The sequence below is a fragment of the Lycium barbarum genome, chromosome 6 (genome assembly GCF_019175385.1).
Source record: "Lycium barbarum isolate Lr01 chromosome 6, ASM1917538v2, whole genome shotgun sequence".
In the NCBI taxonomy this organism is placed as follows: domain Eukaryota; kingdom Viridiplantae; phylum Streptophyta; class Magnoliopsida; order Solanales; family Solanaceae; genus Lycium; species Lycium barbarum.
Window position 1 is genome coordinate 109,226,070 of NC_083342.1, and position 72,089 is coordinate 109,298,158.

The window sequence follows — 72,089 nt, forward strand, 5'->3', positions numbered from 1 at the left end:
TAATAGATAAGAAGGAATTCTTCACTCAGCTGGTTATTTATGCATATCAACTTTAGCAGCAGGGTGAAACATGCAAGACAGATTCAACATTTGATATTTGGTCCAGCATTAGATCTACTATATCAATCAATAAATTAACTACCCTCAATCTCAAAATAATTGGGATCAACTATATGAATCCTTTACATTGATTCCACTCTGTTCGGTCCAATTTCACACACAATTGACCTGTTTAGCCATCAGAATTATTCACTTTTTTCCGGAACTTTTTTTTCACTTTATTTGAAAATCAGCGTTTGACCATGAAAATTCCTAATGCAACTTCATATTTGGAAAACACCTAAAACCCTGTTTCCACCTTTTTCACTTTTAGTTGTACACTCAAACAACCAAATATCAGTTGGTTAAAAAAAAAAAAAACTCCAACTTCAAAAATTCCAAATAAAGTGAAAAACATTTGGTTTGTATGACCAAACGCCTACTTAGTTTCTCATGGGCATTAAGCTGGATAAATGAATGAAAATGTAGTCATCCACAGAAGAGATAAAGTCACCCCCGTTGGACATTATGGAATGAGGAATTACCTTGCGCTAGGGACTTTACGGGGAACTTCAGGCTGAAGCTCAATAGGCAAGCCAAGGAATCCATCGAACCGATCAAAAGTAACATGAGAAACGTGGCACACATCAGTGGGCCAGCTAATATCCATGTTCGCCACGTCATCTCTATCCACAGTAGTGCAAGTCACCAGCGATTTCCTTAACGCCGCTACCACAACCGCCAGAATTGGTGACTGATTGTTCTGACCCGAACCCCGTCTCGGGTCCGGACTTAAAAATTCCTCTTCTCCTTCTTCTTCATCGTCGTCGTTATTATTTACTTCTTCGTAATCATAGAGAGAGGAGCAACGAGGAGATAAGTCTAGAACTGAAGAGGAGTTAGAATTAGCAGAGACACGCCCAAATGTATACGACTTGGATCGTAAAAGACGAGTCATAATTCAGAATCTAATTCCTAGCAGAATATTAAAACAATCTTGGAAATGAGTATTGAACTATATAATAAGGAGAAGCTACTTCATGCATTATGTTATGATGAAGAAGAATGATGCAACTGACACAAGGGTAAAGAGGAGAGGTTGCTTGTGAATGAGAAGAAGGTGAGGTTGGGGGGAAATAATGGAGATAGAGAGTGAATAAATTGGACTAGTTGTAATGATAGTGATAGAGGGGTGGTCACTACACATTATTACTATTATTATTAATGCTTATGCTATGTCTTTTTGGATTTTTGTATCATTGGCTCGTGACTTACCTGGAAATGGAAGCTACAATACTACCTACTTTTCTGTTTGACCCGCCGTCTCAAGCTGCCGGAGAAGGCATACACCACCACTGGTGCAGATTTAAAAAAAAAAAAAAAAAAGTACTAAAAGTATTTCTTTGGAACGTAACGGGTAACTAGCGACAGAGCACACCACGGTAGGTTAAACTGTAACATCAAAATTTAAGTTCTAGTATAGCATTCAATATTTTTTTTCGCTTATTTCCTCACTCAGCTTAAAGCAATAATTAATTAATGGAGTACATTTTTCACCAGAAAAGGTGGGGCTTGGGTATCTTGAACATATAGAATGCGTGAACGCCATCAATAAGACGTATTGACCATAGAGTGAGCATTCTCATAAATAACTACGACATCAATAAGGAGTAACTGCGGTTGTAGTAAATGTTTTGCATAAATTAATTAATGAGATAGAGTGCCTAGCTAAAGGAATGAGAATGTATAGGCGGGCTAGAGAGTAATTATGGACAGAATCATAGCAGTAATCTCACCTTCCCACAATTAATATATACCAGGTGCTATAATTTACTGTAGATTTTGATAGTATATAGTTTCATGTACTACTTTGTCTGCTTTTCTATACATATACATTTTATTAATTTGTTGTTTAATTCGCTATTTAATTCTGCCAACCCGATTTCTATGGTTTAAATAGATGGAGCGAAATTGTTTATAGTACTAATATTTATTGTCTCGATTAGTATTTGAATTCTGATTTTCAAAATTACTTATTTCATTGATTACTAGATCAAAACCGGCTCTACCTCTAGACAAGTAAGGCATATGCCATAGGCCCTCAATTCTGGGGCCCTCATTTTACCAAGAATAATTATGTGCTAGTTGTTTTTAAAAGAAAATTGATTATTTGTGATAAAAAGTATAATATTTTTTTATAAATTTATATTATTTTATTTTTTAAACCTTTGTAAATAGATGAAATTAAGAAAACGTTGTTTTGCTTTCTTACATTTTGTCCGCTAATACTCACATTATTTTATTCTCTTTCACTCTTTCTGGATTCTCTTTCTTCAAATTTCTGATAAATTAGAGCAATGCTTTGTCCAAGATAAGAGTCAATATTCGATTTTTTTTTTTTTTTTTTTGCGGTATGATGGCTAGACCTTCCCATATCACCAAAAAAAAAAAGAAAAATTTCCTTGTCATAGCTACCTCTAAAATTTATTTATGAATAATAATTACCTTATTTTTTATTTAATTTTTGTAGCTTTATTTTTCCAAAATTACATTTCATAACTGGTCCAGTAATTTTTGAAATACATGTACCTCTCTATTCTCTCTCACTACACATTTAAGATTTATCATCTTCTCCAAACCCTAAAAAAAATTATCTCTCCTCTCTCCCCTTCCCCTCACTGCCGTCTCTCTCCCTCCCTTTCTCTATCTCCGGCCTCTCTTCTCCTTCAGCCAAACTTCGTGAGGCAACTGAGCATTAAAGCTCATAGAAAAAGAAGGAGCAGTTATCATTCATCATATTTTTATTTTTTTCTTTGTTTGAACAGAGTCCATTAACAAAAAGACCAGCAATGGAGTTATTCCAGCTGAACCACCGGAATGGAAGACGGCGGTTGGTAGAGCCTCCAGCCGCATCATAGCTGATTCCAATCGTTGTATCAACTTTTCTTCCATTGGCACTGCGAAGCTTCTAGAAGTTTCTGGATCTATAATTGAAGTTTAATGCCCACAGATCTGGTGATTGTTTGATATCAAAGAAATGTGTATTTAAATATTTCTTAAAGGTCTTCCTAAAGGTGAAATTCGCTGGAAAAACGAAAACCGATTTCGGCATCAATTTCGATTTAGTTCTAGAGGCAACAACACTTCCTCACTGTTAATGTTGCTTTCAATCCGATTTCAAACTATGTTACAAACGATTTTCTGTGTAGAACTATGTTGACTTTTTCTCAGATCTCGAAAAGCAAGATGGTGGATCGGAAGAAAGGCGGTGGAGGAAGGAGGAGGGTTTTTCCAGTTGTTGTGGTGGTTCTGCAGGTTTGTGGTTGTGGTGTTTCAGTATATTTCTGTATATTTCATTATATTTCAATGTATTGTTTCAGTATATTTCTGTATATTTCAGTGTACTATTTCAGTATATTTCGCCATATTTCAATGTATTTCTAATTTACGAAACAGTTTCTGATACATTTCATTGTATTCCATTGTATATATGCATACTACAATTTTATATTTCTTAAACAATCAACCATATTTCATTGTATTCCAGTGTATATTTTTCTGTATTTGGAGGTATTTCTAAAAGTTTGGAATTGAGTAATTTGGAGAGAGAAACATGGGTTGTTATGGAACTTGAGCCGTTTGCGTGATACATGGTTGATTTAATTTGATTTACCATTTAAAATGAAAGAAGAGAATATGTTCCATAAATACATCCTATTTTTACTCTGCTAAATTTTGTATTTTCATGTATTTCAAAAACGCGAAATACATCTGAATACAACAAAACCAACAAATTTTTTTTGAATGGACTGATTTTGATAGAGAGATGTTAGTTGTAATGGAACCTCATGAGGTTTGCGCGAATCATGGAACCATTAATCCAAATTACCATATAATTTGAAAAAGATTTTTATTGCCATAAATATATCCTTTTTTTAATTCAACAGCCACACTGTATTTCGCTGTATTTCAAAAACGCGAGATACAACTGAAATACAGCCAAAAGCAGCTACGAATTGTAAATCTTCAACTTATAGCTATAACTTGTTAGAAGCTGTTAAAAGGTAGTTAGTTGTGTAAGTTCTAAAAAAAAAAAAAAAAGTGTTACAAAGAGGAAAGGGGACGGTACGTCCTTACCTCAAATAAAAAACAAAGCATGGCTAAACTCCCTGTCTTGAAGCACATCTATACAATTTTAAACACAATCAAAAAGTGTTAGAACAATGTAAATTGCAAGTTCTTTTGGTTTCTTCTTAGGTTTCCAAGCATTACAGCAAGTATATTAAAATAAGATATATCAACTTTTTGAACCTGTCATTGTAAATCTATTATTTTAATCTAAAATTTGTCTAACTTATTATTTATAGAATTATGTTAACCGTTTCTTTAATGATTGCCTCAATTGAAAGATGTTTTTCAAAATTAAAACTGATAGAATCTTACCTAAAATTAACAATTAAAAAATTATTCGAATAAATCGACTATAAAAAATTATTAAGTAATATTTTTGCATCTAAACAAGATAGAAAAATAGATAAATATATGAAATTCGTTTAGATTTTAGGCCTCTAATTAAAATTTCGCTTTAGGCCTCCAATTATGTTGAGTCGCCCCTGCACTAGGCTATAACGCCTTGAATATGATGAATCCGACTTTTTCTTTTATTTATTTTTACTCCCGTACGTGAGAGTGAATTGCAAGGAACTATTATAGAGAGCATTCAGGGGCGGACCGAGGTGGGAGCAAGTGATTTATCCAAACCCTCACTGTACATATAAGGTTAATTATATATATATATATATATATATATATATATATATATATATATATATATATATTGTAAATTTATGACTTCACATGTTGAACCTCCTAGTAAAAAAATTGACTTCGCTACTAGAAGCACCAGTCGTAGAAGACAGTGGGATTAAGCTGCATGCACCAGGATTAATTAATTACGGAGTACTAAACATATTAAACGGTGAGTAATATCAATTCGAGGTACGAAAGGCGATGATTCCTAATCTGCTACTATTTCAGTTGCTGTCTGCTGATTGCAAAAAGGACAAAGGAGCGTTATGCAACAGAGTCCGGAGCCTAAAGGGTATAAAAATACACGGTATTTATCAAAACGGAATGATTAAAAATTTATATACCAAAAGGGGTATATCGTGGGCTGATCCACGATATACCCCAAAAAAAAAAAAATCATCTGACACCAAGTCAATGAAAAACAAAAAAAAAATAAAAAAAATTGTATAACGTGGATCAGTCCACGTTATACAATTATAACTTGTATAACGTGGATCAGTCCACGTTATACAATTAAAAAAAATTTCCAGCGTTTTACAAAATAGGAGTTCGGAACCAAAATGCCCGAAGTGTTTTTTCCATACGTTGACTAACGATTAGTCGTGTGTCAAAACTCCGTAACATTAATATTTTATCTAGAACCTGATATTTTTTTCTGCGTACAATAATGTAGGCCCAATACATCAAGGATACGTAGACGTTCGGATAGTCATTTTAGGGGTTGAAAAGGTGCCCGGAGTAAGTTTTGTTTGAAAAAACTTAGTGATTTTTCCATACTTTGACCAACAATTAGTTGTGTGTCAAGACTCTGAAACGTCAATATTTTATATAGAACCTGATATTTTTTTCTGCGTACAATAATGTAGGCTCAATACATCAAGGATATGTAGACGTTCGGATCGTCATTTTAGGGGTTGAAAAGGTGCCCGAAGTAAGTTTTGTTTGAAAACTAGTTGTAAAGTGGTCAAACTTTAGATGGTCATAACTTTGCGCTCAGACGTCCGTTTTACGCGGTTTTTTTTTTAACCTGCGTATTTTTTCGAGATCTACGCAGACAAACTAGGCAGTTTGGCCGAGCCGATATTTGAAAAAACACCTTTTATCCCATTCAAATTCAATTTTCCCCCAAATTAGCCTGAAATTTTCAGTTTTATGTACTTATAAGATGATGATACACAATAGATTTCAACGTAAAAATCCCGGGGTAATGTAGCTGTGAATGTCAATTTCACTTCTGTGGTTTCAATTTTGAAAATAAAGCTGACTAATTTTCTCGACATATAAAGTTGACTAAAACAACCTTACAGTCAAACACTAAGTTTTTTCAAACAAAACTTACTTCGGGTTCAGGAGCGCGGACTACAACTAGAAGGAGGAATGAAGTGTAGTACGTGCAAGAAAATAGGTCATAAAAAGAATCGCTGCCCCGGCAGAAATCAGTAGTTGTTGTTGCTTATTGGTTTTTATGTTTTTTCTTAAGTTGTACGATCGTTGTTTCCTTATGTAATCTTCCAAGAATATATAACATGTCTTGTACCGTTTAATAGTTAGTATGTAATTTAACATTTACTACTCAGTTAATGTGTGACGTTTATTTAACTTATATTTTATTTTTTTATTTTTGTTCGCATATATAACACATTTAATTATTGCATGTGTTAAAATATTTATTTGAGTTAATCATGCTTTAAAAATTTTAAAAATCAATAAAAAAAATTTATTAAAAACATATGATTTAAATTTAGGCAATGTCTTACCAAGTATTTGTTAAACGCTCAAAAAAAAAATTAATTGTATAACGTGGACTGATCCACGTTATACAAAATAAATTGTATAACGTGGATCAGTCCACGTTATACAATTTTTTTTTTTCGTTGACTTGGTGTCAGATGAAAAAAAAAATTAGGGCCCACGATATACCCCTTTTGGTATATAAATTTTTGGTCATTCCGTTTTGATAAATACCATATATTTTTATACCCTTTAGGCTCCGGACTCTTATGCAACATCTCTTTCTTTTGTAGCATTGGCATTTGGCAGTGACAAGTGTATTTGGACCTTCCTTTTGCCTTTCCTCCACGTTCATTCGCAATTACCCATATTACCACAGATCATATTGTAGTCACTAAAATACACATATTTGTTAATCTCTACTTACAACTAGTATAATAAGTTTCTCTTTTGTCTTTTACAAGCATCGCCCAAAACGTTAAGCACACTGCACACAAAAACCAAAACCCAGACATGCGTGTTTGCGTATAAGTGTATTTTAATATCTATCACTAATTCAATCTCAGAGCCAAACAGAACATGTTGGTATATTCGAAAGAAAAGGCAGAATATATTCATTTTTCAAACAAGCTAAGACTGGGGCTTAATTATGCCAATGAATTAAATGTTAATAATAGTTTTAACCTAATTGGCAGGATGATGTTTGATTTCTCCCAGATACTTCACAAAATAGGGACACATGAGAGCATGTGGGATGTCTCTCTGGGGACCCCTTCCTCTCTATTTTTACTCTCTATTAAGTCACCGTCCTCTTTAATTTGGGACCTCTTCTTGATTTAGGACTATTATTACTCCTATTATCCTCATTAATTGAATGCGTCTCAACTAGTATATCTAGTTGTGTTTAAATGCACATAACATCATTACAATGAGGTTTTTTCATCAATATGACACAACAATAAATCCTTCTGTTCACTAACATTTACTTAAAATCATGTCTATGTTAGACTTGTTTCCCCCTTCAAAGGCTAAACAAAATCTTTGCCCATACGAGCTATCAAGAATGCTCCATGCCCGGGGTGATTTACAGGAATGGTCTTAAGAGGGGTGGTTTTGAAATTTTGACCTCACTTGCCTCGGGGGTAAAACTTCAAGTTTTGACTTTTAACCTTAAAGGTTTGTCAATGAGGCAAGTCAGGGTCAAAAGTTCAAGACCCATTTCTAAGGTCATCGAGTGCAGTTTCCTGCCATGTACCTGGTAACAATGACTTATAGGGGCGGACATACGTTGGATGGAGCGGTATCGCGTGAACTATAAACATTTTCTAGCTTAAGACTCCACAAAACAAATATGCTAGGCCTATTCACTATCTAACGTGATAATTAATACAGTATAATTATTTATTTTCCTCTCTTTTATAAAAATCGATACCGTTTACGAATCTTTTTGCGTACCTCCCTGATGATTTATATAATGGCTTTGGAGGTGGGTAATTTTTCCGATTGATAAAACTTTAAATTTAATAAATTTTGACTTTTGACCTTAAAAGTTTGTTCGTGAAGCAAGGGGGACCAAAAAGTTCAAGATCACTAATTTGCCAGGTAATTATTTTCTGCGTGGTGAGCTCCTTTGAGCCCATTCTTACTACCAAAACTTTAATTATAAGCCCGGTTTCTCTGATATCCAAAAATAAAAGCAAAAGGGAGGTTATTATTACACCCTGAATGTCAAGGTTCAAGGCCTCATCAAAAGTATTTGGAGTGTTAGAAAGTGATGAATATCATCGAAGACCCTGTTCCGGACTTCTTTAACATATACGTGTCTGAACAAGATTCACGACCAATTAATACTAGTAGAGTATGAGATGATTGAGATCGATCCATATTCAATTGACTAACAGTAGATCTTTAAAAAAAAGATTATCGAGTCATTTAAGAACCAACTACTACAGATAAGTTTTTAGGGTAAATGTGAGTTAATTAATAATCCCCAAAAAGATAGTAGAGGGATATTAGGATAAGTAAACTTATTTTATAATCAATTAAACTATTTTAGAAGTGTAAAATATATATACCTGACAATACTGTTCAAATACCAAGATTGACCATTCTGAGTAAAAAACAAATAGTTGTATGTAATCCCTCCCATAATCGTGCATGATGATGTTATAATTAGGGGCAGGTGTCTGTTCTTGGATTTTTAACCCAAAAAATATTAGCCATGAGATCACTTATAATGTTAATTCTTTCATGGAAGTCATGTCGTGCTGGAAGATTAAGGTTGGAATCAAATTCTTTATGGAAGCTACGGGATTTAGATACATATGTGATATGACATTGATCAGCTAGGTTACGAGCATCTTGATCAATCCTTATAATACCAACTACCTGATACAAGTTTATATGTACGTATTTGATAATTCTATCCACAAAAATTTTAATAAATAAGAAAAATAACTTGTTTAGTGTGTGTTAACTTACCGTTGTTGTTGTTTTGCGTGTAATTTGAACACTAGTCTCCAATAATCTGCTCCAACTTTATTTACTGATAAGCCACTAGAGGTGTATCTAAAGCACAACCAACAGACTCACGAGAACAAGAAATTTTACTCAACTCTTGTAATTATAAATTAAGAAATCTACTACTTTTTCGGTCTCAATTTATGTTGCACATTGAAATTTCGAGATTCAAACTTCTAAACTTTGACCATGAATTCGAACATAGAAGCTTAGAGTTTTTCAAAATAAAATTTATATATTTGGAAACTACGTAAAAAATTACTATAAATAACAATAATTAACAACTTAAAATATTTAAAAGACATATAAAAAATTTCCGAGAAAAAATAACTTGATTGACTCTCGAAATACCGTGTCATGTAAATTGGGACAGATGAAGTAACTATTTATAAATTGTAACCCAAAATTTCAAGTTACCGTAGGAACCATAAACCTCAACTTGTGAATTTGCCACTATAAATTACGCCCTTATAGAAATGACATCATCGCATCAATCACTTTCAGCAACACTTTGGCCTTGATGCATGCCTGCTTGACTGTGTCCATAACGTTACAAACAAGTCATGCACTTCTTTTTGAAGGTCTAGAAAAGGAGCAGCTAGAGGACACTTGGAAATTAAGAAGTCCCTTTGAAGCTACTCTAAGCACAAAATATATATGCGTCAAATGAATCTTGAAAATTAAATAATAAAAAAGAACATCAGCATTAGAGGGTCGGGGTAGTAGGTGTGATTATCACGTAATCCCCAACTAAATCACCAACAATAGTCAATAATGGGCTTCTCAACCAAATCCTCAATTAGTTTTAAGAAATAGTAGTATTAATTTTGCGTCAGCTTTATCCAATATATGCTCTTTGTCTTGATTTGGGTTCTTCAGCTTTCGGTGGTAGGGGATTAGAGAGTAAACAATTTTTTATTTTTTTTAATTATAGCTTTGGAACTACGTGAACTTTTTAACCTTTTCCTTTTGGTTCATTGAAGGCTAATGTTGATTATTGCCTTTTGTATAAAGCTCGAACAAGACTTGTTTTACGAGCTAGCTGGATTGATGATGGAGTATGTTTTCCACAAATTAATCCTATGATGATCAAAATAGTACTATGCTTTAATGTACTTATAAGAGCCTCTCTGATTCTGATCCAACAGTTATTGTAACAATTCTTTAGCCAAGCCATGTGAACATGTTTCATAACATTCATTTAAACGTTAAGAATTTAGGCCAATATGCATGCATGTCAGGAATTTGCAAAAAAAAAAAAAAAAAAAAAAATCGGGAATGTTGCATTTTGGGTTGGACAAAATTTTGCCTACTTAGTTTTATAGTTGCATCGCCTGACACTACGTCCTGCGTTAATTTTCTCTTCGATTTATTGCTTATACTAAATTCTCCAAGAGCTATTGACAAATTCTTTATCATGAAGCCATGGAATATGTTTCACAATATTCATTTAACCTAAAAAGTTAATCCAGTATGCAATTAGGAACGTCTATAAAGTGTTTAAGTTCTATACGCGACAATGTAAAAACAATTTATATAATCCTGTCACTTATAAAGTTATTATAAGTAAGTATATACTCTCATTTTGTGAGATATATATCAACTGGTTTTCGGATGAATTGAGAGAATTAAGAGCAAATTATACAAGAGTTATTGCTCAATTTGTCCAATACTATTTATTCGAATCAGTCTAAGTCATAACATAACCCCAATGGATAATACAATTATAAAACTCAACGAAATTATTTCTCTTTTAATGAAGTACCTTACTTTCTAGCTTTGACTTCTTCTTTTAGGAATAAACTATCTAATGGGATATCCATATAAGAAGATAGGAGAAATAAGATGTAAAGTCACAGAAAAGTATCAAGAAAAAAACAGCCAATAACACAAATGGATGATTCATATTGACTGGCCTGTTCACTACACGAGAGAAGCCCATTTTCAAACAAAGCTCGGGGTTGATTCATAATAGACTAACAGTTATGCGTGTATCCTAAACTCGATTTTGTTATTTTTAATTGATCGACTAATTAGTTTGTTGAGCCACTTCATTAAAGAAATATTACTAATCACATTAAATATTTAGAAGGGATATTAGCATTTTTAGTCCCTCAAATATTAAAAAAATCTTATTTTGGTCCTTATGATTTCTAGTAAGCATATTCAACCTTAAATTAATTGATATATGTAGTTTTGACCCAAGCAGTGAAATATTAAGTGTTAAACCATCCAATTATTGACATATTATATTAAATTTATATTGTTACCCCATAGCTAAGGCCTGAGGGTGATATGTAGTTCTAAAAGCGATCTCAATGTCACATATTTAATAGAATAGGATATATATAATGGGACCAAAAACACGTGTTAGTTAAAGAAGCGCCAAAATGTCCTTAAACTATGTGAATAAACAAAAATGCCCTCCGTTAATATTTTGATCAAAAAATGCCCCTGCTATTAATAGTTTGGTCTAAAAATGCCCCTATTGTTACTTTATTGGGTCAAAAATATCATTTTCCTAATAAACATTGCTTCGTTTCTTTTAAAGACATTCTTTTCATAAGAAAAAACTTATTTTTAAAGAGTGATAAATAATTTTTTTTCTTTCTTAATCTCATTTTATCAATTAAAATAGAATAATACCATGTAATTTTTTAATTGATATAATATAGGTCATATATATAAGATTATAGCTAGTAACTCCGTTATTAATTTTCATTGAGATAACGATAAAATTCTTTTCCCTAATAAAATAGGAAATATTATTATTTCTTAATCTTTTTCAAATTGAAGTAGGATAATCATTTGCTAATATGATCCTTAGTTTTAAAGTTAAGATACAATAATCTTAATGCCAAAAAGCACGAAAATTTATTACATTGCTTCAAATCACAAATTATCGTCAATGGAGTTATTGTTAACCCTTTTTCATTTTAACTTTATAACCAAGTGTTATATTAGTAAATGCTTATCCTAATTCAATTCAGAAAAGATTAAGAAATAAAAATATTTTCTATTTTATTAGGAAAAGAATTTTACCGTTATCTAAATGAAAATTAATTATGGGATTACTATGATCTTCTATATATTGCTTATATTGTTAGTTAAAAATGTACATAGTATTATTCTATTTTAATTCATAAAACAATGTTAAGAAGGAAAAAGATTACTTCCCACTTTTTGTTAGTTAAATGAATTTTAAAAGAAAAGAAACAAGAAAATGGTTCCTTAAAAATAATAATTATTATTAGGAAAAGAATGTGTTTAAAGAAAAAGAAATAAAATGTTTAGCAGGAAAAACACATTTTTGACCCAGTTAAGTAACAATAGGGCATTTTTGGACGAAACTATTAACAATAAGGGCATTTTTAGACCAAACTATTAACGGTATGAGCTTTTTTTTATCAATAATTTGGTGGGGGGGGGGGGGGGGGGCCTTTTTTGTTCAATTTCACATAGTTTAAGGTCATTTTTGACCATTTTCCGTTAAATATTAATAGCATGTTTGGCTAAGCTTATGGAAAGCCAACAATTAATGGTCTTTCCCTTTTCAAAAAGTGTTTATTTAGAAAACTGAGGTGTTTGACCAAGTTTTTACGGAAAAAAAAAAAAAAAAAGTGCTTTTTAGTAGTAACATAAACTTTTTTTTTCTTTCCAAAAATTAAAAAATAGCTTTTCTCCATAAGCACCTTTGGGACATTGACCAAACACAAATTACTACTCTAATATTGAAAAAAGTGTTTTTGAAATTGATTAAACACAAACTGCTACTTTCCAAAAGTATTTTTTCGAAAAACACTTCTAGCACAAAAACCCTTTTAAAAATAACCAAATTTTTGAATCTTGGCCACACAAGAAATTAATGTACTTAGTCAAATTTCACAAGAACTAAAATCATAATATATCAATAATCGAGGGACCAAAAGTATAATTATCTTCATTTTGAATGCATCACAAGATTATTTCGTAATTCTTGTAATTGGCCTTATTATATGTTTAATCCTTATATTGATCCCTCCCTCGTGGTATAGAAATATTCCACATCTGATGTTAACCCGTGATAACTCAAATTATGCTAACAATGCAGGATTAATCAAAAACAGGTTTTCAATTTCTAAAGGATCGAATTAAATTTCCATATAATCTAAACTCGATTGTGTTATATCAATTGATACATTATCTACTTTAATTTGTTGAACCACTTTACTAAAAAAACATACTAATAGCATATTTCTTTCTGAATGCAACACAAAATTTGCAAATTGGGCCTCAATATTTCGTTATTCTCTAACTGGCCATATTATATGTTTTTATAAACTCATCAATTTTGTCCGATTATCTACAAGTCCAAAAACTTGAGTGAAAACAGGCATATGTGTTGCACATGAAAACCCTCTTAGTATGCGTTTGGACATGTGATTTCATGTCATGATTTCAAGTCATGAGATGAATCAACGTTTGGACATGCGATTTTATCTCATGAGATGAAATCCCAAATTATTCAAAAAGGCATGATTTGAGATTTCAAATCATGATTTCAAAATTTTTAAATGTAATACTTGACCCATAAGTTGGTAGATATTTTTAACAATTACTCCCACCAACCATTTACCAACCTCATTAACTTCTACCAACCTTTATTATGTAGGAGGATTATATTAAAGAGTAGTTACATTACTATTCATGTTAAATTTTCCTTTTTATTGAACTAAAGTTTGACCAATTGATGTTATATTTTTTAGAAAGGCCTTCTAGTAGCATATTAATTTTGTTATGAACTATGACTTGCTCATTTGGTAAGATTGTATAAGAATTGAGAAAATTTTGATATTTTTCACAACTTATGGGGTTTTTATATCTATAAAAAAAAATACAACTTAAGAAATTCAAATTGCATGTCCAAACATGATTTTATCTCATGATTTTAAATCATGTCCAAACGGCTCCTTAGGTTAGAGTTGGAAATTAGTTTGTGAAAAGAGAAGCAAAATGCAGTAGTCATCCTTAATGAGTTCCACTGATCAAATCCAAGGCTAATATAATAGTTGCATCCTCTTACACTACGTACGTCCTGCGTTAATTCTCTTCAATTTATTGATTATACAAAATTCTCCAAGAATAATTCACAAATTCTTTACCGCGCCGTGGGTATATGTTTCACATTTCACAATATCCATTAAACCTAAAATGTAAATCCAGTATGCAAATTAGGAACGCCTATAAAGTGTTTGAGTTCTATACACGACAATGTAAAAATAATTTATACAATCCGGCCACTTATAGAGTAATTATAAGTTACATATCTCATTTTGTGAGATATCAACTGAGTGTCGGGTGAATTAAGAGAGTTAAGACTTAAGAGGAAATTATACAAGAGTTATTGCTCAACTTGTCCAATAGTACTATATTCAAATCAGTCTAACTAGTCATAACTTAACCCCAATTGATAATACAATTTATAAAACTCAATCTAATTATTTCTCTTTTAGTGAGATTCCTTACTTTCTAGCTTTGACTTCTTGTTTTAGAAATAAAATATTTAATGGGATATCCATATAGTTATAATATTATATATTTATTTTCTATTATATATAAGTGTCAAAAGAGGACCAACATAGCATTAACAAATTGTACATAGAGCATTTCATGTTGTACCCATCTATTTCTATTATATTCTATTAGATATATTCATAGTTTTCTTTTCTTTTCTATTTATTATATATAAGTGCCAACACAGCATTAACAAATTGTATATAGAGTATTCCATGCTGTACCCATCTATATCTATTATATTCTATTCTATATTATATTTATATTATATATATATTTTTTCTAATATATATAAGTGTGAAGAGAGGACTAACACAACAATACAAATTTGTACCACAGACTATATAAATTGTACATTTTAATCAACTATTTTTTTATCCCACGTGGACATATGTCATAGTACTTAATATTTATCTCTTCTCATATATACACGTATGCACTTCAGATTTAATTCTCCGACACATTTATTTCCTCCGGGCACTTATACTTGTTGACTTTTCAAGTTCTTTAAGAATTAATAAATGAAGTACTCCCTTCGTCCCATATTACTTGGGCACATTACTAAACTACTTTTTTATCCCGCGTGGACATATGTCATATTAGTGAATATTTATTCTCTCTTCATGTATACACGTATGCACTTCAATTTTAATTTTTCGACACATATTTATTTCCTCCGTGCACTTTTACTTGTTCATAAATGAAGTACTCAACATTGCTAAAAATATATGTCCGAATTACTTGTTCATTTACAAAACCAAGATAAAATTAATTAAATCTTTTCCATCTTACCTTCAGTAATAAATGTTCTTGAAAATAGTCAATTTTGATTAGAATGTATTTATTGGAGAGAGATAGGAGTAAGATAGTAAAATATATTTTTTATTTATGATTTCTTAAGCGACGTGCAAAAGGGAAAGTGACAAGTAATAAGGAATGAGGGAGTGTATATTTTCCCATAATATTCATATTTATTGGTGTAAGTCTCAATAGCCTTCGAAAATGGTTTGAAAATGAGTTATTAATGCAAAGGGTAAAATTATTAATAAGAACAAAAATTTCTTTCTCTTGATATGTTAACGTATTATTTGGGAACTCTGGAAGAGGAGAAACACTATGAGACATGAAGGGAAGGTGTCAATCACAAAACTCATTTACCAGGTGATGCATACTTTGATTCAATTCATGAAGGTGAGAAGGAGAAATTTTAGGTATGCACCATATAATTGGAGTGTGATTGTTGAGGCATTACAGAGATATTCTCCAAAGATAAGAGTAACACCAGTGACTTGGAGAACTCCAGATATTGGATGGATAAAAGTCAATACTGATGGAGCCTCAAGAGGAAACCCGGGTAGGAGTTCATGGGCCTTTTGTGTAAGGGATGAAAGGGGAGATGTGATACAAGCACAGGTCAGAGAAATAGAGGATCTTCAAAGCACCAACACCGAGGCAGAGGCCCTAGCCATTTTACAGGCTCTCAGGTATTTAAAAGACAGTCAATGGGATCAAATAAGGATAGAGACAGATTCACTTTTGCTGAAGAACTCTATTCAAAGGACATGGGAAATTCCTTGGCAAATCATTACTATGGTGGAAGAAATTTGGAGAATAAGTGAGGAAAAAGTGGTGGTGATAGAGCATATTTATAGGGAAGGAAACAAATTAGCAGATCACTTGGCTAATTTAGCTTTGGACACAGGGGACATACAATTCAATTCCTTTCATGACATGGAGAGCCACTGTAAAAGAATTGTGAACAGTGACAAATTACAGCTGCCCTGTCTAAGAATTAGATCATGTTAAGGAGACTGAATATAGGGGGAAGGTGGGAGAAAATGAGGTCCTCACACTCAAATCCTTTGGGAGGAGAATGTGAAGGATTTGGTTTACACTAACTGTTTGCTAATGGTTGCAGGTACACAAACTAACATAAATGGAGGATTTTAATTCAACAGGTACCACAGAACAACCACACTGAAGGAATACCAACAAGCAGCGAAACACAGTGTAATCAGGATGTTGAGAAGTTTTACCAGCATAAATTGCAACTGGTTGGAGGCACTTTTGACAAATGACATGAAGTGGAATTACTGCTCCAAATGATTGAGCACATGGAACACAACAGACCTTTTGAGTACACATGGGCATACAGTTTCTATTTAGTGGTTGTTTCTTAGTTGGTGGTATTAGCACCCCGGGATGCTCATCCTACTGAAAACTGGTCATTAGTTAGAAAATGTACTGCCTTGGTGCATATAGAGGGCCAAATATAGAGCATGTGAGATATAGAAACATAAGTTCTTTATGGAGCAATTATTTCAAATTTCATTCTATTAGTAATTTTTTAACAATTTGTAATATCAAATTAAGACAAGTTATAAGTCTTAATTTGATCATTAGTTTAAATTTTGTATTTTTCATTAGCCTTTTGGCTAGAGTTGTACAAAAAAAAAAACAACGTGGACAAGTAAAAGTAAATGGAGTGAGTGACTTTTATTCCCGTTTTTCTTCTTTGTAAATACTTTAAACGTGAAGAGAGGACGAACAATAGCAATGAAAATTTGTATCAAAAGTTATACTTTATAAATTATACACTTTAACCAACTACTTTTTTATCCCACTTGGACATATGTCATGGTACTGAGTATTTATTCTCTTCTCATGTATACACATATGCACTTCAATTTTACTTCTCCTACACATAATTTGTCCACTTTTGACTTTTCACGTTCCTTAAGAATTAATAAATGAAGTATATATTTTATCATAATATCTATATTTATTGGTATATACTCTCAATAGCCTTAGAAAATGATTTGAAAATGAGTAATTAATTGAAAGGTAAAATAAGAAGAAGAAAAATTTATTTTTCTTGATATGTTAACGTAGACAAGTAAAAGTGAAGGGAGGGAGTGACTTTTATCCCCGTTTTCCTTCTTTGTCAATACTTTACTTATTTTACTCTCCTTTGCAGTCTCTGATTATTGTTTCTTTACATTTATAAAATGTATTAATTTATATTTTCATTTCGGAATTAAAATTTGGTGATTTACGATATAATATATATCTTTCTAATTTTGATTTCTTTGTAACAAATTTTTTAATCTATAATTGTTAATATAAAAAATTATAATATATTTTTTAATTAATTCAATAAAAATATTTTATTAGTTTTCTTTTAAAAAATCCAATATATACAACAATGTTTCTTATGTTTGGATCTGAATAGTTAGTTAATTGAAATGGATATCAACCTGTCGGTCCATATAACATATTAAAGAATTTAAAAGAAAAAATCTAGAATCAAAATATTAATTTCCCCTCATATTTTTACTCATTTTCTTTTTCACATTGATGAATAACTTTCATTGTCATGTAATGAGAAAAAAGTCCAACTCTTTCTCAAAAACTTAATTCCATCGTATGTTTTAAATTTTTAAACTCTATTTTTTTATTATAACTAAAGTGATGGTACATAAAATTATTTTGTATATATTGCTATATATAATAACAATTAGAATGTTTTTAAAAGTTATTTTTAAAATATAAACTTTAAAAACTGACTAATTAAAGTAAATAGACATATTTGACTCGTGCATCGCACGGCATGTATTGCTAGTATTATTATATATTCTATATATCTTCTTATATAGAAGCGGGAGTTTGAGGGACTAACACTAACAAATTGTACAATAAGCAACTTGAGTTGCACTTTAAACATGTCCCATCTCACACGTGTAAAGTAGAGCACTTCTCCAAAGTAGTCCTTGCCAAATCCGTTTGTTCTTTTATTGACACGTATTTTGACGGTACTCCACCTTTTCCATTTAACTGATTTTCACCACCCATTTACGATTTGAGGGTTGAAATTGCAACTTTTATCCCACGTGAATATATGTCATAGTACAGAATAAATTTTTTTCATGTATATATGTATGTACTTCAATTTTAATTCTCCGGCACATTTATTTCCTCCGTACACTTTTACCTGTTCACTTTGATTTTTCACGTTCTTTAAGAATTAATAAATGAAGTACTCCCTCCATCCCATATTACTTGGCAACATTACTAAAAATTTCTAATATTTTTATTATATATCAATGTCCAAGAGAGGCGAACACAGTAACAACAAATTGTACAAAAAGTTGTCTGAGATGTAAACTAAGGCCCAGTTTGTCCATAGATACAAAAAAAAAAATTAACTTTTTTTGGGATTTTGGAGTTGGAGTTGGAGTTGGAGTTGTGTTTGGCCATAGTTTTTGAAATTGTAGTTTTTGGTGAAATGTAGTTGTAAAAAAGTGAAAAAAGTGAATTTTTTTGAAAAACAAGTTTTTGGTATTCCGGAATACCACTTCAAGTTGTATTTGGAATTCTTATGGCCAAATGCTGAAAAGTGAAAAAAAAAATCCGGAATAAAGTGAATAATTCTTATGGCCAAACGCCTACTAAGTTTGGACTTATTTCAATTGTACTTGATTTCTTTCCTTTTTTTTTCCAATTGTGGGTCCACTTCATTTAACAAGTATTACTACTTGGTTTCCCACCTATTCTCTATACACGTGTATTCCGCTTTTAAGTTGTCATATTTCTTTACTTCTGCACTTCGTTTTATTACTTTATTATGGAAAGCACATGCAATTGTACTCTAAGCAGGAACTAACATGTGTACATTTCAGAAGTTTAACATTAATTCTACCTCTTGTGTGTTTACTTTTTAAGTCTTCACGTGTCTGCAAAGTCTCAATTGTCCTTTCATTTCCTTCATTTGACATATAGTCTCTCCGTCTCAATTTAAGTTTCTAAGTTTGACTAGACACGGAGTTTTAGAAATAAAGATAGATTTTTGAATCTTCTGGTTCTAAATTAAAAATGTGTATAATATAATAAAATATCCTTTAAATCTTGTGATTATAAACTTGACAGGTAGGATATTTGAATTGTCAACTTACTAAATATAAAAAGAGGTGGACATAACCAAAATAAGATAAATTTTAACAACAATTCCGAAATTAAGGAGAAAAATAAGAGGAAAAGAAACAAAATACTGCTTGGTGGTTCATATAGTTGGTGCTCTGAATTTGAGATTTTCTTTTAATTTTTCCTATTTAAATTAGAGTTTTGCTATTAATTTTGATGAGTTTATTCTAAAAATTTCTTTTCTAATTAGATCTAACACAGTGTTTCAATTGTCCTTTCATTTGACATATAGTCTCTCCGTCTCAATTTAAGTTTCTAAGTTTGACTAGACACGGAGTTTTAGAAATAAAGATAGATTTTTGAATCTTCTGGTTCTAAATTAAAAATGTGTATAATATAATAAAATATCCTTTGAATCTTGTGATTATAAACTTGACACGTAGGATATTTGAATTGTCAACTTACTAAATATAAAAAGAGTGGGACATAACAAAAAATAAGATAAATTTTAACAACAATTGAGAAATTAAGGGGAAAAATAAGAGGAAAAGAAACAAATATGGAGACTCACTAAGGAGAATCCGTCCTTTGCAAAACATACAAATCATGAAAACTAACTAAAATGAGTAACCAAATTAATTATGTTAGACCATGCATTACACGGGCATAGTTTGCTAGTATATATAAGAGACTAGAAGCACACACCTGTTCCTCGGCATGTGTGCTTCATCATGGGGCCATTTAACTTTTTCATTTGTATGGTGACTTATTTGGCTACATCACTGGCCACGTGATTATATATACAGTCTTAATGCATATGCGCCTCCTAATTTTTTATTTTTATTTTGACACCTTAATTAATTATTATTCCTATTTAATCTTTGAACTCGTACTCAAATGTATCTATTAAACTTTCTAAATCTGATTTTTATTAGAAGCAGAAATTAAATTGAGAAAAATGAAGGTGGAGTAATATATTAGACATGTGGTAAGCTATTCTTTAGGTCATGGATGTGTCGATTTCTGCTGGTTCTGCTCTTCCAATGCTAACTTAAATTAAGAGCTGCTCTTTCTTTTCCTCTCAATGCTGCTAGTCTTATCTAAAAGATGACATAATTAATTTAGAATATAGATTAACATGTTGCTATATTGAAGTTGGAATATAATATAAGTCGGATTGTGTTTGACAGACACACTTGAGGATGAGTTCAGGAATTCAATCGGAACAACACTTCGTTGAGGTGCCAAATGAAAAAAAGAGATAAGTTTAGAGGCCGCATCATGCATGTGTATTAAGCCTTATATATAACTATGAAAACTTGCTTGTGGTTTTGGGGTCCACTTTTCTTATGCTCATCTTGTATTTAATTTACTAGCTAATTTATTTGATTTTTCGATTACAGTTTGTTTAAGTTAATTTGTATAGTTGGAGAACTAGATTAAGAATCTTCCATGACGGCTTTATCAATTATAGGGGAGCTCATATTACCAATTCAAAATTTATAAAATATTTATCCATCAAGTGTAATTTGTGTTGCAAACGAGAGAGACAATGTATCAATCTCCTGATTTTTAAGAGTTGAAAAGGAGAAAAAGAATTGTAGATCAGAAGAGTAAAGGTTGGTTCACGGAACTTTTTACATTTTTAGTATTACGTGTTCAATTACGTACCTAGTTTGAAACGGGTGATGAAATTGCTGGGTTAGGCAGCCCGATAGGGTACGGGGCTAAGTTTTACACAAATTACTACATATGAATTTGATTCTTTTGCCATTGATAGTCAACAACCTTAACTTTTCAGGAACTTGAAGCATCTAAACAAAATAAAAGGATGAGTTCGAAGTAAATAGGGCACACTTAATTGCATATAGAGTTAGCTTGATGAATTTGTTGGGATATTATATTCTCATTTTTTTTTTTGATGAATTTGTCCATCGTAGAATAAACAAGCTGATAAAAATGCAAGACTAGTTAAATAATATAATGATTACTCCCTTTAACAATCAACAACAACAATAACTTTGAACTATTCCAATACAGTAATCACAATAATTTCACTAAGATTCAGGAAATATTTAGTCAAGTAAGATTGCAATAATCGAGTTAGTAAATACGTATTAAATAGTTTTTTTTTTTAAAAAGCGTGGGAAAGAAAATGAAAAAGAAAAAAAAAAAAAAGAACTACATACAATATTTGTCAATAAGTTGTCATTGGTACCTATTTGAATAAGCATTGACGTACGCAGGCGTGAAATGAAAAGACAATTGGGGGTAGGAAGGGGTCCAAATATCGGCAAACTTCTTGTGGTTTGTCCGGACAGATAAGGCCACAAAATAGGTGGACATTTAGTTTGATAGAGAATCCGACCAAACTATCACATCATTTCTCACCTATACACATTACATCTCTCGGTCCCAATCATCAATGCCAATACAAGGCCACTCCCCTTGAACTTATATACTACTACTACTAAAAAAATCTTTAGTTCAAATATTCAATCGATTTTACCACGAATCTTACAACTCAATTTTTTGTAACTCATTGCTATTTGCATAATAAGGTTACAAAGAATAGATACAACATATTGTCACCGATCTAATCCTTTATTAGTGATGATGCATCACTTAACCAGTGCAATACTGCGAATTCATTTTGCAATTACTTCCTCAACGCATACTTTACCTACATATTGAGACTTGCCAAGAATTAAGTCACTATTGTGTGGGGCACTGGGGCTAAACTTAGCATCCATAAAAAAAAGTATCGACCTAAATGCCTCATCAACTCTATTAGAGTCTAGAGGACCCGCTGTGTGACGGTATGAACTAGACATTTTGGGGGCAAGAAAGTACTTAGTATTTGGATCCTTGCCAACTTCAAAATGGGGATGAAGAACAACAATTAACAAAAAGTTTAGTATTCATTTAACAAATAATTAATGGTAAAAAACATATCTGAACTATCATATTTTTGCGAGTTTCACACCCTCAACTATCGGTTGTTCCATTTTCCTACATGAATTATCATCACCTATGTATTAAAACACAACTCGAAGCTAATTAAGCCAACTATCAGTTATTCCCTTTTCCTACCTGAATTATCACCTCCTATGTGTATTTTAATACATAGATGGTGATAGTTCAGTTCAAGTAGAAAAGTAGAATAATGGATAGTTTAAGCGTGAAACTCATGAAAAAGTAATACACTGCTTAAGTATATTTTTTTTTATCATTATCTCTTTAACAAATAATTCAAATTAGAATTAAAATAGAGTAAATAGTTACTTACAATTCTCTCTTTACTGCAGAGAATTCGAATAATATTGCGCTGAATTGGTGTGCTATAGTAGCAAGAAATAGAGAGGGGAAGTTGAAAAGGTCAAAGCCGCAACGCAAGAAAGTTTTTTTATTAATAAATTTCAATTGAGAGCCGCAAGAGAGAAATTAAAATGTGGGCGGAAGATGGAGAAATGTAGAAAATCAGGGGTATGCTTTGATACAAATACTACAAATCCCAGATTAAGCGGATCCCCCTGCTATTGGCATTTTTCAGAATTCTCATTCACTCTGATTTTCCTCTCACTCTTCCGTTTTGTCTTTGTTGTTGTTGTGTGTGTGTGTGTGTCTGTATATATAAACTCAACAACAGCACAAACACACACTCACTCTCTCTCTAGACTCAGTAAGTACTCTCTCTATTTCTGACTGACTCTGACTACCCTTTCCTCTCATTTTCATTCTCTTTTTTTATCGTTTTCTCGCCGCAGATCCCCCACTCCCCCCATCGATCTGTACCGTCGGATGCTTCGAATTTTCTCTGTTTGACTTCACCCTCTCCTCTCTCTTTGCTTGTAACACTGACCTTCCCACCATGGGCCAGTGTTACGGCAAGTCCATCCCTACCGTTCGTGACTCTGATGGTGCCACCATTAATTCCGTCACCGATCATCCCTTACCAGCAACTCCCGTTAACGTTCCTTCCGTTAAGAACACACCTGCTCGATCATCAGCTAATAGTCCATGGCCAAGTCCATACCCACACGGTGTTGTAGGTGTGACTCCATCACCAGCAAGGTCTACGCCTAGAAGGTTCTTTAAACGTCCTTTTCCACCACCATCTCCGGCTAAACACATCAAAGCGTCGCTAGCAAGGCGATTTGGACATGCCAAGGCTACTACCCCGACGGAGGGACCAATTCCAGAGGATGGTTGTACAGCTGAGGGGACTGATGATCAGTCGTTGGATAAGAATTTTGGATATAATAAAAACTTCGGGGCTAAGTTTGAATTGGGGAAAGAGATCGGACGAGGGCATTTTGGTCATACTTGCCATGCTAAGGGCAAGAAAGGTGACCTTAAGGACTTGCCACTTGCTGTCAAAATCATCTCCAAAGCAAAGGTAGCTTCTCTCTCTTTTGTTCTTTTTGAAAGCATTGGAATTGTCAATTCTGCTCCATTTGTTTTTATGTATAATTGTTTTGCTGCCCTTGGCTAATTTGAGCTTGCAAAAAAACAAATCCAGTTCAGAACTGAGTATGACAGTTTAAAATAGATATATAGGTTGGGTGATTGCTTAGTGTCTTTTACTTCGTTTTGTATTTGTTAGCTGTTTGCTTTATTTGTTGTGTTTATCTTGCCACTTTGTTGCCGATATTTTTTCGTTTAACCTGTTTTTGGTATCGTTGAGCCGAGGGTCTGTCGGAAACAGTCTCTGTGCCCCCACAAAGGTAAGGGTAAGGTTTGCGTACATCCTACCCTACTCAGACCCCTCTTGTGGGATTACATTTGGTATTTTGTTATTGTTGTATATATGTCGGGTGATGATCACCAGTTTTCCGAATTTGTGACACTACAAACTCTTAGCATAGACGGATTTAATGTCTAATTGTCTCCTTTTTCCTTTTACTGGCTTCATTCCTTCTGAGATTTCTGTGTTTAGAAGGTAATTTCAAGTTTTTTAGAGACGCATGAGACGTGTAAAGGTCTATTAAGGCTGTTGAATTCTGCAACAGCTGATCATTTTCCACATGTGCTTCTGTGTTTAATTTTGATCTCAGATATTCTAATTGCATCTATCTTGTCGTTGTTGACTACTGCTGAAGATATGAGGTAACATGTTATGAAATAAAAACGGTGAAGAAGATGGAGCGTGATCAGTACTGATTTCTTGCGTGGTTTTCATTTTCACTGAAAACGAATGGCCATCATTCATTTGAAGAATCACACCCTTTTAAATTCTTCGGCTAAAGGCCAAAGAATTATACTGCGGATAATCTGTTAGTCCAACCAAATCAGAACTGAGGTCATTCTTTGGCTAAAGAATTTTTATTTTCACTGAAAAATTAAGTATAGTACTTGTATGTTTTGTTGATCAGACCAATTTAGAATCAAATAATTGGTTGGTGTTTCCTCCGAATGGCATATGTTTTTGTTCTCAGAACAGGCATAAACTGAATTTAGTTACCCAGAATCAGAAGGATCTCTGTGGTACAACCTGGAAATTGGAAAGCAAAAAGGAACTTCTTTTCTAGAAATTGAAACTGAAAGCCTGTCGAAGGTAGTAGGTGTCCCGAGGAATTAGTCGAGGTGCGCGCAAGCTGGCCCGGACACCACGGTTGTCAAAAAAAGAAATTGAAACTGAAAGAGGTTTCACAGTATAGGCTTGGCCCTGGTATTCATGCTAACTTTTAGCTTGCTTGTGGATATGGTTTTGTTTTGGGGTTGATCTTGCTACAGTATCAGTGGCGCAACTTTGTTTGAATCTGAAGGAGTAAGTATCATCCATTTGAATCTAAAGATTAGTGAATCTATTTTCCAATTTTGTTTTGGAAGCTCATAAATTGTTGCTTCTCTTCATATTTGGTAACCTTTCTGAATTTTCCGTTATGGGCATAATATATGTGCAGGCTGTACTGATTTGGTTCCCATCCTTGAATTGGATTCACATTACCTAAGTCTTCTCGATCATTTGACATATGGAATGTGTGTTTCTTTGTTTTGTAAAGAAGAGCAGTGTATATGACAAGCTTCACTGAATCTTCTCTAAAATGAAGTACTAATTTGTGGGAGCTTTTGACCTGAAGGATATGCTTACAATGCGGTGGAGTTCTCGGCTAAAGGTCATCCCATCTTTTTTAGACATTGTGTGCATTAGGTTGGATTTCAAAGAAGGCAACTCCTTAATGCTACTTCAAGTCACGAGACTAGTGTCCCCCAAATGACATTATGAGACTCTGACATGTGTAAATTTTGTTCCATGTTTATGACCAAAGAAGATATTGGTGGAAACAGTGACGCCGTGGTGGTCAAAATTGTGCTTACCCATACCTTAATCTTAGCAATCAAAATATGGCTGATTGTCTATACCATATAGGTTCAAAGGAGCTACTCAATTTTAGCTGTAAAGGGACTTTATGGTTTTGCAACTTGTTAAGTTTTTGATGAATAAATAAAAACTAATGTTTATTTGAAGGGGATAGAAGGCGAAGGTTGATTTACCATAGAGCTTTATCTTCGCTCAATGTGGATCAATAGATCTTATGGTCATTGTAGGAATGGTATGCTAGTGATTTTGAATTCCGAGTTGTCCTTTTAATACTCCCTCCCTTACAAAAAGATGACGGGGTTCAGTATATGAGGGTCAAACCTTTTAACTGTTGGTTTCAATTCATATATCAGCTTCGTGATCTTTTTCTCATAAAACTTAGATTTTAATTTGAAACTACACAAAGAGTACGGTAAGTATAATACTTGATTAACTAAAATATTAAAATAACTATGTGAAACAGTTGTCAAGAAAAGGTTACTAAGTCCCTAAATATTAACAACGACAACAACAATCCAGTGTAATCCCACAAGTGGGTCCGGGGAGGGTAGAGTGTACGCAAACCTTACCCCTACCTTAGGAGGTAGAGAGGTTGTTTTCAATAGACCCTCGGCTAAAGTAAAAGCAAATGAAAGCAGTTCGAAAAAGAAGTAACGACAATGAGAAAACCATGACAAAATACTATAGGAAGATGTCAAATCATTCTAAAAAAATGAACAGTAGCTACATCAAAATAATACAAAAATCGAAGTACAAGAAGCAGCAGCAGATAATAACTGAAATCGAAGGACAAAAAACTTCAAGTGTAGTACTACGACCACTAGTATAGAAAGATAGGTGGGGAAACACTCCACTACCTACTAGCCTTCTACCCTAATCCGTGTCCTCCACAACCTCCTATCTAAGGTCATGTCCTCGACCCTCGGTAAGCTAAAACTACACCATGTCCTGCCTAATCACCGCTACCTAAATAGTAATGGTATCATATAAAGTGGAACAGAGAGAGTAAGTTAGGATGCTGAAGTGACTGGTTCGCACTTTGCTTTATGTTTTGCCAGCGATATTTCTGTGAGAGAATGCTAACATGCATTTTTGTAGAACTCATTGGTCTTTTCATTTTGTATTTCAAGTAAATCAACTCTATTAGATATACATTTCACACTACTTATTTTCTCTCTTTATAACGGTGATGTCTAGGGCAACTTGCACACACCTCGATTATAGTGGTCTCACTCGTTGGCCCACTGAATATGGGTCATTACTTTCACGTGTCCTAATTTTTGAGTGGGGGCAAGGAAATAGTTGATGAGTAATTAATATGCGATTCCATAAATAGGTTGAATGCATCTGAATTCGAGAGAACTATCGGAATCCTAGTCCATCCATCTACTATTAAGTTGTCCTTATTTTAGCTTGACGTTTCCTTAATTGTTTTTTCTTTAGGGCCGAGGGTCTATTTGAAACAGTCTCTCTACCTCACAAAGTTAGCGCTAAGATCTTCGTACATCCTACCCTTCCTAGGTCCCACTTGGGATCAGCTTGGGAATGTTGTTGTTTGTTGTTTCTGTAATTGTTTTTGGATTTAATTGCATGTGGGTCCCAAGTAAGGGCAACTAACTATATGATCTATTTGAATCTTAATCGTATAAATGTTGACCCCATTCTACCATTTATTACTGTATAATTGGAATATCTTGTACATTGTGAGAAAAGAGTTGCCATTTAAAAGAACCGGCAAGGGTGGCTCAGTTGGTTGAGCATGGGGCTTCCATAATGGAGGTCTCAGGTTCGAAACCCCTGCCTACAACAGCAGGGGATTTGCTTTATGGGTCAAGCTTGTCTCACAGGGCTTGCCTAGTGCAGGTTATCTCTTCTGTGTAGTTTGTGGGCTATTGCACAGAAGCGGGGTTTACCCTGTGCGCACTTGAAGGGTAGTGGCTGCTGGTTCCCTTGTCGTTCAAAAAAAAATAAGAGTTGCCATTTAAAAGAAGACACAATTTTGGGCAAACTAGAAAGGCCAAAGGGCACATTTGGGCGGTGTATATGCACCATTGGATTTTGGAGATGTTGGTCTTGATGGTTGGTAGAATCAAACATGCTTCAATTACCTAATTTAAATAGCTAGCAGAAAAGGTTGAAAGGACTAGTTAACAAACTCCTGTCACCCCCCCCCCCCCCCCCCCCCCTCTTCCCCAACCCACCACAAACTTCTGAAGTATAGAGTGCATTATGCCGTCCAAATGCTATTAAATTTTGAGTGTGAAGAGAACCTGCCTCCTCTAGTGCAGTGATTGGAGAAGGTAATAGGGAAACATACATTTTTCTTGTTCGAAATTTGGGTTTGATCTCTTGTTCAAAGCACTGGGAAGTGGCTGCATATTGTGTGGCATCCACACTTTTGAGGTTACCAAATATTAGGACTTCTCTAGTTACAGCCTTTTTTCTTCTGTTGTTGTAGCTTCATTTTTACATTACGATTGCGTGTGACATTGTTAATGTGTGTACTAGTGGTTCCTAAGCATGTGTATTAGTAGTAAATGTGAATGTCCAGATGCGTGCCCACTCTCATCATAATGGTGGAAATGATTATATTTCGATATATAGGAAAATACAAAGATAGGATTTGGTCTCGTCATTCCTAAATTGGTTGGCGTCTCTTGAAACTGTAGTATCTTCCTTTTTGGAAGTGTTTTTAAGCACTGCAGAGTTTTCATTGATTCTCTGGTAAAGATCCGTTAGGCCATATTTAATGCTAATTGGAGGAAAGTACTTAATTTAGTCGATCTAGAGTTCTCTTACACAAAGCTTTTGTTCCTTGTTCCCCTGTAACAGGGGGAGATAGCTAGGTTGTTTGTAAACATATTAGATGCAGAAGCGAATCCAGGATTTCAAGAGGATGGGTTCACCGTTGCTTTTAAGATAAGATATAAAAAACGTTAAAGGCTGCTTAGATTTTTTTTTTTTTTTTTTTAAAAAAGACGCAACAGTGCATGTAGTAGGGTTCGATCTCACAACCTTAAGGGATTAAACCCAACACTTAACCAGTGCTCCACTCGGTCCAGTTTGACTATGTGTTCCTTCAGTTAATATTAGATAATTTTAAGGATTATATACGTAATATACTGAGTTTAGTGGGTTGACCGTGACCCATTTTTTATACATAATTTTGCCCCTGATTAGATGTACATGAAACATAGAAGAGTGCAGGTGTCTCACATTGGGAAATGTAAATATATGCATTGGAAAAGGCATATATAGAACATCTCAGGTGCAATACACTTATCTTTAGTTATTCTCTCAATTCTTTTTCCCGTATGTCTTAGGCTTTAGGTAAAATATCTTGTGAGATCGTATGGGACAACTCAATTAGTGATTTTTTGACTTGGTTGCTTTGAATGGATAAACATTGGATACTGCTTGCTCCCCAAAATGAATGATGGGTTTCAGAGTACAAGACCTGAACCACCTTTTCTTTGGGTTAATTTTGGACATTAATTCTTGCATTATTTAAAATAGGATTTAACTTTTCCAGAGCTATACAAAAGTACTATCAAATCACAATTCTTAATAAAAATTTGATAGACTGATCAAGAAAATCGTAGTCCAAGAAAGAGATGTTTGACTCTCCAGATATTATGGTCAGTGAGGACTCGTAAAGCCAACCCCAACTTCTTCCAGACTGAGGTGCGGTTTGTTGTTGACTTCCCAAATATTAATGGTCAATTGTGAAAGAGGGAGTATAAAAGTTTGTATATCAGATTCCATTATGAAGGTAATGCATGATGAAAGTGCTTGCTTTTCTAAGAAACGTTACTGACAATAGAATAGTGTGCTGATCTTCTAAAACTAATGCTTCATGCTGCTTCCTAATTTGTAACGCCTCTATGAAGGTGTAGATACTCGCTTGAAATTTCATTATTTACATATTGGATTTCAAGCCTTATCTATGTTTATCATGAATATACTGAGACATAATAATAGGTATAATCGGCTTGTTTCTGTTATCTTCCATTACTTGCTTCTACAGCTCATGTCCAGGTTTTACTAAGTATCTATAGTCCTTTGCATCCTTTGTTGCCTCATATCATCTCTTATTTGATATCCTCCAAGCCATATTCAGATGAGTTCTAAGCCAAATGTTCCACTGTAATCATCCTCTTTCATCAAATCTTGATGGTCGGAAACTTTGATAATGAACTTCAGTAAAAACGAAGTGGTATACAACTTTTTGAAATACATAAGGCAAAGTCAAGTCGCATAATCTCAGACCCATAGGTAACTTAGATTCACAAGGTGAAATCACAAAGATCGGAAATTATATTTCCTGGATTACTATAATTCATACATTTGTTGACAATGTAAAAGAAGGCTTATTTAAACAATTTGTGATGTTAAATATATCTGAGATTACATGCATATACTGCTTACTTTTTTGCTGCATTTTATTCCTAGATCTACTCCCACATTTTTGAATATTTATTGAGTTTTTCTGATCTATCATTTTAATGCAACTGGTCTTGTTCCCCTTTTTTGTTGCTATATGCTACAATGGCAAGTGTGAAGACTTTATTGTAAAGTTCGAAGTGGAGCAATTAATTGTTATTATTTGGAATTGCTATGATATCATTTCAGGCGAAAAGCTTGACTTAATTATCTCACAATTTAAATCATAAACGAATAGGCAGCCCGGTGCACTAAGCTCCCGTTATGCGCGGGTTTGGGAAAGTGCCGGTCCACAATGGTCTATTGTACGCAGCCTTACCTGACGTACAAAATCATACACTAATAAGATGATAAAAATCTGTGTCTTTTTTTTTGTTGACTGAGATGATCTTTCAGGTCTGATTCTCTTAATTCAGCATTTTGGGATGGACAAATGCTTTTGTCGAATAGTTTCATTAGAACTCTACTGCTTGATACCCAGTCTTGCATAATGCTGCTTGTACTCCAGCTATTGTTGACTTACTGAATGATGTTCAACTTTTATGTCCAGATGACAACGGCAATATCCATTGAAGATGTGCGCAGAGAAGTGAAAATTTTGAAGGCTCTATCAGGCCATAAACATCTCGTCAAATTTTATGATGCTTGTGAGGATGCTAATAATGTGTACATAGCAATGGAGTATGTGCTTCATTTCCCATTTGCTTTTGGCTGTTGTAATATTTTTTGTTTTACTTCTCGTAAACGGATTTTGGTAACCAATGCCAAATCTGGAATTCTTTCAAGATCTGCCAGCATTTTGACTTAGTAATGAGCAGATAATATTCTCCCCCCACTAGTGTATAGCTTTGTGGCTAATGGTCATTTTAACTTTTGAATATGCAGATTGTGTGAGGGAGGAGAATTACTTGACAGAATATTGTCAAGGTAAATGAAATGCTTTTCATGAACTAAATAACCTTCTTTGAGTGCTTGTAGTTTGTATTTCAATGTTCTATGTTTTTATGCAGAGGTGGTAAATATTCAGAGGATGATGCCAAACTTATTATTGTTCAAATTCTAAACGTAGTTGCATTTTGTCATCTCCAAGGTGTGGTCCACCGTGACCTGAAGCCTGAGGTTTGTAGGATTTCTTCTGCTTTCTGTGAAGACTGTATTTGCTTTATATTTCCTTGTGGTATTGTAGTTAACAACGCTTTTTTAATTGTTGGCATCACAGAATTTCCTATTCACCACCCGAAATGAAGATGCTGATATGAAGCTTATTGATTTCGGGCTTTCTGACTTTATAAGAACAGGTAACTATACGTTTTCTTGAAATCTGTATAAGCTACTATACCATCATCCACCAGTCTGAAGCCGGCAGTGATATCAACACACATTTTGTCCCCTGAGGCCAAGGAAAAAGAACCTATGTTGAATACTTGGAGCCGATTCAGTCTTTAAAGATAGGTTCAGCTCGACACTGATAACTATTAACAAGCAGGCAGTATTCTCTTGCATACTTGGCATAAACTACCATTAAGGTCTATAGTTGAATGTTTCATTGACTTCATGATTTCGTTCAGAAATGAATTGGTTAGAGTACTGCACAAATGATAAGCTATGAAGAAACAGTCCTTTCCCCAACAACCCCCCCCCCCCCCCCCCCCCCACCACACACACACACACACACACAACCACGCAAGGGAAAAAAGAGAGAGAGAAAAGAAACAAGACATTGGCAATGGTATTTTTCTTATAAGAAAAAAGTCATGGGCAATGGTATTAGTGATTAAAGAGACTCTCATTGCCACAACTACAGATTGGTTACCCACAAACTCTATAACTCCTATTGGTTAATATGTGGTTAATCTAGAAGTTTTTTTTGTGTGTATTATTCAAGTACCCATGGTTTGGTCAACCCACATTGAGTTTTATTTGGGCTCCTCTACATTTGGGGTTTTGCAGATGAGAGACTTAATGATATCGTGGGAAGCGCATATTATGTGGCACCAGAAGTTCTCCACAGATCTTATAGTTTGGAAGCGGATATCTGGAGTATTGGGGTGATTACCTACATTTTGTTATGTGGAAGCAGACCATTCTGGGCAAGGACCGAATCTGGGATTTTTCGTGCAGTATTGAGAGCTGACCCTAACTTTGAAGACTTACCTTGGCCTTCTGTGTCCCCTGAGGCCAAGGACTTCGTAAAAAGGCTTTTAAATAAGGACTATCGTAAGAGGATGACTGCTGCTCAAGCTTTGAGTAAGTTATTAAACCTCCTTCACAAATTCATTGGTTGATTATCACTTTTCAGCTTTGTTAGTTTTCCACATGAGAGTTTCAACCACTTGGTAATAGGTCAGCTTGACCAAATTGAATGGTTAGAGCACTGTACATGTGTTTAGAGGCAACCATTATCAATGTAGGGGATTGATCAGATAAATTATACTCATAACACTATATGGCCCTATTTATGGATGATATATAGTGAAAAACTTTTCTGCAGGAGTACTTGCTGTATGCTCTAAGCTTGTCCAAACTGAAAGTGTGGTGCGAGTGGTGTTATTACTTATTATTGCTCACTTTTGTTATTTTTGCCTAAACCATATTCTATTAAATTTTCTTGGGTGTTCATTATGTCCATGCACACAGTTTTTTTGTAAAAAACATAAAATAATACAGATTTTTCCAATTACAGCGCATCCATGGTTGCGCAGTGAGAACCATCCTATTCCTTTGGATATATTGGTCTATAAGTTGGTGAAGTCATATCTGCATGCTACACCTCTCAAACGTGCAGCACTAAAGGTATGATGTTTTCTTTTTCTTTGTCCTCGTTTGACACAGACAACTATAACATTCGAAACACATCTTTTAATTGAACTATATTCTTGTATTAAAACTACTTATTTCATCAAATATATATATATATATATATATATATATATATATATATATTCTTATTAAGAAAATAGTTGCATTCACCTGGAATAATTTTTACCCTGTATAGAAGGTTTGTGTTTTGGGGCAGTTAGGTTTTGGAAGACTAATTTACTCTGACTACTGAAACTTTTGGTAGTCCAGGGGGCAACTGGATGACTGACTGTTCTAGAAATCAAGCAACTAGGAAGAGGTAAAAAGGAAAAACTGAGTAGGAGAAGTATATGTAAAATGGAAAAAAAAAAATCAAAGAAAAATTAAGTACCTGTAAAACCAGATTAGGTCCTGACAAATATGATCAATGCAGTTGGCACAGTGAGTCAAATTCTACCCCTATTTATCCAAGTTAGTATCGTATGTTACTACACATTCAACTTTTGGCCTCTCATTCAAACTTGATAGCTTTCCACCTGCAAGTCTACAATTGGATTGGAATGCTTATCTGGCATTCACTTCAACATCTTTCTGCTTTTAATTGTCTGACTTTCCTCCTTGTGTAGATTCCCGCATTCGAAGCATTGCCTGGAAAATATGTAGAGGGTCCTCCTGTCGCCATATAATATAATTACTTATGAGCTGTTGTATTGCTTTTGCTTTTGCTTTAGAGCTTGTCTCATTAACAATTAATAGAAAATGAAGACTCCATTCTAGCAACCTGGAAAGTGGTTGGATTAATAGACAGTTCTCTTGGCTCTTTGCGCCAGAGGGTGGTTATTTGGCATTGTTTGAATATTGTTTATATATGTTGGATGAAGATTTCATTTTCTTCTCACCTCTAATCAGTCTCATGGTTTACCCTGTTATAAAAGTCATCTTTTTAGTTATTCATGATATGGTAGTGTCTTTTGTTTGATCAATTTCTTTTTCTGGTGCTGTTCTTCATAGATGGAATTGCTCTTCTGATGTGCAAATTTTACTTTGATAAAAGTAAGATCATAATGTCAATGTAACAGTATAGTAAGTTTTAAAATACTGTTGTGGCTTTATGCGTTCAGGCTCTTTCTAAAGCTTTAACGGAAGATGAACTGGTTTACCTAAGAGCTCAATTTATGCTTCTGGAACCTAGTAAAGATGGCCGTGTCTCTCTTGAAAACTTCAGAAAGGTTAGTATCTTGACAACTTCTATGTTCATCCTTTTCTAAATAAATAAATAAGATTGAACTGTTCAAACATGATACTAGCAGAGATGTCAATTTCTCTTTTGTCCTCTCTCTGTCTATTGTGAAATCAGAAGTTACAGAGTGTTTTGAAACTGCAGGCTCTTTCAGGCAATGCTACTGATGCTATGAAGGAGTCAAAGGTGCCAGATATTCTGAATGCGGTGAGATACATCTGATCCTTAAATTCAGTCAAACATCAAGTTTAAACTATTTTTCACAGTAATGTGAGGTTAAGCTCAGTGGTTAGAAATAATGTAGCCTGCTTTCATCTCCGAATAATGTAGCAAGTGAGCCAGCCATTTAATTATTGAAGGCTAGCTTCCATAGATGTATTGTCTTCTTCTTGTGTCCATACATGAAGATCTGTCTTCTGACTCATCCAGAAGGATTTTTCTTTTGAAATGCTCAAAAACACACTTAACATTTACGTCTTCTATTATTATGTGAAGCTTATTGTCCTTTTTACCTTTCAGATGGCAACATTGTCATATAGGAAGTTGGATTTTGAAGAGTTTTGTGCGGCTACAATCAGCACATATCAATTGGAGGCCCTCGAGGGATGGGAGCAAATTGCATCAGTGGCATTTGAACATTTTGAGCAAGAGGGAAATCGGCATATTTCAGTAGAGGAATTGGCTAGGGTATCTTTCTATTACTATAGTTGTTACTATTCCTCAGTATTCAACAAATTCGTGTTTTTAGGAAATCCTGAATTTGGTTCACAACTATGCAGGAGTTGAATGTGGGCCCAACTGCTCATAACATTCTCAGAGATTGGATAAGAAGTGACGGAAGACTCAGTTTACTTGGATATACCAAATTTTTGCATGGTGTGACTCTTCGTAGTGCACATATGAGACATCATTAGCGTGTTTTTCTCAAATTTTTAACTTACTCTTTTGGGGTTAGTTACCTTATCAAAAAAAAAAAAAAAAAAAACTCTTTTGGGGTTAGTGTTTGACAAAAGGATAGAAATGAACTGTTGATTAAAAAAAAGGTGTTGATGATATGGAAGAGATTTTTTTCTTCTTTCTTTCCCTATTTTCCTTTTCAAGTTGGATTTTGGTGGCAGGTGAGATCGATAGATATAAGAGTATATAATAGGGCAGAATGGCAAATTATTTTGGAGTTCTTGAGTGGGAGAAATTTATTTGAGTATGTAGATCATGCATTTCTTTGATTTAAGCTCAGTTTTATTACTTGCACAGAAACTTTTAGAAGCTATGTTTGTCTATATGGTAGAGGCAAGGAGTGGGAGGGTTGTACATTAATCAGAGGCGTAAACGTCCACCACCTTCTGTATGTTATATTGTTCTGCATGAGGTGCATCAGCATACTTGAAAGTCATGCAAACAAGAACAGAAGGACAGTGTCACAGTGATAAGGAAAATCAGAGTTTCTGACTTCCTGTGTCCTGTAATTTACTCATGTTTCTTTCTAGTGATAGTTATTTCAGGATTACTAATCCCGAGATAAAACATTAGTCGCATTATCATTTTGTTTGCTGGCAAATATTTTAGGATTTTTGTATAATATTTGAATGATTGAGACATGTAAACAGCTAATCAGTGATTGTGAAAAAATATTGTTAATGGATTGAAATCTGAATATTACAGAGTCAGACCTCTATCAAGTAGAAACAAGCAAAGCCTAAGTAATTGTTGATTAAGACTTATTAATATTTCTCAACATGTTTTCTCCTTTTTTTTCTTCTTCTTCTTCTTCTTCTTTTTCCACTCATTTTGTTGTGGAGAAGTTGAAACTAATTAGTTTATGTTACCTTTCAAACACGGCTGTGGCTGCTGGTTGCGTACCAAAACCCAATGGAGCCCATGAAAACAACGATTCTGGTATTTGCTTTAAAATTTTCATCAACTTGTTTTGATTTTTTAAATAAAAAGAGCAAAATATTTAGGTAATTATTTGCAAAAATTGAAGTAACTTCGCTTTCTTGGTGTTTGTTAGTCATGCGTCAGGCTTCACTCACTCCTCAAAATCACGTTAGACAGACTGAAACTGACACCTTAGTAGCTGTTTCAGCACCTCTTTTTTTCTTCTGTTGGTTCTCCTTTCTATTTTTCTATTCTATACACGTCGTGTCGTAACAAGTGCACGATTTAATTGGATGGTTTGTTATTTTTCAACTTGAAGATTACATTCTTCGATAGTTTAACGTTATAGTAGGGATTATTATCAATTTATTCAATTTCAAATTAATCCGTATCTTTCTGTCATGCATTGCATATCAAATTGAACTAGCGGGATCTTGGAAACTTTTATGATTTTTTCTTTTAAAAGAAAAAAAAACTGCACGTCACACAACCCTCGATCGACATGTTAAGATCCAATAAATAGGAAGAAACGTAATCTTACCCCACACCGCAATTTCTCAATGAAGAATGGACATTGTCCACCTTACAGCATAATAGGAGTAACAATCTCTAAGAAACGGGTATTTCATGAAAGTTCACACCTTGTTTGGACGGTTGTACTAATTTATTTATTATAGTGTTGTAATGTATTATTTTGCTGAAATTGATGAATACAACATCTTAATAGTTTGTATGGTTTCCCATCATTATATTATGCTGATCACATCAAATAGATCTTATGTGCTTACATAGAATAAAATTCTTCATCATCACGAAATGATGAATTTAATGATACAATACAATAAAATTTTAAGTAACAATCAAAACAAATATTATATTTAAACTAATAGCAGGCAATACACTAAGTAACAGCCATCCAAACAAGGTAATAATAACCAAAAGAGGAGAGAGAATACGAAAAGAACAGGAAAAAGTAACTTTAATTCCACTTCACTAGTAGCATTACTTTAGCAGTTTAGCTAACAAATACAAGTCACCAATAACAAACCATTGGGAATATAAAAAGTTGTCGTCATTATCATTAACAGCCTCCACCGAACAAAAATTAGAATCTCATGCCCTAAAACATGGGACATGAATATGATGGTGGTGATTGTGGTGGTGTTTATCAATCTTTCCCTGAATACTTCGAAACTGTTCAACATGACAAGGAATAGTAATAGTTCCCTTGTGATGAAAACCATAAACTTCCTCAGCTTCCTTGAGTAACTGAATAAAGAGCGGATGATTGAAATAAGAAACAGGAACAACAAATCTCTGTTGTTCTTCCTCTTCTTGCCCTACTTTTATCGCCAGATACCCTTTTGGCACATCACTGGTCTTTTTCTTCCCTTGATGAATATGGAGGTGTGGCAAGTGCAAAAGACTCCTTTCTCCACCACCCATTGCTTTAATTAATCCTGCAAATTTAAAACAAATACTAGTACTAGGAATTAGCAAAATTATACAAAGAAGAAAAAAGTTTTTTTTTTTTTTTCAGAGAAGAAGGGAAGAATTAGGCCAAGGATTAGCAGAGATAGCCTGTTTGAAAAGGGCTAAAGAAGAATATCTGAGAGACCTTGGGAAGTTTGTCATAGCTGAATTTGTAACATATAGGAATATGGAGAAAGAAGCATAATAATATGGAATAGCTAGGTGGAGAAGGGATTCTAGACCCGTTACGAAACTTATATACTCTACTATATTTCCATTCTTTATTTTTTATTTTTAGAAAATACAACTTTTTATATTTACTTTTAATAATATAATTATTTATATTTACCGCAATATAAGTTTATACTTTACCGAATGAGTATATTAATAGCTCATGGAATGTCCGACGAGACTTGTGTCGTCTGAAGCTGGTGGAAGGACAAGTAATGAGTAAAGTCAAGTGATCAAGAAGAATCCCAAAATATACGTCTTGCAAGAAGAATAGATACGTGGGTAGTGGAGTGGCAGAAAGTGAGACACGCGGGAAAAGAAAGTTTTTATTTTTTAATTTTATGATTCTTGATATTAATTCAGGTGTAGTGTAGATTATTCAATAAATATTTATTTGCACGCGATATTTATATCAAATTAATAAACGCATGATATTTATTTGCGTGTTAACTCTTAATACTTAACCATAATTACTTTACATTCACTTAATTATAATAAATTTACGTAATTTAGTTAAATTTCGATATTGTTTAGTATTTACTAAGTACTATTATATTGTAATGTTCTGAGCCAATTATCAAGACAACAAATGATTTTTATTTATTTGTTTAGATTAGGGACTCGAGCACAAGTCAGGATAAGCTTATTTGTACTGATTATTTGTATCAAGTCAATGAATATAATATACACGTTTTGCATATATATATATATATATATATATATTGTGATACATATACATTTTTATTCATTTGTTAACTTTTAAGTTTAATTATTTAATCAAATATAAATATTTGTCGTATAAGTATTTACCCCTATGTCAATTCACTCTAATTATGATCTAGGAAAATCAAAAACAGTTAGTCAAACATGTCTGTTTCAATTTCTCCTTGATGAATTAATGGTCCCATACAATATACATCATTCATTTAGTTTCCTCTTCTCCAGGAAAATCAAAACCAGTAAATCAAATAAATGTTCACCACATACTGAGAATCTTATCAATTCTCTAGAATTTTATTGCTACCAATCAGAAGATTACACTTCCTAAATTGGAGTCCACGAATTTGAAAAGAATTGAATACGAAATGTTGGTAAGAAAATCTTAGTTATAAATGGTAATCATAAAATACGGAGCAGAAAATTAAATGAGATCCCATGTTATATACATGAGCTTAATTGGAAAAACTGCTTAATTAAGAATGAAATTTTGTGCAATCATACCGGAAGATAGTATAGAGTCCAACACTATATTTAGGACCTGATTGATCAAAATTTAAAAATTTCCTTAGTTTGTTATGACTTCTTACCGTATGGAGTTTTTTTTAAAAATTAAATAAATTATGGGAGTAATGATTTATGTTAAGCTAAATCATATGACATTTTTAATAGCATTAAAAAAACCGTTTAAATTTGTCGATCTCTCACGAAAGTAAATTTGAATGTAACATCAATTAAGAAAAAGAATATGCAAAGATCACTTTACAATTATTAATATTTTAAAAAAATTGGTATGTGTATCTTAGACATAGGGTAAAGATTAGCATTATGTTTACACTAAATCAATTCAAGTTATTATAATTACGAAAATTAATAAAGTAAAATATATATCAGTTAATCATAATTAAGTGTACGTATTTATACACATTCATGTTCATTCGTTTGATGTAAAATCAGGAGGAAAGCAGCTTCAAAAGGAAGAAAAAGGGCAGAGCTCTATGCTCACGGTTGCGGGTAAATTTTTACCAAAGAAAAGGGTGAAAGTTTGAAAGACATGTTTAACAGCTTAAGTTAAGGAGAGATAGTTTGGTTACTATTTTTTTTCTTAATAAGGATGGCCTAAAAAAAATTAATTTTCTATTTCCAATTCTGCTTCAACGAGAAGTTATAAATTACTTATACCACCACGCAGCAGAAAAATTGTTTTAGCAACAAGTCACTCTACATTTTTCAAGAAACTTGACCAAGAACCTAATTTTTTTTTTATAAAAAAGCAGTTTCTCAATTATAAAAAAACAAGTTCAATTTTTTTATAAACTTGGACTTCTCTCTTTCGTTTGAGTTTCGCCTCTCTCTTTCTTTTTTCTTGGTTCTTTTGCTTCTCATTTCAACTTCAATTCATGTCATCTGTTTTGTACAATAATTGCGGGCCAAAAGCAAGTAGGCTACCGTGCCATCTTTTGGGCTTCTGGTGCATGAGTCATAATCTGGCCCAAAGCTAGCTCCTTTCGGTAAGACTTGTACTAAATCCAACTTTTTTCTTGGGAAAATTTCATAAATGACTACATTTTGAGGGTTAAAAATCTGGCATAGCTACATTTTGCTGATTTACAGCTCGTAGCTACTTTTATGTTTGCTGTATTCATTTTTTTTTTTTTTTGTTGTATTCAATTTTTGTTTTCACTGTATTCATGAATATGATAATTTTTTCACTCTATTCCTGAAATGAGTATCTGTATTCATAAAGAGCTCGTTGTATTAATGAATACAACAAGTAAAACTAAATACATAAAAATATAGATACATCAATAATTAACAAATACACCACTAAAAAATGAATACAATAAAAAAATTTAACAAAAAAACTCAAAAATGTGAATACAATCACTAGTTTCGAACAGATCTGGAGACGATTTCCGGCCAGATCTGCCTGAAATTTCATAACAACAACAACCCTTATGCGCCGACGGAGCCGGATTCAGTGGAAGCAATACTAGTGGTCGGGGGCCAGATCTGGAAGCAACACTACTTGTCTTATTTGTATCACTTAGCAACCAGTTGGGGGTTATATGAGTCCGTGGAAGAACATTAATTTCTTCAGCTGCCCTTCTCCAATGGCGAAGAAGGGATAAGAGGGGAAAAAGGAGAGAAAATTGAGGGAGAAAAGAGATGGGCGAGAGAGAAGGAAGAAAAGAGGGAAGAGAGCAGTGAAAGTGAGAAGGAGAAAGAGAGATGAGAGAGGTAGGTTGAAAGTGAATAATGTAATATGGGTATTCTACAATATATATATAAGTAGCTATAAGTTGTATTTAACATATTATAATTAGCTATGAAATGTAACTATTTTAAATTATAGCTACTATATATAAATATATAGTAGAGTTAGTTATGCCGTGTTGTTATCCCTTTTTTCTTTCTTTAAAATTGATGGGTTTATGACTTTTGACAAGTTAGGAAATCTAACTTACAATTTTTGGATTATTTTTATTATTTTAGTTTAAAAATAAGTATTTAAAGTACTTTTTTATCTTATTCAAACACTACAAAAGTGCTAAAAGCTATTTTGGCTTAAAAACACCTAAAATAAGTCAATTCAAATAGGCTCTAAGTTAGTTTTGCTTATGAAGCAAGAATAATGTGTTGCCTATTAAGCATGAGTTTTAGTTGTATTGACTTGTGAAGAACCATCGAGCAACACATGCAACTTGTTACCTATGAGACATAAATTGTGGTCAATTGGGAAATTTCATTGTCTTAGCTTGTAATATCGCAAACTTTTACTTCAAAGGCAAAATTAATTTGTGTTCACAATTTATGTTTGATGAGAAATATAGATCATTCCTATAAATTTTTATTAAACGGAGTCGAAAGTTCAAGACCATCCTTGATGGAGGTCATTCTTGCAAGTATTTTATTCTTGGTTAGGGAACTCCATAGGGTTATTCTTACGGGTTCGCCTTTATTTGGGCTAGAGACAATTTTCTTAGTCCAAATAGTGTTTAAATGGTGAGATGATATAAGGGATAACTACATGGCATAACTAACTCTACCACATATTTATATTTAGTAGCTATAGTTTAAAATAATTACATCTCATAGCTAATTATAATATGTTAAATACAACTTATAGTTACATATATATACAAAGCAGAATACCCCATATCACATTATTCACTTCCAAACTAACCTTCTCATCTCTCTTTCTCCCCTCTCCCCTCCTCCCCGCCCCGCTACCCACTGCTCCGGCGAGGAGCTTCCGGCGCCCTCTTCTCCGACGAGAAACGGACAAGCAACTTTCAATTTTCAACCTTCTCATCTAATTAGCATCCCTTCTTCTCATAAACCTTCTCATAATTGAATTGATGCCATCTCCAACTTGCTGTTTTACTTTAAAAATACCATTGATCCAACAATGAAATTTGTTGTTGTTGATGCGGTGGCTTTTGAGTTTTGACGGTCAAATCCGGTTAGATCTTGGCCAGATCTGACCGGATCTACTCAGTTCTGGTCAGATTTTGCTTTGTCGGAATCTGGCCGGCGGTGACTTTTCCTGTTAGATTCCGGTGCCGAATCTGGAAAATCGTGTTTTTTTTAGTGTATTCATTAAATTTTTAGCATACAATTCAGTGTATTCATTAATTTTTTGGCGTACAATTCAGTGTTTTGTGTATTTTATTTTATTTTCTTGTATTTTATTTTTGACTGTATTCGTTAATTTTATTCTTTGTATACAAATGAATACATTAATTTTTGAAGTGTATACAAATGAACAGAGTGAATTTTATTTCTTTGTATTCAATTTTTTGAGTGTATGTGTTAACTTTTTTAGTGAAAAATTCTGTGTTTTTGGGAAAATTCAACTCAGTTGTGCAAGCTGAATACAATTTTTTTGTATTTATGTTGTTTGAATACCACTGATTTTCAAATACAATAAAGTGAATACAATGTAAAAGTAGCTATAAATGAATACAACTGAGTTGAATACAATTGACGTGAATACAACTGAGTTGAATACATATGACTAATTTTTGAAAAAAATTTATTCGCTGTATTCATGAATACAGCTAAGCTGTTTTATGAATACAGTGAGCCATTTTTTGAATACAACGGAAAACAGTAGTTATGCCATGTAAATATTGAAACTGTAGCTATGACAAAATTTAAACCCCCAAAGTGTAGTCATTTATGTAAAATTTCCAAATTTAAATCAGGAGAGGGTATTTTTTACGCTTGCCATGTAGGATTTCAAGCATTAGCTTGGCTGAATTCCCACCAAAATGCTATTTTCTAGGTAACCTAACAAGAGTTTAGTGATTTTACTATTATAAAATGTATTTTTTTTTTTCAATTGTACTATAAGTTTGATTTATATACGTAACCCGTAATAAGAAGAGAACGGACTAGAAGAAAACTTATGAAGGCACAAGGAATGCAAGAAAATGAAAGAGAAAAGAAAGTAAATACTTCCTATGTTTAAATTTATATGCCGAATTTGAATTGTCACAAGTTTGAGAAAAAAAAATACTGTAGAATTTATGATTTTTTAATGTTATGACATTTTAAATAAAATTTAGCATGTCATCAAGTATAAAATGAGAATATCAAAATTAAATTATTTTTAATATAGAGACATGTCATTCTTTTTTTAAATGGACTTACTCTCTTTCTTTTACTTTTTCTTTCTAACTGTAGTGATACTCTATGTTTAATATTATGTATTGGACATGGAATTTAAAAATAAGACCATTGGATCTTGTGGTATTTCATTATCGATGTGTATCAATTACCAGAAATATTATTTGAATCTTGTGGTGTTTTATTATAGATGTGTATGACTTACTAAAAATATTATTTGAACCTTATAATCTTAAAACATGTCATGTGTATCATTCATCTAAGGAAGTTTCGAATAAAATTTATATATCTATATAAAGCAGGGCAATAGGCCCGCTGACGTGGTGCAGTATTCTCATTTTTTTTTTCCTCCAGCTGATTTTTTGCTTTTTCCTTTATTATACTAGGTTTATTAATTAAAAAATGAGATTAAGATAAATCTCCCTTTTGTCTTTTCAGAATTTTAGGTTATGCTTTATGATTCTCTTTTTGAGATTTTCAGGTTCTCTTTCCTGCTTGGTTGATCTTTCATGTTCTTTATATTCTCTATAATCAATTTTCTGCTTAAGTTTATTAGAAATCAAATTTGCATTTCTGCCTTTTGTTGACCAGTTTGTGAGATTCAATTAATCTTGAACTGGCCCTTTCAACAATCTTCTATATCCAATCTTTCAACTTTGCGGTCTTCCTCTTGGAGGATTAATTTTAGTTTGACATTCAGTTGGACTTTTCCAAAAATAAGTCTAGCGGTTCTATGAGACAAAAACATTCTAGGCCCTTCCACTCCTTCGTTTGTACTACCAAAGGCACGTACAACAAAATGGAGTAAAGAGAAAGCAAAAGCCATACCATCGGAAAATTCCCTTTGTTTTTAAACACTGTAATTTCTGATTAGTATCTGTCACTTCGTTGCATTAAGATTGACAATGCCTGTTTGAAAGTTCAAACAACACCGACGTTATGGTAAGACACCTTTTTGCTGGAATCTTTTTAATTTTATTTGTTCTGTCAATTTATTTCTGTGTCGAGGTAGTTTGAGGTTAATGATATGATTTTTCGTTTATATGCACGAATTTGAGAGTTTAAAATTTAGAGAATATATATATATAAAGCAGGGCAACAGGTCCGCTGACGCGGCGCAACACAAACACAGGATTCTCATTTAACTTTTTTCTTAGATTTTTGGCTTTTTCCTTTATTATACCCGGTTTATTAATTTTAAAAAATGAGAAAAAATAAAAAGTATATCTCAAACTCAGGGGGGAGTATCAAAAGGTTGCGGAGAAAACCGATTTGTAATACAGTTGCTTGCCCCAAATGGATGTTTATATTATACCTAGCTTTTCATAGAAGACTACTAACCAAGGATAGGCTGGCTGGATGGGAATGTGTGGAAGATGTAACTTGTGTGCTATGTGATGCTTAGGTGGAGACAATAAACCACCTGCTTTTTAGCTGCACAGTCTCAGCTCAGATCTGGCAAAAGATCCTTAAAAGGATCAATATCCATAGACAAGCGCAAACATGGAATGAAGAAATGAGGTGGGCTATTGATCAATATCGAGGAAAACAACTAGCAGCTGAGATTTATAGGATGGCGCTAGCTGGGACTGTTTACTACATATGGCAGGAAAGGAATCATAGAATTTTTCAAGGGAAGATTAGAGATATTGCAACACTTGTGAGGCAGAGTGTTCAGGAAGTACATATCAGGGGAAGATTGAAACCAAGACTGGCCATGCTGCTGAATTCTATTAATTTCTATCCACAGTGAAGCTTGACTTGTATACATATGTTAGTGATGCTCTGAAGCTTATGTTTTGATAGAGTAGCTTGGACTAAGAGGTAGTAGTTATGCACAGAACTGGGGACTGTTCAGATTCTGTTTTTTTGCTTTGTAATTCTCACTTGGTAATAAAATCATTTATTTACCAAAAAAAAAAAAAAATAGAAGAGAAAAAATAAGAGGAAAGATGCCCTTTATTGCCCTACATGGGAGCTACCAAAACCATGTGACCCGTTTCATGTAGTTCAGAAGATTTGTCTTGCATCTGATGCATAAAATCTGCTTTTGACACAATTTCCATTATAGCTTACAGGCCATAATTTACATATCACTTTGATATCATATATGTGAGAAGGGTTACCCTCCAATATCTATTTTCCAGAAAATTTCAGGAATATATATAAGTATTTCTTTCGTGAGTGAAAATCATGATATAAAGGTGGTGTAATGGTTGTTGCCTTCATCAGTAGAAATTTCACCACTCAATTGTTTGGCTCTTTTCCCATCTCTATTACTTTATATTTATTATTGTAATAGAGGAAGGCAGTGAAGAGTTATTAGGCAATGAGTTTGCCTTTGTTTTTGCTTTATTCTCTTCTCTTTTTTTCCCCTTTGTGTTTCTTCATTAGCCAGTGAACTGACTCTAAGACCAAACAATCCACAAAGGAGAAGATTCAATACTCCGATAACAGAGTGATGAATGCGGAGTGCCTTCCTCGATTTTTTCTTGAAGTTCCGTAGCAGAAAAATGCAACATCAAAGGATGCTCATGATATTATGAATAATCTTCACGGTCTTAAGATCCACAATATTTCCTGTCGGAGCGCTCTTCATCTTGACGCATTTGCCAAGTATCTTTTTGCTCCAGAACCATCTTCAACACCGCTATCAAAATTGCAGCAGGAATTCAATTAGTTGATATAAAGTTGGTAACTTCCGTTTTCCAAATTTCATCAATAGCAAAAAAGTGTGTCTCTTCTGAATTTTCCGATTCAAAATTTCTGCTTCAAATATGATATTCTTCACTTTTTATTTATCTCTTGATTGTTTTCCTTAAACTGTGCAGACGATTTTGGACTATGTTTTTAGTAGATGCTGTCACTAGTATTTCAAGATTTTGGTCATTTGGCTTCACTTTCTTGTAGATTTGATAACAAAGTAGAAAAGAAGCTAATTTTACAGTATTGCATATGAGTTAGCCAAAATGTATAATCTATATCTATATAAAGCAGGGACATAGTGAGGCGCTCTCATAAGCAGATATTCCTATTTATTTTTACTCTCAATTTTTTGGCAATATATATTCCTTATTTTTTTTAAAATCCCGCGCTTTAATAATAAAAAATCTATCGCGTCTTCAGTTACAGAAAAATGAAAAGACGCGTCTTCATTGTGGCTTTTCACTCCTTCTCCCTCCTCTTTCTCCCTGCCAACATTAACTTCGCTCCTCCATTCACGATTCTGCTCCATGGTTATCACTGTTGGTGCCAGAGCGGAACGACGCCACCAATGCCCCGCTCCTAAACAAGGTGCCTGGTTCTTAACTCTCTTTCAATTCTTCGACTTTAATTTGTCAAAATAAAATTCACTATCTTTGCAATAACAGTTTCATGTCAAATTCTTACTGGATTTGGTCTGGCGGACGGATACCAAAACCTAGGATTCGTTCTTTTACTTTGTAAGCATAAATTACTCTCAGAAATGTAAAGAATATCTCTTCTTATAGGTTGTCTTCGAAAGTTTAAACATTTTTTCCTCTCAAGGTTTATGGATACTAAACACTCTCCCTCGTGATATCTTTTTCCTATATTTTCTGCTTTCTTATGGAAATATAATCAGTGATGCACCTTGCTGCTTCCTTATCTCTTCAGATCACATCTTTTTAAATCTGTCAGTGCTTTCTTGACACCTCTTCTGCTGCGTTATAGGATGTGCTATGAATTTTGATATGGAAAAGTTTCAAAATGCTCCTTTCAGCAGTATTCAGTTTGCTTTATGCCATTATGCAAATCTTTTTAAAATGTGGATGTAAAGGAGGTCTTTAATAAATGAAAAAGTAAAGTTCTGATTAATATAGCAGTAGCTTTAATTTCAGCAGTTCTTGAGTGGTTGGTCATTATTTTTCCTTTTATTAGTGGTGATTTCACCTACTTACAAAGTTTATCCAATATTGCTAATTGCAAGTTCCATCATTACTTTGTTTGAGATTGCATCATGTTCTTGGCAAGGAAAGAGCCTGATTTTATTGAGATTTAATCTGCTTTAATTAGAAGTTGAAGATTTGATCCAAACTCCTAATCATTACTCTTCAACAACACATGAATGCCATCATGTTCCTCCTCTCACTTTTTTTTTTTAATTTTGTGTTTGAATTGAGTTGATAAATTTAAACCTTCTATTGATGATTTATATTTGACTATATGTTGTCTCTCACTACTTTCCTCCTCTCCTCTGTTGTTTGTTTTTTCAAAAAATAAAAATAAAAAAATTCCCCCACTCTCCTCAAGGCTTATGTCCCTATGTTTTTGTATAAGGTTATTTTATCGTATATTGATATTCTTGCTCTTAATATTATTGACGTCTTTATGTTTCACGACAGTAGCAAACATAGGAAAGGTTCAACTGGTGCCAGAGGCATATGCAGGGATGAAAATGGATATATGACCACGGTGTATAATTGATTCCCCTCTTAATAGATGCAGTAGCGTTATGGCTGAAGTTAGAGAAATTTTTGTTGGGATAAAATTGTATATAGAATAAGGCAAATCAAGTAGCGGATGCTTTGGCTAAGTGAAGTATTGACAACTAAAGTCTTATTCTCCATTCCAGCGACGATCTGCCTCAAAGGGCTAGGGGCTTATATAGACTTGATTTAATCCAGATGGCCTCTTTCCGACATAAGCACAAGACCTACATTTTTTGTGAGCTTTCTCTGTTGTACATATAAGAAGGATTATACCTTTGTATTTTTGCTAACTGTAGGTAGGCTTAAATTATTTTCTTTAGTAGTCAGAGGTAAGGATATGTATATCCCATAACGTCTTTTGGTGTATCTCTCTCAACGTTGAATGAAACCCAGGTGCTCTGGGAACAATTGATTCAAAAAGAATTCTCTGAGTTGTGGTTTATCTATCTATATAACAGAATATTCACATTTTAATGTAAGGAATCGTCTCAAGGATGGCTGCCATCTTTTGACCTTTGATATCCATTATTTATGGGTCAGTGTAACTTTTCAAATTCCATATTTATGGAGGAAAAAAAACATCTCTATAGTTTTCATATTCAGTCATGCTTCATGCTTGAACTTTTTATGACCGCGCTTGTACACTAGTTTCAAAATAAAACACGAAAATTAAAACGCAGAAAGTATGACTCCATGTTTTGGACTTTTGATACCATTAAGTTATTTTTTCCCAATTACGCCCTCCGTTATTTTTAGTTGTCCATGTTGGCGCACCGCAATAAATAAAATGACATATTTATCATATCACTCCTAACTATTACTTAAATCATTTAAATTATTGAAATCAATCAAACTTACTTTAAGAGTTGTGTAGCCATTAATAATTTATTGATGTTTTCAACTCAATAATTAATAGTAATAAATATAAAATAGATATGAAATAGTAAATTATCTCTTGATTTTTTAAATAAAAAAAGTAAAAGTGAACGTGTATACTAGACAAGTAAAATGGACGGAAAAGTAATTAACAAATCTTAAAAGGAAATAGTCAACGAGACAGTAAAATTATTATTACTCCCAGTTAATTAAGGGGAGGAACAGAGAATTCATGAAAATCAAGCAAACCTTTGTGTGCAAGTTTTTGTGTGTTTGTTTGTGGAAAATGAGGAAAGCAAAAGCAAAAAGGCAACGTACAGCCTCCACTTTTATTGATTTGCTAAGTCAAAAAGATTCCATCTCCACAAACAGTATTCCGTATCAGTCACTGTTCATACATTTTCTTAACACTACCCCTTGCTAGTTGAGCATTATAAATGACTTCACAAGTCTACCTGTTGGTTGTTGCTCAGACTAGATGAATGACAGTTATTGGAGTATACAATTAAGATACGCATAGTTCCCACTTCCTTTCTTTCATTCACTAATTTCAGGTCCACATAACTGCAGAATCTACCATCACAAACTCGAAATTACTGAGTTTTCATTTTGCAAATCCTAGCCTAAAATGAAATTGAAATGCAGATAGGGACTAGAGATATCCAGTTTCCTATTCTTTCGTATTATGACCGACGTTTATCTTTCTTCTACTTTCGGTTTTGCATTGATGCTGTCCTTCTCAATTTTCTTTTTAGGACAACTTGTAATATTCATATTCCAGTGATATTATAAAAAACAATTAAACTATCCAATATTCATATTCCAATGACGTTATAAAAAACAACAAAGTTATCCAATATTCATATTCCAATGACATTATAAAAAACAACTAAGTTATCCAATATTCATATTCCAATGACATTATTTAAAAATAAAAAATTATGTCATAAAGTATCTCCCTGATTTTCATCTAAACGAGGAAAAAAGAGGTGGTAGAAAAACGAATAGTGCACATTGCTCCGATTGTCTCAAGTCTATAGACTACATCAGAAGTGAGAATACTAGTATTATAATTTTAGAAAATTAAATTTTTAACTAGTAGTTTTAAAAGTACAATGTGTGTGTCACCCTAAAGATTGAATCCATCAAATTTCAATTTGAAATGTATCCTGCTCTATCTTGTAGGAGAATGTGAGTGTCATACATGGCCGAGGAAGAGGAAAAACAAGTTACGTACTACATTTATTTAGCACTTCTGCAGAATATATTCAAATCAAGCACCGTGTTTTATAAGTCTTACAGAAAGCTCTCCCTTTGTGACCTACCAAACAGTGTTTCTCCTTTTCTGTGTTTTCCTTGAAGATGGAATTAGAAAAAGCAATGAATTCTAACAAGAAAGTAATTTTGTTTTCTTTCTCACAGGCAAGAGGTAGTAAGTAAAAAGGCCTATATTCACATTAGAAAGACATAACATCTCGTTTAGCTACCAAATGTCAACAACATATATATACTATCTTTTCTCTCTCTTTTAAGTATATCTATCTAACTTTTCAATGCCTTTAATTAGCTGTCTTTCCAGCCAATTGTTTTAACCTAATTTATCAAGGAATTGACCTCATAAACTAAGATGCTATGTCAAAAGAGATTCCATATATGCAAGTTGCAAAAAGCGTTTCTCCATGTAAAAAAAGTAATTTTTTAATTTACAGTATATAATCATTACTGCAAAAGGCTCGTTTCAGTTCCCATCTTCTGAAAATCTCAACCTAATACTTAAGCGCATCTGTTTTAGTTTTTCCAAGTTTAAGAGGAAGCCTTTACCTTGAAGCCAATAATTGTACCAAGCTGCTTAAATCTAAAGCAGTAGTCTCTTCTGTAACACACAACTTTACGGATTAAAAAAGATTAAACAAAAAGTATTCGTGGAAAAACCACAATCTCTAACAAACCTTGCTGTCTAGAGAGAGAGAGAGAAAAGTATTTGTGGAAGAAAGGGTTTTTAAAGAAAGTTTAAAAGCAATAATTACCAGATCTGAATGTTTGCAGAAAGAGGGAGTAAAAAGCCATCATAACTACAATCATAACACACCATGACTATATATATATATATATATAAACAAGCATACGTTACTGTCCAAAGAAACACAGATCAGGCCAAAAAAAGTAAGTAATGATGATAACTTTTTCCAGGTTGGGATTTGTAACCAAAAACAAACCTAAAGTCAAGATTTTTCATCATTACACCAATCTACACATAAATAAACAAAAAAGAATAGATTTACAAACGGACAAACAATAATAGATTCAGAGAAAATCAACGAAATACAAAACAAAACAAGTAGTAGAAGCCTTACCACTGAATACTATAGAAACGGATAATGAAAAAGATGAAATCTGATGAATGAGTGAGCAATATCTTTGAGGGGAATGAAGCCTGGTCCGACGACACCAAAAACATGATTCAACAATATGGATCTATGAATAAGATATAGATCTATAAAAAGGTTTGAATAAGAATTTGATTCCTCGAGCCAGACAACATTCCCCACAATAGAAAAGCCCCCCTTGAAGATGCTGTGTTATTATGTTTATGATATTCTCTGTATATATATATATTTGTTGTACCATATTTATCCCCCAAAACTCTCGCCTATCTTTAAGGGGGGAAGCTGGACTGAGTAGAGAAAGATGAAAGGGATAGAGATTAAAGAGTGTGTTTGTGTGTGTGATGATGAAGAGAATGATTTGTTGGGTAAAAAAAGAAGAGTTGAAGGTTAATAGGACAAAAGTAAGGGGCAGAGTCTGACTCTACCAGCTGTGGGGGTTTCTTGAAATGACCACGAACCCCCCATGCAGATGACCTAATTCTTTCTATATCAAAATTCTAATAATGTGATATACTATTGATTAACAATATCTTACTACTACGTAATACTATATGATATTTCAACATCACTATTTGATTTCCTAGAAAATAATTACTCCTTATGTGGGACGGTTGCTATTATCTAGATACTTTCAAATATAGAATTCAATGACCCAACTGTAATTTCAATATGAATTTAAATAAATGTTTATATTTGAAAATTACATATAGATACTTTATTTGTTCGCCTTGTTTGATAGTACTGTTTTCCTATTAGTCCAATCCAAAATAATAATGCATTCCTATATTTTCTTAATGATAAGCTTTTACAGTTGTACAGATACTATGACATGTTTAAATTTTGTGTCAAGTAAAACTATGACAAACAAAGTGAAATGAAGAAATATAAAAGTTAAAATATTTAAGAAAATTACTACTCCTTAAGAAAACCATGGTCAAAGAAGAATTTCCTTAACTCCGCCAATTAATAATTAATCCACATGAATTGAAACGGGATGAGTAATCAAATTTGATCTACTCTCAAAATAAATTGGATTGGAGTCAAACGTTTAGCTAATAACTACGTTCCTGAAATCATAATCAGTGCTGAGTGCTGACTGAGTAAACGAGGAGGTCAACATAATAACTGCTACAAATATGAACACAAGAACAGGCCATCAAATTTGGTATTATGAGACAAATGATTAATGATTTTACCACCTCTCTAAAACCCTATACTAAAACGCTTTTCTTCTACAAAAGTATACCAGATGAATCTAAGAAGAGTTATGTAACTAGCTATATGTAGCTGATTTTACTTGGTCAACAAAGACTAAAAGACCTCGTTTTTAGGGAAAATAACACTGTACTAATTACACAGTAATATGTTCGATTTGATGATGAGTGAGTGATGATTATCAGTGAGAATTTATGAAATGAAAGTGTGTGTGTGTGAGAGAGAGGAAAAAGGTACATGCAGAAATTAATGAGGGCACACAAGTGAGTCAGAAGAGTGGTTGAGTTGTTGAGATACCCGATAATAATGGAGAAAAACATAAAATTTAACCTCAAATGTTTGTCATGAGTTGTCTTCTTGTTGGTACTCCTATATGACCATGGGTTTATACCCCATAATAGTTCAACTTCATACTATATAATATCGGCTTGAAAATTGAAATAATATCAGAACACATACACTTTACATGTTAAAGTTGTACTCCCTCCATTTTAAATGTAAAAACTAAAATGTATATCACAAAATTTGAGTAGACACAAATTTTAAGAAGAAGGAACGATTTTTGAAAAATACTCTATATGACTATAAGTATATTTTATATTTGTATGATTATAAAACTTTTAAAACTTATGATTTTAAAATTCAATCACATTTATGTAACTATAGATGTTTCTCATAATTAATGGTCAATAGACTCTTAAGTTAAATTGTTTCAAATTTAGAAACTATTTGCTCTGTCCAAATTTATGTGAAGGAATGTACGAGGATCAACTATGAAGTTGGGTATAAAATCTTCAATCTTGTAAAAAAAAAAAAAAAAAATTACATATATTTGAAAAATACAAGCCAACATAGCTAATGGTTTAATTTTTTTTTAAATAGTTTTAAAATATTATTGAAAAAAAAAATGTTTAACTCTCTAAATAATAACATCTTCACATAAATCTGGAAGGAGGAAAGTAATATTATTCTTTCTAAAAGAAATTTAAAACTAATATTATCACATAAATTGATAGGAGGAATACTTCAATATTGTTGAACGAGGATTATTAGAGTGTAAAGGAGTGCTTAATTCAGGACCACCACAATTAGCAATGCTCTTGAATTCTCCACATTATGTACGTACTTTCGCCGGTTTAATTCAGGACCACCACAATTAGCAATGCTCTTGAATTCTCCACATCATGTACGTACTTTCACCGGTTTAAAACGTTTGTCTTACTTTTCTTTTTAGTTTAATTAAAAATATATATATTTTTCCTTTTTTTGCAACTAATTAATTTTAACTTTCTACATAACATGTTTAAGATCACAAAACTAAAGGATGTTTTGGTATATTAAATATATCTTTAAATAACAACTCAAGATTTACAAAAAAAAATTGCTTTATTAAATTTCGTGTATAATTAAAATTAGAAACATTTTAAAACGGAAGGAGTATAAGCTTTTGAATATTAGTAACTCTCGAAGAAAGAAAAAAACTACAAAGTGCGTATATTTGACTAGAGAAAAGATGAATGAAGTAAAAGAGTTAGAAAGGGGACCCTCGTTTGGCGCGTCCTTTTAGCATAGGCGAAGAAGTCGAGGAGGAAGACCGACAGACTAGGTCAGGCCTCTATCTCTTTCTCTCTGTCTCTTTTTCTCCATTACCTTCATTTCTTTTTTTCCCAACCTTCAAAAATTGAATGCATTTTGCATTTATTATTTTATTCAATACAAGTGTTTTGAGGATAGAGAAACTGCCCAAAATATGTTGACGAGTATTTACTACGGCGTATTGAAAAAGAACGGGGACACAGTTGGAAAAATGAAACGAATTTTGGCTAGGGAAAGTTACATGTTGAACCAAATGCGATGTAAGGGTTCATCAGTCCATTGGGATCGTTTGGTAGGAGGGATAAGTTATCCATGTAGATGGGATTGGGTGGGATGAGATGGGATAACTAATCTCACTCTCTATGTGGGGAACTTATGTCATCTCTTATCCCATGTAGATGAGATTGGATGGGATATCAAATAAGTTATCCACCTACCAAATATAAGATTAATTTCAATCCCATTAAATTAATACGTCAATCTCATCCTATCCATCCTACCAAACGACCCGTGATGGTGGTAGAAATAAAGAGCTTGTTTTGTTATCTTATCATGCTAATTGATGAAAATTTTGATAAGTCTTATTAATTGAACAATACACGTAAGTTCTGATAATTTATTAATAATTTGTAATAAAATCGTGATACAATTAAATTAGAGTCTTGATGATTCGCAATAACTCATGGCAAAAGCAAGTTTGTCCATCCATTTAAACTTCAGACAACTCGTTCGATCTTGTTAGCAATTTATTCTTATGTTATTATACAATAGTAAAGTCTTCGTGACAAACCGCCACGACCCGTGACAATTTTTTTTTTGTTTGTTTTTTTGCCAAGTGTATAGGGCAAAATTCGTAGACATCAAGTGAACGTATTAAAAGATGACACGTGGCAATAGTGACAAGTCAAATTCGAGTTAGCAAGCGAGGGGCTCCAGGAAATCATACGAAGCTCCGGATAAGTAATTTGGTAACCCGCTTCCAGAGGCAGAAACTACAAGAGGCCCGGAGAGCATGTTAACTCACCGCTCAATCGTCATTTAAGATGTGACTATTACAGAAACGTTACCGAAGACCTCAAGTTTCCTCCAACCTTTATTAGGCTTTATTACCTTTTATTGCAACATTAATATTGGTAATTAAAGGGACACGATTCATGGAATTTGTACCCCATCGCTTTAGTATAAATAGAGGTACTCTATTGTAAGGCATCTGAAAATATATACAAGAGATACTTGGCTCTTTTTTTGTTCTTAGTTCTTAATTGCAACTTGTTTAATTAAGCAAAGTTTTGATTGTTTACTTGCCCAGAGACTCTAGCTCAAAGGCTTCTCCAAGGCTCAGACTATTCTAACTACTTATTTTCAATTGCATTTCGTTCATATTATGTTCTATTGTTATTTATCTCATTATTTCGGTCATATTGATCCTCGTGTCCTTGACCACATATACAAATTCAACTGAACCGATTTTTCAAGTAAACAATAGGTACCATGAATATTTCACTCGATTATTTTCTCAGCTACCTCCCAAAAAACCCAATTATATTATTTAAACAAGACTACTCACGGTTCATCAGGAGTTGTGATCAATTTGAATCAAAGTTATGACACAATTTGTCCTAGAATTTTTACGATCCATCATAACATTCGAATAATTTTTCCAAAGTTGTAACAAATCGTCAGGACTCGTGCAGGCAAGGCAAGCTTTTCCATCCATCAGAACTTCCAATCAGACTCTCAAATTATTTTTACTATAACTTACTTAAAAGAGATCAAAACTTAAACATTGACACAAAACTAGTCAATTTGTGTAAATCTTCGCAACAATGCGTGCACCGGCCTTGTATGCTCTTCCAAGCCATACTACTACCAATCACGATTCACAGGTTCAACAGACTCAGCTCCTTTTTATCTTTACATTTTACACAACCCCATCTCTTTCTATAAACCTGCTTTGCATTTTATCTTCTACTAGCTAGTCAACGGGGCAATTTAACAACTATTTTTTCTTAAATTTTTTTCTTCAAAAGCAGACATCATTTGGCTCAATTAGTAGATTACAGTATTCGACAATTCTATAAGATTTTTTAATGCAGAAGCGAAATCCTTTTTTCAGTTTTTTTTCTCATGCAACTTTCACTTTAGATATAGCCTCATGTAGAGTAAATATCTCAAAGGTCATCCAACTTTGAGAAATTATCTAACAAAGTCATTCAACTTCGTTTTGTATCAATAAAATTATTCAATTTATGAATTTGCTCTTATAAAATCACTTAGTCAAGTTAGTCATCAAAAATGCCCCTAACCTATTGAATTTGGTTAAAAAATATCCTCCTTCGACCTATTGGATCAAAAATATCCTCAACGTTATTTTTTAGCTTAAAAATGCCCCCAACCAATTAAATTTGGCTAAAAAGTACTCTCCTTCCACCTATTGAATCAACAATGTCCTCAACTTTATTTTTTGGGATAAAAATACCCTAATCTCCCACTTGATTAAGGCATGCATAATAATCTTCACCACTCCACCTAAAACAAGAATCACACTCGTATTGCGATAATTATGCCATTTGAGTAAGAGTGAACCATTGAACTCTGTTAATTACTTCTTTGGGAGAATAGCGTATATATACATAAGAATAGGGTATATTTACAAAATATGACGATACTTTTCAATTTACAAAACATAACAATAAATTTCTTACAAAACATATACAAAAATTTTGCTCAATTTTTTATGTATAAAATATGTATTTCTCACTCAAAGCTTTAAAATTTCGCTCAATATTTTGTGTATGAAAACCGTATGAAATATGTATATCTCGCTCCAGGCTTAGAATTTCTCAAATTTTTTGTGTATCGCTCAAGGCTTAGAATTTTGGTCACAATTTCGTGTATGAAAACTGTATAAAATCAGTATAAAACGTGTATTTAACTGTCTAATTTTCGTATAAGTTCATGTTAGGTTTTTGGAAATTTAATAAAACTACAACATTGTATACAACTTTTATACAATATTCATACAAATTTTTTTTTAAAATTTAAAGCCACCTTCATGGTGCATGGGGGGTTATGCGACCCCTGTCTTGTATATTAAAATCCAAAACGAGAATACATGAACTCAAGGTACATGCTGCCTAACCTCTCCGAGTCTACTTAAGCCAATGGACATGCCCATTGTGCTATAATGTTTCTTCCAAGACAATGTCTTGTTAAACATGCAGAACTTATCGCCCGAAGGCTCTTTACAGTTGATGAGAGTAGTGCTCTCATATTTTCCTCTGGACTCACAAAAAAGTAGGTACCAACTATACATTATGTACCACATCACTGAGATTGATTTCTTTAGCTTTTTTGTTCCTTACCCGAAAGTTTGGAAAACCTGCTTTGTCCAGATTGATCAGACCTTTGACCTTTAGGGGGAGATCATCAAAATTGTTGTAAAGCTTGTTGGTCTGGGACGAGTGGCTCAATGAAGCAAGAGTGTCCGCCACCTTGTTAGCTTCTCTAAAACAGTGTTGAATCGACCAAGAAGTGCCAATTAAAGCTTTTTTAATTTCCTTGATGGTTGCGTACTTGCGTCAACTTGCCAAGGGATCTTGAATACATCTTTAACCCATGCTGCAAGGATCATGGAATCAGTTTCCAATTCCAATGAATTTATCCCATTTTGAATGCTCCATTGGATGCGAAAAGAAGGGCTTTGGCTTCGGCCACATTGCTGGAAACCTCGTCAAATGGGATGGAGTATGCCATGATCATCTTCCCTTGAGAGTCTCTGATCACACTTCCTCCACCACTGGATCCATCCTTGTGACTTCCATCGCTACTAATTTTGAGAAAGTTGATGGCTGGTCTCTTCCAGAAGACTGTCCTGCACACTTTAAAAGCCATTTTTTTCTCAAGAAGGCAAGTTAGTTCCATCCAAGATAGGTCATATTTAAAATTAAGAAACTGAAGTCTTACTACGTTTAAAATATTTTGGGAGATCTGATGGAATATTCTGGGCAAGAAAGGTTTTTTACTGCCATATTTACCAGTGCATTTTGTTTTCCACAAAAACCAAGTAATGATTATAGGGCAAATTTTGAAGAGAAAAGCAATAATAGGATTAGAAGGTCTTGAATTCCACCAAGTATCAAGGGCAAGCTGCAAGGAATTGAAATGGCTAGGAATGCCAAATTGGCAACCAAAGTGGTTCCATACAGCAGCCGCAAGTGGTCCGTCAAGAAAAATATGATTTAAAGTTTCAGGTTGCGCTATCCTGCAACAGACATAGTTAGAAGTATCATTAGTATGAGCTCTGTTAATAATATCCTCGGTTAGGACTTTCCTTTTAAGAATTCTCCACACAAAAAAGGACATTTTTAAAGGTACGGACTTGTTCCACAATTTGCTCATAAAAGGAACCTCCCTTCTAGGTGACCTCAAGAAATTCCATGCACTTCCTTTCGAAAAGCTGCATGAGTTTGTTTTCATCCAGCATGGTTTATCCTCTTCATCATAGAATTTGAGATTCATATGAAGAATGTGATCTTTGATGTTATCAGGTACATCCCCACAAGCATTCCAGTACCAGTTTTGACCGTTAAAGGCATCTCTAATGACACTCCTATTGGGGACAATTCCTGTTGGTAGTAGTTTATAGAGAGGACCTAGAGAAGTCCATACAACATACAAAACTTAAAATTTAATACAAATAATACAACAAACAAAACTTAAAATTTAATTTCATACAAACTCAACATACAATTATCATACAACATTAATACAATTTTGATTCTCACTTCAAAACTTGAAAATTTTAAGCCTTTCAAAGAAAAACCTTCTTCTCAGATCTTCCAATAATCTCACCAAGAGCTTTTGCAGACAAAGTATAGAGAAACAGAAGAAAGGGAAACGAGAAAATATTGGACCTCAAGGAACAGATATGGGACTTAAAAAGTTTATATGGAAGCCCAGAGAAAACTTTCAAACATGGGAATTTCAGAAGGGAAAGGAGGGACAGTTCTAGCTGTAGAACCCAAAAAGCAATCTTCCAACAATTCTCAAAGACGAAAATTGTTCTCTCCAGGTTTTCTAGATTTGTTGTGTGAACAGAAGGGAAGGGAAGGGTTGGGCTTTTTTATTTTTCCAGATCCGTTATATTTGTAATTAAGTTGGTATGTTTTGTAAATAAGAAACAGTGTCCTCATATTTTGTAATATAGTGTCTTAAGTAGTATTATTAGGTCATTTTCCCTCCTCCTAAATGGTTGTTGTAATCGGCAACTTCCTCTCCAGTTCAGATTGGTCAAGTAGGAAATTTTAACTGCAAAGGACGAGGAACGCTTTTATCTCTTTGCAGTTAATTTTAATTTCAACTTCATTCCACTTAATTTTAACTCTTTGCAATTAATTTATTATTCAGATCTATGTGGCAACTGACAATGATCATATATTTGTAAGTTTTGATCAACCAAGTTAATTGCCCGGGGTAAGATAGTAGTGCCGTTCCATAATGATCATGTTAAGAATTTCTTAACCAAAATCAATGTGGACGAGATCTTTTGAAGCAAAAAAAAAAAAAAAAAAAACGCATCGAGACGTATGGACTTAAGTTGCCTATGATATATGGAGTTTCTAGTGAAATTTTAATTAGATTAGGCTACATTAATTTTAGTTCCTGCCTTAATTAAGTGGGAGATTAGGGACATTTTTAAGCCAAAAAATAACATTGTGGGCATTTTTGGTCCGATAGGTGGAAGGAGGGTATTTTATAAGAGAAAAACCCTAAGTTGAGTGATTTTATTGATACAAGCGAAAAGGTGCAAATATACCCCTCAACTTTGCGATTTAGAGCTGATATACCCCTCGTTAAAAAAGTGGTGCAAATATACCCCTATCATTACACAAAAGGTGTAAATGTACCTCGGCCCTGACGTTACACAAATAGTGCAAAGATATCCTTTTTGCTAACAATTTTTTTTAAAAAAAATCATTTAGCTTATTTTGTAATTGAAAAAATGCCATGTGGCTTTGAAAAAATAAGACCTATTTTTTTTTTGTAGACTTATTTCTCTAAAGCCACGTGGTAATTTTTTTTTCTGGTGGATCGAGTCTGATTCGTTTTAAAAAATGGGTAGACTTATTTTTTTTTAAAGCCATAGAGATAATTTTTATAAACGAACCAGACCCAACTAACCAGAAAAAAAAAAAGTTACCACCTGGCTTTAAAAAATAAGTTTACTGAAAAAAATGGGTAGACTCCTTTTTTTAAAGCCATGTGGCATTTTTTAGTTAAAAATAAGCTAATTTTTTTTTGAAGAAAATCATTAGCGGAAAGGGTATATTTGCACCATTTGTGTAACGGCAGGGGTATATATGTATCACTTTTTTAATGAGGGATAAATCTGCTCTAAATTGCAAAGTTGAGGGGTATATTTGTACTTTTGCCCTTTGTTTTGAATTGAGTGACTTTTTGAGATATTTATAGGCAGATAAAAGAATATGTACTTAATACATGAGGAAATCAATAGCTAAATGCTAATTGTTCAATATGTATTTTTTTTCAGTAAACTTTTCTTGTTCCGACTTATTTTCTTAACTTTGCTGTTATCCTTGAAATATATATTTTCCACCCCGATTGAATTGGGTATTGTTCTGGCCAGTCGACTCACATATTCCAAGCCCAAATTTCTGTTACCACATGCTCTCCTAGTACTCACTCATCAACCACAATTCAAGTCCCAATTATGAGTACTAAAGTTTCAATGCGCGATGGCGATCTTTCGAAGGCTTGGATTTCCAGCTCCAATAAAAAATAAAAAAAAGCCCAACCAGTATAACTATATACAGGAATTACACAAATTACCTTGGAAATAGGAGGTCTTGATCTTTTGATCCCTTCTTGGCCCATGGGCAAACTTTCCAGATTAAAAATCAAAACTTGTTGAACTTAAAGTTTTGTGATCACCCACCTCCAGGTCATTCTTGTAAATCACCCAACTATATTCTCGGGTGGCCTAGAATTCTAGAGAGGGCTCTCATCTCTCTACCATTTCATCCATCCAAGTACACTCACTAATCCACCAATTTTTATTTGGATTCGTCAATCTACTCTTACTAGATTTAGCTCAATTTATATAGGGAAAACACCACTAATTGCCCCAAAACACAAAATATTTACCGGCCCATGCCCCCTCCCAAACTATTTTCACTTCTATCCTCACCGGTTGAAAATATTTACCCGGCATACCTCTCGGCCAAATCCCTTCCTCTCCGCGATACCATCGCGGTATATTTATATATCATGGAGGACTAAGAGAAGGACTGAAACAGTCCTCCATAATATCATCTCAGTATATTTATATACCATGATGGTACCAAGGTCCTGAGGAGTGTCTCATTGAAGGACTGAAGCAGTCCTTCATGATACCATCACGGTATATGTATATAAGACGATGGTATCATAGAGGATTTTTTTCGAAAAAAAGTGTGTCATTTTTAATAAATGAACATAATCATTCATAATACCGTCTCGATATATTTATATACCATGATGGTATCATGGAAGACTAAGAGAAGGACTGAAGCATCTTCCATGATACCATCTCAGTATATTTATATACCATGATGGTATCATGGAGGACTAAGAGAAGGACTGAAGCATCTTCCATGATACTGTCTCATTATATTATATACCATGTAGGTATCATAACTGGGGGCATCACGGGTAAATATTTTTAATTTTTCGGGGGGGGGGGGGGGGGGGATGAAAATAATAGGGGTATGAGAGGATTTTTATTTTTTATTTGAGAGGGCATCCATGATCTTTCATATTTTTATATGGAATAATTATGGCTCAATACCCATAAGTGATCTAGTTTACCAAAATTAGCCCAATAATCCACTCTTACCCTAAATATCCCTTCGTTTATCTAGTTTGCAGCCTAAGACACTGTTTAAACTTTCAAACACTCTATCTTCTTCAGCCTTTCAAATCTCTTATCGGCTTTTCCACTCCGTCGTGAGCTCTGTTTTTATGGTGGTCGTTTCTATTTTGGGGTGAAAAATGAGGGAAAATCAGGAAGCCAATGTTAAGGCCTCTGAAGCTTGACTTTTGGGTCAACCGTGTTCTGTCACGACCCAACCGGAGGGCCATGACGGGCACCTGGAGCTAACCTACCTAGCACATCTCATCATACTCTCATAATCATACCTAGGTGAGCCACATGGCTAACTCATAATCACCACGAACCAAAAAGAAACAAGTTCCATCGAACATAGGCATATCTATATAAACATCATTAACCATGCCCATATATGTACAAACCGACAAGGCTACCCAAAAATGATATACAAAATATAAACCGACAAGGTTATGGAATGTCTAGCTATGTACATCTGTCTACAAGCCTCTACATGGAGTATATAATATCATAAGGACGGGACAAGGCCCCGCCGTGCCCAAGTATGTACACAAAAAGAATAATACCAACTACTGCAGCTCCGGATCAAATGGAGCACTTCTATGCAATCACTGACGAAGCAGCCTAAGGATTTGGTATGTTCCCCTATCTACCTGCGGGCATGAACGCAGCGTCCACAAACAAAAAGAACGTCAGTACGAACAATGTACTGAGTATGTAAGGCATGAATAGCAACACGATGAAAGCATGAAGACAACATAAGATAAAGAGAGCAATTTATACCTCTTAAGACGATTGTCATGCATACTTAACCTTTCTCTAAAGGAAACACTTCATACGTATACATATACGATACCATACCCGACCATGTAAGTTCGATGTCACCCATACCGGCCATAGCAAGGCTTGGTATTGTCCATACCCGACCATATCAAGAATCGGTGTTGTCCATACCCAACTGCAATGGTGTGCACGCAATAGATATCATACCCAGCCATATAAGCTCGGTCACAAAATTGCTATATATATATATGACATACATGAGTATCCAAAGAAAAGCATTACAACTCTATCGGGGTGACATAAGGTCGGTGAACCCCCGATTTCTATTATGGAATCACCATCATCATCATTATCATCAGCACTATGAAGAGCTTTTATCAATAATATCTTAAGAATCTTGAAAATCGAGAGCTTCTAGCATTTTCTAGGAATAGGATATTACAGATATCTTACATGGATTTACAATAAGAAAATCATGCCTTTGGAAAGAAAGGATTAGCTTTAGCATACCTTTACGTCTCCTTATTTACATAACGTTCTCCTCCAAAGTCCGTAAAATCTACATTCAAGAGGATTTATATTAAGGTTAGGTCTTAAAAACACTCTTAAGTTCAAACTAGTATAATTAATGAATTAACAAAATTTGGGCAGCACTTCCCTATTTTATCAACTTCCACCTTATTACACAACAACTCCCAAACAACAATAAAAACATCCACAATATCATAATCAAGAAGTTATATTCAATTTAATCTCAAATTTATCCAAAATCCCTTTTCAAGTTCATCTCATGGTCATCTTCTTCACTTCAACACTTTATGACTTTCCACTTTAATTATTTTCCTTTCCAAGAGTTATTAAACTGTTACATCAACTCAACTATGTAAATAATAGGAGGAACATACCTTATAATAGAGGAACTTCACCTTCCTCAACTCCTTTCAAGGCCAAGTTCATCACAACTTTGAAGAGAAGCAAGAACCATCATCTTTCATGGATTTATCTTGAGGTTTTGATGTTTGATCTTCTCTCTTGATGGTATGGAAGGTTTTGGGGTATTGTGGAACCTTCAAGAATTTTCAATAACCACTCTAATAATGTAGGGAAATAAGTGTGGGAGTTTGAGAAGAAAATGGGATCTTTTGGGATTTAAAAAGGGGTCAAAGTCGCCTCCCGCATCAATTCGCAATGGAGATGCAGCTCAACATATTGGATATGCAGCCGCATCTCCCCTCCTCTCCTTAGGGAGGAGGTTGGGCAGTAATTCCAGACCTTTTGGTGAGTTTGCGACCAATTTGCTACACAACAAACTCAGTTTGCGATAGCAAACTGGTCCACAAACTCCAATTTTCGGCGAAAAGTGTTGTTCTCGATTCGTTTGACCTCCAATCCTTATGAAACCTTTTTGGCACTTATATAAAACTTCATTAACCATATAAGGGTCCCTATAGCTCCCCCTCAAGGTATTTCTAAACAATGTATAACCCAAATGATACGAAATATCCAAAACATGACTCAAATTCCAATTTCTTCAACGAACTTACTTCCACCGATTCATATGACTCCAAAACCTTAAGGGACACACTTAAAGTTATCAAATACCCTTCTTAACCTTATAAGTGCTTCATTTCCACTTTAGGCTTGCGTTAGTCTCCTAGATGTATAATCTGTGTAGATCGTGAGCTTAACTAAGTGGAAGGCAAGAAAGGACGGTGGTGGTGATGGTAGCACGCCGGTGATTCAATGGCTGCAATCGGAATGACTCCATAAAATGTGACCCTTCTTGAATGAAATATCTCCTTTAATCCGTGGCTAAGCACTTTGCGCTATACAAATTAAGCTTTTATTGTATCCTGAATAAATTTTATCTCTATCCATTCTCCTATTTTCTTTGATAATTTTTTTTTTCACATTTCCGAGCACTTGTCTATTTTTTCATTTATTCCGTTTGTTATTTTTAATAGCGGCCTCATGATATTATGCCGGTTTGGGCCGCTTTACTGTTTGTTAAGCAGAATAAGTTCTCCCGAAGAAGAAAAGGTTACTGTCCACATTTATATTTATTCAGTGTTGGGTGTTTTCTCTTATGTCAGTGCTTGGTGTTGTCTCCGTTTCTATCCTATTTGTGCTTCTGAAAAATTCTCAAAATTCGGAATGAAAAGGCATCAAGAAGATTCAAAATTTACAAAACAAGTTGCGCAACTTATATATAGCTTTATTATCTATACACTGCAATTTGAGTTGGTTTCATGTGTTTATACAACGCATATACATTATGTATACAGAGTTTATGAATGTTTATATATAACTATACATGACAGATACATTATCTATCGCCGATGATATAATGGGCTACATCTTCTACAAACTAGATGCATGGGTCATACGGCTATACAGAATATATACATTATCTATACACCGATGATACAATAGTAGACATACAGTGGGCTATATTGGCTGCAAACTATATGTGTGAGAGATATATATGGGTCATTTCCCCTTTATATATATTTTGAAATCATTTTGTTAGTTAAAGTCAAAAATCTATCTCTTCCCTTTCACAACGGCTTCTCTCTCACCGTTTGCCTCTCTATGTAACTATTTTTGGTTGAGTGGTTAGATGTGTTTAATCTTTGACCACATTAATGTGCTTTCTATAAATAAATAAATAAAAGATCATTTACAACAACAATAACATACCCAGTGTAATTTTACAAGTGGGGTCTGGAGAGGATAGGATGTACGCAGACCTTACCTCTACCTTTGTGGGGGTAGAGAGGTTGTTTCTGATAGACCCTCAGCTCAAAAGAAACGTAATCAATGCAGGCTTGCAAGAAAAATAAGACAATAAAATATCAAGTATAAAACAAATGGAGCAACACGGTACTACACACATAAAGATAATAATACTACGTGATACCTAAATACTACTACGAAGAAAACGAGAAGAGGAGATGGAAAGGCTAGCCCCCACCTCTCTCACATATAGCGTTACAAAACTCAACTACCTACTAACCTTCTATCCTAATCATCGACCTCCAAATCTTTCTATCTAAGGTCATGTTCTCAGTCAGCTGAAGTTGTGTCACGTCCTGTCTAATCACCTCCTCCCCCAGTTCTTCTTCGACCTACCTCTAGCTCTCCTAACTCCTGCGACCGCCAATCTCTCACACCTCCTAACTGGCGCATCCCCACACCTCCTCTTCAATTTCCCAAATCATCTCTGTCTCGCTTCCCTCATCTTGTCCACCACAGAATTCACTCCGACCTTGTCCCGTATAACTTCATTTCTAATCATATCTCTCCTAGTATGACCACACATCCAAAAAAAAAAAAAAGACCATTTACAAGCGTCTAATTAAATATAGAACATCTAATACGTACTAGGGCTAAAGTTTGAAAACTTAATTGTTTCTTCATGATTTTCTAAAATGATGGGAACAATTATTTTTAGTAAACATCACAATTAATTAATGGGAAGGGACAAAGTACTTTTTTATATACTATTTATACTGATAGTTTAAAAAATAAAAAATTACAGGCTAATTATATAAGGCTACACACATATATAGTATACTACCAATACATGCCCGTGCGATACACATGCCGAACATGTCTATTCACTTTAATTAGCCAGTCTTTAAAGTTTGTATTTTGAAAATAACTTTTAAAAACATTGTAATTGTTATTCTATATAGCAACATATACAAAATGTATTTTATGTACCATGACTTTAGTTATAATTAAAAAATGGCGTTGAAGGAATTAAGTCTTTGAGATGGAAAGAGTCGGACTTTTTTCTCATTATCATGACAATTAAAGTTGTTCATCGATGTAAAAGAAAATTAGTAAGAATATGAGGGAAAATTAATATTTTGATTCTAATTTTTTCCTTTTAAATTCTTTAATATTTTATATGTATACCGACAGGTTGATATCCATTTCAATTAAGTAACTGTTCAGATCCAAACATAAGAACCATTGTTGTATATATTGAATTTTTTGAAAGCAAAACAAATCAAATATTTTTATTTAATTAATTAAAAAATATATTATAATTTTTTGTATTAACAATTATAGATAAAACAATTTTTTTTACAAAGAAATCAAAATTAGAAAGATATATGTTATATCATAAATCACCAAATTTTAATTCTGAAATGAAAATATAAAGTAATACATTTTATAAATGTAAAGAAACAATAATCAGAGACTGCAAAGGAGAGTAAATAAGTAAAGTACTGACAAAGAAGGAAAACGAGGATAAAGGTCACTCCCTCACTTCACTTTTACTTGTCAACGTTAACATATCAAGAAAAAAAATCTTCTTCTTATTTTACCCTTCACATTAATTACTCATTTTCAAATCATTTTCTGAGGCTATTGAGACTATACACCAATAAATATGGATATTATGATAAAATATATACTTTATTTATTAATTCTCAAAGAATGTGAAAGTCAAAAGTGAACAAGTTATGTGTAGGAGAATTAAAATAACTTTTGGTGCAAATTTGCACTGCTGTTGTTCGTCCTCTCTTCACGTTTAAAGTATTGACAAAGAAGGAAAACGGGGATACAAGTCACTCCCTCTGTTTACTTTTACTTGTCCACGTTAACATATCAAGAGAAAGAAACCAATATGGTAATTATTAATTAGTATGAAACTTCAATTATGTTGATTGTGTATAAAGATAGCGACTACGCATATATTATAGCCGTACATATTTGTATACATGTCATCCTTTTTCTTGTATTCCTTTATTTATCATGGGGACCATCAAGCTAGGCAACGCAAGAAGAGTCGGGAGAATCATGCAGAAGGGGCTGGCTATTGATTTCCATGGAATTACTGACTGAATATTTGTGTGTTTTTATTATTAATTTTACCCTTTAATTACTCATTTTCAAATTATTTTCGAAGGCTATTGAGACTTACACCAATAAATATGAATATTATGATAAAATATATACTTTCTCCGTCCCATATTACTTGTCACTTTCTCTTTTGCACGCCCCTTAAGAAATCAGAAATAAAAGATGTATTTTACTATCTTACTCCTATACCTCTCAAATAAATACATTCTAATAAAAATTGACTATTTTCCAGAACATTTATTACTAAGGGTAAGATGAGAAAGATTTAATTAATTTTATCTTGGTTTTGTAAATGAACAAGTAATTTGAACATATATTTTTAGTAATGTGGCAAAGTAATATGGGACGGAGAGGATAAGATGTGAAAGGTTTAATTAATTTTATCTTGGTTCTTTAAATGAACAAGTAATTTAGACATATATTTTTAGTAATGTTGAGTACTTCATTTGTGAACAAGTAAAAGTGCACGGAGGAAATAAATATGTGTCGGAGAATTAAAATTGAAGTGCATACTTGTATACATGAGCAGAGAATAAATATTCAGTAAAAAAGTAGTTTAGTAATGTGGCCAGGTAATATGGGATGGAGGGAGTACTTCATTTATTAATTCTTAAAGAACTTGAAAAGTCAAAAATCAATAAGTATAAGTGAAATAAATGTGTTGGAGAATTAAATTTGAAGTGCATACGTGTATACATGAGAAGAGATAAATATTTAGTAGTATGACATATGACCACGTGGGATAAAAAAGTAGTTGGTTAAAATATACAATTTATATAGCTTGTGGTACAAATTTCTATTGTTATGTTAGTCCTTTCTTCACACTTACATATATTAGAAATAGAAAAGAAGAAAAATATATAGAATAGAAAAATAGACATATATTTTTAGTAATGTGGCCAAGTAATACGAACGAAGAGAGTACTTCATTTTTATTAATTCTTAAAAAACGTGAAAAGTCAAGTATAGTAATGTGGCCAAGTAATATGGGACGAAGAGAGCACTTCATTTATTAATTCTTAAAGAACGTGAAAAGTCAAGTAATGTGGCCAAGAAATATGGGACAGAAGGAATACTTCATTTATTAATTCTTAAATAACGTGAAAAGTCAAAAGTGAACAAGTAAAAGTGCACGGAGAAAATAAATATGTGTCGGATAATTAAAATTGAAGTGCATACATGTATACATGAGAAGAAAATAAATATTCAGCAAAAACGTGAAAAGTCAAAAGTGAACAAGTAAAAGTGCACAGAGGAAATAAATATGTGTCGAAGAATTAAAATTGAAGTGCACATGTGTATACATGAGAAGAGAATAAATATTCAGTACTATGGCATATAGCCACGTGAGATTTATTAATTCTTAAAGAACGTGAAAAGTCAAAAGTGAACAAATAAAAGTACACGGGGGAAATAAATTTGTGGATGAGAATTAAAATTGAACTGCATATCTCTATACATGAGAAGAGAATAAATATTCGGCAAGAACACAAAAAGTCAAAAGTGAACAAGTAAAAATACACAGAGGAAATAAATGTGTCGGATAATTAAAATTGAAGTGCATAAGTCTATACATGAGAAGGGAATAAATATTAAGTGCTATGACATATGTCTATGTGAGATATAAAAATGGTTGGATAAAGTGTACAAGTTATATAGCTTATGGTACAAGAAATCATTGCGTGTACAATTTGCGAAGCTCATGGTACAAGCTGGAGGAGTGGTGTTTATCCCTCCTCCATGCTTATATATAATAGAAATATATACATATATATTATACTTTTGCTAGCTATACTGTGTTCAAATTACCAAAAAAAATTATAAAGATAGATTAGTCAAATTATTGTTCTGATAAAAAAATTAAAGGCGTGTAAAAGCTTATCCAGACAATTAATTAAGTGGGTATGAATAGTGGTTATGACTTTCACATGAAAAGACATACCCTTATCTCACCTATGGATGCCTTGGAAGCAGAGGTTTATACACCAACATGAATATGAAGATTTAAAAGAAAGAGAAAAACTTACCTGGTTGTATGTCATGTTAAATTGCATTAATAATTAAGCGATAATTGAAATAAGATAATGTCATAATAAACTATAATTTAAATGATAAAACATTGTATAGAAGACACATGCCGTGCGCACTTATTGTTTTGATGCTGTAAGCATTATGTGATGCAATTAATTGTTCTACTCCAAATTTGAATCCTGGTAAACCCTTTTGACCATTATTTAAAACCCTTGCGTAGGAGGTTGATATGCAACTACAGTACGTGCTAGACTACAACTAGAGAAGTACATCTATCACCACTAGAATAAACAAAAGAAATATGATTCTTATATTGATAGTACCTTCAATTATTCCATTTCCAATTTATATCAGAAGCTCAACATCATATGAACAAACATATATGCTTATCCCAATCTAAAGTTACAGTTTGAAGAAGTCCTAATATTTGGTCCAAATGCCATTAGAAAGAGGATTAAGGTCAACGAGGTAGGCCTAACTCAATATCTTTATTGCCACATATGTAATTAATCCTTGCTGGACCTTTCTTCAGTGTTTGCGTGGCACAACACCTATTAATTCTCTTTCGTTTGTTCCGTTCCTTCCACTTCACATAAGCAAGACTCAGAATTTGAGATATGTGGATCCATATATGTCAGGCCATCTGTATAACTAATAACCCTTTCATCCATTTATCCTTATCCTGCACCATTCCTTATCAATGATATATGAATGCGTCTTGTCCAATTCATCATAAGTTGATTGACACTGTACCGCTATTTATGTTCAAAATTACAAATTTTAGAAGTTTTTATCATTTTTTAAAATTTATGCCCGTTGAAATAGAGTAACATAGAATAAAATGGTTAGAGTATTATTCACAAAAAATACTAAAATTTGGAAGATCACTTCCCTACTTATTGATGCGCATATATTGTAAGACTATTACTATAGGCAATGTGTTATACCTAACCCCATAAAATCTTTTCCTCTATCTGGTTTTAACTAATATTAATTGTATCCCAAGAGACAATGTTCTATTCAAGACAGTGATGTTCCATGCAAAATGTCGAAATATAAATATCTTAATCAGCAGACTCGTATGAACCTTGACACGCCCACTCATTCACTGAACATAGGCTTAGTTGTCCAACCTATGAATGAAAGAAATTTTAAGAACTCGTTTGTTTGCATATAATGATGTCTTAGAGCCCGTTTGGATTGGCTTATAAGTTGCTGAAAATAGCTTATAAACTGTTTTTAGCTTTTTTGAGTGTTTGGCTGGCCAGCTTAAAGTCATTTTGTGCTCAAAATAAGCCCAAAAAAATAATTGGGTCATTTGGCTTAACTTATCTAAAGCAGCTTATAAGCCAAAAAAAAAAAAAAAAAGTTAGGCTTCCCCAACTTTTTTTTTTTGGGGGCTTATAAGTTGTTTTCAGCTTATAAGCTGCTTTGCTTAAGCCCATCCAAACAGGCCCTTAATCGTAATTCTTTAAATCTTAATTGTTAAGTATATTTATTTCGTAAGTTTGAATCTTAATAATTCAGATCTTAATTTTTAAATGGATATATTTTTATAATTTTACCACCACTTAATGGAATGAATAAAATTGAATGATTAAGATTTATAACAAAGCCTTAATATAATAAGATATCTATCCAAAAGTTTCTACAAAGATGGCATGCAGTTCTATTAGTACTCCATCAATTTTTATCGCTATAACCATCGCGGCCACCGCCTATCATTATCAACTATCATCACTCACCAACCATCATTACAATAATTAATCACTAACGACAATCACCACAATAAGCTATAACTATATATCATCAACCACCATAATCATTTAGCTACCATTATCGTCCACCAAAATTATTAGTTGTCACCCTTATCTTATACTACGATAGACAGCCACTGTTAATCACAATTGTCAGTCATCATCACCATCACCCAACACAATCCCTAGCTAATCGGCACCCCAGGCCAAAACCACCATTGCATCACCACCAACTGTCCAATATAATTTTTTTTTAAAATATGTTATTGATATAATATTAAATTAATTTAGTATTTTATTTAAATATTATATATGAGTTTCTAAATAAAGACAGGTTTAGTAAATTCAAATGTTGAGAAAACAAATAATCTTAATTATTTAGTATTCAGATCTTAATACAATATCTTAATATTCAGATGTGTATTCATTTTCAGACATCTAAATCTTAATACACATCTGAATATTCATATGTGCATTCAGATTCAGACGTTTTATTCTCAATATATACATAGAAATGAAATTAACATCAGTCATCACCCTTAAGTAGTAAAGTAGGCTTAAGGTTAATTTTTTTTAGGGTCATAGGTTTTGTCGCTCTTTACAAAGTTATCTTAAATAATCTTTTTATAAGATATTTTGATTTTACACGCCCAAATTGAGCACGTCATTTTTGCTATTCAAATTAAACGGTTATGTTCACCTATCTCCTCCTCTTTAGGTATATATATGTGTGTGCTATTATTTATTTATTTTCATTTTTGGCCTATTTGGTAAGCCGATGGAATTAGACGTAGCCTTCTCTTTTTAACAACTGCATCGTACTTGGAGAAGAAGAAAATGAACAAAAGAGAAAAAAAAAAAAAAAGAAAAAAAAAAGTGGAGATCCTTATCTT

General features: G+C 33.3%; 3 protein-coding genes and 2 long non-coding RNA genes across 7 annotated transcripts in view; 2 read left to right on the forward strand and 3 right to left on the reverse strand.

Moving 5' to 3' along the window:
- LOC132645387 (rho GTPase-activating protein 3-like) overlaps positions 1-1,389 on the reverse strand; it is a 4,299-nt gene extending 2,910 nt beyond the window's left edge. Inside the window, exon 1 of the mRNA XM_060362353.1 lies at positions 585-1,389. Coding sequence (XP_060218336.1) covers positions 585-997 — 413 coding nt within the window. The 5' untranslated portion in view covers positions 998-1,389. The remainder of the gene's footprint in view (positions 1-584) is intronic.
- A 21,630-nt stretch (positions 1,390-23,019) lies between these two features.
- LOC132645388 (CDPK-related kinase 3-like) lies at positions 23,020-35,458 on the forward strand. Its single transcript, XM_060362354.1, has 12 exons — positions 23,020-23,254; positions 23,340-23,971; positions 30,891-31,021; positions 31,226-31,267; positions 31,351-31,459; positions 31,560-31,638; positions 32,291-32,587; positions 33,024-33,133; positions 34,261-34,368; positions 34,524-34,586; positions 34,899-35,066; positions 35,159-35,458. Exons 1-12 carry the CDS (start codon positions 23,035-23,037, stop codon positions 35,291-35,293), a joined length of 2,094 nt encoding a protein of 697 aa, XP_060218337.1. The 5' UTR covers positions 23,020-23,034; the 3' UTR covers positions 35,294-35,458.
- A 1,759-nt stretch (positions 35,459-37,217) lies between these two features.
- Positions 37,218-38,246, reverse strand: LOC132645389 (auxin-responsive protein SAUR32-like). Of its 3 annotated transcripts, none has more exons than XM_060362356.1 (2): positions 38,103-38,246; positions 37,218-37,717 (listed from the first exon to the last, which is right to left on the reverse strand). In XM_060362356.1, exon 2 carries the CDS (start codon positions 37,701-37,703, stop codon positions 37,371-37,373), a length of 333 nt encoding a protein of 110 aa, XP_060218339.1. In that variant the 5' UTR covers positions 37,704-37,717; positions 38,103-38,246; the 3' UTR covers positions 37,218-37,370. The 3 variants fall into 3 exon arrangements, with proteins under 3 accessions (XP_060218339.1, XP_060218340.1, XP_060218338.1); XM_060362357.1 differs by having other exon boundaries at positions 38,098-38,116; XM_060362355.1 differs by lacking the exon at positions 38,103-38,246 and adding an exon at positions 37,876-37,971.
- A 5,386-nt stretch (positions 38,247-43,632) lies between these two features.
- LOC132645390 (uncharacterized) lies at positions 43,633-48,204 on the forward strand. The gene is made up of 3 exons (XR_009584095.1): positions 43,633-44,255; positions 44,719-46,607; positions 47,678-48,204. It is a non-coding gene; the product is annotated as an uncharacterized LOC132645390 (long non-coding RNA).
- Positions 48,205-48,933: 729 nt separating this feature from the next.
- LOC132645391 (uncharacterized) lies at positions 48,934-51,506 on the reverse strand. The gene is made up of 2 exons (XR_009584096.1): positions 50,995-51,506; positions 48,934-50,513 (listed from the first exon to the last, which is right to left on the reverse strand). It is a non-coding gene; the product is annotated as an uncharacterized LOC132645391 (long non-coding RNA).
- Between the last annotated feature and the right edge of the window lie 20,583 nt (positions 51,507-72,089).

What these genes read in the sequence shown, in the direction of transcription:
- LOC132645389 (XM_060362356.1), bottom strand. Translation starts at nt 37,703, where the DNA reads ATGGGTGGTGGAGAAAGGAGTCTTTTGCACTTGCCACACCTCCATATT.
- LOC132645388 (XM_060362354.1), top strand. Translation starts at nt 23,035, where the DNA reads ATGGAGAAATGTAGAAAATCAGGGGTATGCTTTGATACAAATACTACA. An exon ending in TCACTCTCTCTCTAGACTCA is followed by an intron (nt 23,255 to 23,339) that starts GTAAGTACTCTC and finishes TTCTCGCCGCAG; the next exon opens with ATCCCCCACTCCCCCCATCG. An exon ending in CTCTTGAAAACTTCAGAAAG is followed by an intron (nt 34,369 to 34,523) that starts GTTAGTATCTTG and finishes TTGAAACTGCAG; the next exon opens with GCTCTTTCAGGCAATGCTAC.